A 71,377-nucleotide genomic window follows, 5' to 3' on the forward strand; every position below is an offset into this window, starting at 1 on the left:
CATAACTAAAACAGACTTCATATTTAACTAAGAATAGAACAAGGCTTTGGTTAAAAAACTAACAAGTGGAAAGATTCAGGAGATAATTTATTATAGAGATAGTTTAGAAGATATTTTAATAAGAAACATGGAGTAAAGCCAAAGGATAGTAGGAAAAAAATCTTCTAACAGTCTTGGAAAAGGCAATTTTCATTGAAATGTGTGTGGAGGCCATAAGGAGGAGAGCAGTTTGCTATGACTTCACCACAGCTGAAGATACTGAATGAAGCCCTGTAACTACCTTGGCACTATGGGTTGTGAACATACAGTGAAACTCTGAACCAGAGAGTAACTGTACTTAAAACTGATGTGAGGGTTATGCGAGTTTGGACGTGTCAGGAAAGAGTTATAACAGCAAGAGCCGTTGCTGAGTTACACCAATAGAAAATTTTCAATCAGTTTTACATGCCATTTTGATGAAGGGTAAGTCATTAGGCCTAAGGAAAACAGTTCTTCTCTCTGGTCATCTTTTAGATGCATGAATAATTACAAATATAGAAAAAGTGAATAGTGAGAACATGTAGGCTTACTAAAACAGTCTGCAACAGATTAATCTCATGACTTCCTAAAGAAAAAAAAATCAGATTTAATTGATGTTGCTTTAGCAAAGTGTCCACAAGGAATCAACTAACACAAAGAAAATAAAAAATAAATAAAAAGATTTTATATATATATATATTTTATATATATATATATATATATATATATATATAAAAAAATAAATGCATGTGTGTTATATATAGATATAGTTTGTAAAAAATAAGCTAAAAGGAAGGTGACAACACCTATGCTGGATTGCAACCAATTTATATTTACTACTCCCATTAACAACAATGATAGTTGAACTTTTCAATCATGACAAGTGGAAAATATACTAAGAACCAGACTATCACACAAAAACAGACCAAGACATAGTACATAGTGCAAAGTCATACACTTCAGTGCAAATAATACAAATTTTTACTACAAAATATCAGCTATAAACCATGACAGAAGGGTCCAAATGTATTTAAAAGCAGTGACCATGAGATGCTAAATGTAGTAACAGCTAAGTTAAGATTGAGGAAAGCAAAACTGAGACCACAGAGCTGACAGACAGCCACAGTAGGTGTTATGTCATTCAGTCACATAAGACTGTAAGAAGGAACTAAATGGCTTATGTGACCATCTAACCATTATTCCTCTGGCTACATCTGTGAAAGTACACAGGTGCTGCCACCCTCAGGAGCAGCTATTCAAAAATACACTCGTTCAGCTGGAGCTGCGGAAGTGCAGTTGCAGACGCAAATGACTCCTGTTTTAATCACAGCACTGCCACCGATTGCTTCAGTGGTCTTGAACAAAGTAGCTCTGTGCTTCAGGTTTCCAGTTGTAAAGGGTAAAGATAATATCAGTCAAGTCTACAGAAGCGTTGGTAGATTTACCATTCAGTAGCAGCTTGAGAATGAATACTGCTATGTAAGCGTTACATTTTACTGTGGGGTTGAATGCAAATTAACAACTAGCACTCCAACTGCCAAGTTCTATACCTACTTCCTCTTTTTAACACATGCATACAAATTCCTTCAAAGTTAATGGAAACAACAAATCTACTGAAGGGAGAACAGGCTTGAGTCTTTTTCCAACCTAAGAATCTCCATTCATCAACATTTAGTTTAGTTTATTACTAGGGGTTTAGTACAAGAAGATCATTCTTACATTTTCATTATATCAATATACTGTGATATTTTTACTGCTGCATAAAAGAAATTATCATTATACGGAACAAAACTTATTAAAAAATGAAAACTGACTGTATTTTTAACATCGATCCCTTACTATCACACTATTATCAGAATAATCTAGTGGAGACGGGAAACATTTAACAACATTGATTACATTAGTTTTATTGGTATAATTTCAAAGTTAATTAAAAAGTGCACACAGAGCACAACAGAGCTGATTTCTAAGAGAACCCATGAGAATAAGGAATGGCTGATCAATTTTTTTTGAGTGCTCTTCTGTTAGCAGAAGTTATGACTGTTAGATAAACAAGTCAAATAGAAAACAAAGTATCTAAGATACTTAACTTCCACAATACCTGAGGAAAAGCTGATAGAATCTACTAGCCCAGGTATTATTCTCACACATGTAAAGGTCATAAAATACTTTAAAGAGTGAAAAAAGTGTTTTAAATCCTGTTATATTTACTTTTCATTTTTTTAAACCACTCCAGTCTGTGATGCAAAACAGTCCAGGAAGCTGGCTTGTCTACTCCTTCACATTTCTTCCCCTCTTTCCCCACAATAAGTGGGCTATACATTAAGCACTACAGGAGCATTAGGGGAGTCTCCTCTGCTTTTTCCAGCCTAAAAAAATTTTCACCAACTACCAGAATTCAAGATACTCTGTTCTACATGTATTCATCTAAAGACATCTGTGCATTTCTCACTATTTGCAAATTTGAAGTTCTCTGAGATGAACCGTTTTCCTCAACAATACTTACAGCAGTGCCAAGGCAGCTCCTTCTCCTTTCCCTTTGAGGTATAAAAGCTAGACTCTCTTCCTTTCAACCAGAAATCTAAAGAGATATTAAAAGATGAGAAGGACGAGGAGTGGACAAACAGATGAAGGGATCTTTGAACTACAAATCTCAGAGCTCTGCTTAGTGCAACGCTTTTCTAACTTTGCAAAGCTGACAGTTGGAAAACTGGACAATTCGCAACAGTGGTGACACTACCTGGATAGGAACCTCAGAGTCCTCCCTGCAAAGAGAGGCTTAGTTCAGATCTACAAAATACAGCATGGTTTTGGTGACTGAAAACTCAAGTGGAGGTTGAGGTAACCACTCAAGATTTTGGAGCTGAAGACCTTACTGAGCAGAACCATGAACATAGCTTGCAATGCATGCTTTAATTACATCCAATACCCTCAGAATAGACTCCTAATTATCCAACAGATTATCTTAGATGCTTTGCATATATGAATCATGACAGAGAGAACGCTAAATTCTAGAAGGCTTACTCTTCTACATTTAAAAACAGAAAAATCTTGATGCACATTTTATGAAGAAATTCCCCTGGTGAGGAAGCACATGGCTCTTAACTTCCTAGTTCAAACAAAACTCAGAAGCAGCCTTGGATTTGTCCATAAAAGATATGATATCAGTGATGGCTATGCAAGATCAACATCTGAATCTCCCTTATTACCTGAGGCAACAGCAACCAGAAAAACAGTTTTTAGAGAGAACAGCTTATTTGATTTTGCGCAAGTACTTAAGGGGTGCCCTTTAAAATGTATAACCACAAATTCAGATCCTAGAGTATTAGATTTCCAGCAGGAAGAAACAGCCCATTCCTTTTTTGTAAGCTCACAATTAGGCAAGAACACAATGGAAGTCCTTTCTAAAGGAAAAAAAGAGCAGCCAGACATACCAAAACAGAGCTACTGCATGACCCATAGTCAAAACAAAGTATTCGCAAAGTATCAGAGATGGATACTTGGGCTGGAAGATAACCAGCCAAGTACTTAGTGCAATAGCTAAAAAAGGAAGATGGAATAGCACATTCTTACACATTAAAAAAAGTCTTACCTTACCAAAGACCTGAAAACTCTAATGCATATCTCCATGTTAAGGAAATAAATTGGGTCTGATACAATACGCCTAACAAAACCACAGTTAAAAAGCTCAGAGGGAGACTGGTATGGGAAATGAAAATTACGTAAGGGTGCATTCTCTATACTAGCTTAGTGTGTGTCACACATACTGGGGAAGATCTCCAGCTGCATAATTTAACACAGCCCACACAGTATAGTTCCGATATTCCCCAGAAAGACAAACTGAGATTGAGGGAGACCTGCAACTCCAAAGCCCTAGAGCAACACTGATGACTGAGGCAAGGAAATAGATCTTCTGAAATAGTAGCTACAAAGCGTAGTCTTGATAATAACACTGTGGCAATACTGTCTGAGGAACAAGCTGAATTCATAGAATTACAGAAACGTTGCAGGTTGGAAGAGACCTCTGGAGATCATCTTGTTTAAATCCCCTGCCCAAAGCAGGGTCAATTAGAGCAAGTTGCGCAGGACCGTCCATGTCTAGTCAGTTTTGGAATATCTCCAAGGATGGAAACTCCACAACCTCTGGGCAACCTGTTCTAGTGTTTGACAATCCACTGATTAAAAAGAGCTTTTTTCTTATTTTTAAGTGGAATTTCCTGTATTTCAATTTGTGCCCATTGCCTCTTGTCCTTTCACTGCATACCATTGAGAAGAATCTGTCTCTTTTTTTTTCCTCTCCATCAGGTATGTATACACATTGATAAGAACACCCCTGAGCCTTCTCTTCTCCAGCCTAAACAGTCCCAGCTCTTAGCCTGTCCTCGTATGTCAAGTGCTTCACCGATCTTTGTGGCCCTTTGCTCCAGTATGTCCATGTCTTTCTTTTTTACTGGGGAGCCCAGCACTGGACACAGCACTCCACATGTGGTCTCACCATGCTAAGCAGAGGGGAAGGATCACCTCCCTCGATCTGCTCACAATGCTCATCCTAACGCAGCCTAGGATGCTCTGGCTCATCTAGTGGCTTATGTTCTACTTGTTGTCCACCAGGACTCTGAGGTCTTTTTCCGCAAAGCCTGTGCTGGTCGATGGGGCTATTCCTCCTCAGGTGCAGGACTCTGCATTTCTCTTTGCAGAACTTCATGAGATTCCTCTCTGCACACTTCTCCAGCCTTCCAAGATCCCTCTGAATGGCAGCACAAACGTCTAGTCTGTCAACCACTCTTCTCAGTTTTGTATCATCTGCAAACTTGCTGAGGGTAATCTGTCCCATCATCCAGGTCATTAATGAAGATGTTAAACAGTAATGGCCTCAGTGTTGACCTTCCTGCATTAACCTTAAACCACAGATAATTATCCCGAGTCCTGGTGGAAAACCAAGATGTTCCTAATAATAGCCCTGATAAATAGCAACTACATCAGTAACTGGAATTTGAAAGAAAGTCTTCCCACCTCTACTGGTACAGGATCTTTGCGCTGCTGAGGGACCCTCCACAGTGGAAGCCACTGAGGTTAAAGAGCCTCTGTGCAAGTGAGAGAAGACTCTGATGTTAGGTCTTTCCCTCCAGTGAAGGAAAGTTTATGATGAGGCTGTACCAGAAACAAGCAGCAAAACCAAAGAACAATGTTCTCTGGAAATTACTATTAGGCAGGAGAAATAGAATGAATTTATCCTGTGCTTTGCAGAACTCTTAAACTGGGAGAGAGACCAAATTCAGCAGTGCTAAAGCAGTCATCATAGAAGCCTGCCAAAAGCACTGATACTGTGTCCATAGTGCCAAGACAGCGAGCTTGAATTGTTTAGCAACCAGTCTAAGATTTCTTAGGCAGACTTCTGACCCAGATAGTTCAAGCTAAAATCAAGCCTCCTTACACTGAAAACATAAGTTGGATTATACCCTGTGGAGTTTGAGCTCTGGTATCCTTGGATGCATGGATTCAGATGCTGCTTGGAGCACCCCAACAAGAAAGTTGAATCATTCACAATACTGGTACTTACAAGCTCGAATAGTTAATGATCTGCATACCCAACAACAAGAGGGAACACCCTCTCACCAATGCCAATAAAGGCACTCAAGGCCCATAAAACAGCAGTGGTGGTGTGTATTTTAACACAGAAATAGAAAGAGATTTGCATTGCCAACATCGATGCCTCAGGCAGAATAGAAAGATAAGCAAATCACAAGCCACAGCTAGCCTTATGTTCGTAGAAATGAGAACAGTTTTACCAGAGTCAAACCAAAACAATACCAGAGAAAGGAACACTTTGATTAGCTAGGGATTAAAGGTATACTTTAACCTCTAATTTGTCTTCAGTAGAGGCACAGTGTAGGAATTACTCATGTGGACAAATCAGAAGTCTCCAATCCAATCATTTGATATTCACAATCAGCTGAGGTACAGACAAACAAGAACAAAACTAAGCTACAGACAAAGCCTAAGGAAAGATTCGGCATCCAGTTCTCTTGTTTCCAGGGAAACTGTTTAGATTACCTAATTTTTGTGAAGATAAGTTATCCTTGGAAGAGCACCAGTTGATCCAGATTTTGATAGGAAAGAGAAAACAACATAGTTTAGATAGCACATCCAGGAGGCTTACAAGAGCTGAGCTGCTAACTTTTTCTGAGAAACTTAAACCATTCATTAATTTCTTGGATCTGACCTATACTTCACTTAAAACATTCTGTAAATAAGAGCCAATTACTGAAGCCAGCTGCTTTTTTTTCATATTAGAAGCTGTTTCCTCCTCTTTAGCTTATCGGGGTGATAAACATAACTTCTTTTTAAATCTGTAATCATGTTGCTATGAGTATATTCTTTGATAAAGGGGAAAGGGTAAATAAAGAAATTATCTGAAAATATTATGGGACAAACACTTAAAGATGCTTACTAGTTGAATTATCTCAAATAATTAAATAATTATATTCTTTCACCAACATACTTTTTATCAAAACAACAAGCACTTAATTTAGACGAAAGCAGAAGGCAGCCTCTGATGATCATGTTAGAAAATAAGTTTCCTTTAAAATACCATACAAGAGTGCTGCTTTGCTACTCATCTTTCACTCCCTGGCTTTGCTTAACACTTCTGCCCCGACAACAAACTAAAAGTACTTGAAGGACAGGAGACCCAAACATCCTTATCACTATATGACATTGGTATTCACACATCATGACCATTACTTGTTCTCCTCTTGCTCAAAATCTTCATAATTGTTTCAATGCAGGATCTGTGTTTGCAAATAAACTAACCTGGTATTGATCACATCCACAAAAGAAAAAGAGCAAGAAGCCATAAGACATACATAAACATGATGACGGTATCTGTGGACAATTTAGAGAATGGTACTGTTCGTGCACTCTGAAAAGCTTGCACAAAGCATAGAAAAGACAGGAAAAGAAAATATACTTTATAAAGAGCTACATAACATTAGAAAAAGACAGCATCAAATTTTAGGGACTAGAGTTACAGTAAGAAGATACCCTTTGATTTTGGCTGTGCCCACACCACTCACATTTTCCAATCCCAGAACTTACTGATTTTCAGGTTTTCATTGCACATTCTATTTGCTCTCCTCAGATTTCCACTTTTCACATCCTTCCCTCTTCTTCCTAGTTTGAGGCTATGCAAGCTCACATTTTTCACACACATTTGGTAAGAGATTTCTTAATATTCACACACACACCTCCCCATATTTATCTGTTTCTTGCTTTTTGGTTTGTGTGTTTCCTTATTTTTTTCCTCTAATGCTTTTTCTGTATCTGAAATATTATTTAAAAACAAAGTCTACTTTTTATAATGGGACTTTAGAAAAATTCATCTTTTCTTCTTGGGAAGTTTCTTCCCTCTGCTGTTCCATATCACCTTTTGGAAGAGGAAATGGATAAACTGTATAAATTGTGTTACACTTTTCAGGCAGCCATTCTTTTCATTCCAATTTTTAATGTTTTTCTCAAACTTTTATGTATACATTTTGGCGATTCAATGTTTTTCCTCTTTTCCTTGTTTTTCTTCCAGTTTTCTTGAACACTTTAGGATGTCTTGGTTATTTTTTCAAGTGTCGTATACATGTATTGTCTGTTTAGATGCATCTCTTCTTTCATTTTTTCCTATTTTATGTATATTGGTTAATATTTCTTCTGTGTGGGAGAGCAGGGCACATCATTTGACATCATTTGCTAAAGTACTAGAACCCCAGCACGACTCATCTGAAACAGTTGTGTTCCCTCTGGCCTAATGAAAATATAACAATTTTGTGCAAAGTAGATAAAAAAAAAGGATGGTGCACAGAATTCTGAGCAAATCCCATGTCAGAATATGCTATTGCATTAGCCCCTACCAATGTCACAAAGACCCACCTGGTAGAACTAAGAGGATTTACGCACGAGTTGGGCACGTTTCTGCTCAATGGAAGTGGAGTTCTGGCTTGGCCAGTTGGAGACATTACAGCATCAAGAACTTTCACGAGGTCCAAGGGCTTTTTGGACAGGCTTAAGAGGCAACTGATCAGGTGTTCTGAAAATCTAAATGCTGTATTTAAGCCATTCCTACAAAAAAGCAATTCTACTTCTAAACCAGATCTGTCACAGAGTAACTAAACTGCTAGAATCAATTAGAATGCAACAGGAATGTGCAAAAACACGCGATTGCTCTCATACAGTGCAGTATATAACTTCATACTGAACAGATAAGGCACAGAGGCTCATATATTTGTATACTGCAGAGGTCCCCAGTTCAAGCAACAACAGAAAAAAAACCCATCTCACTTTGATAAACTATTTCCATTTAACTACTGTTTTATGTGACTTTTTTTTTTTTTTTTTTTTTTTTTTAGTTCAGTGACTCTCGAATGTTTATTTCAGGCACCTTAAAATTTTCCAGTGAAAGGACTTGACCATCTGTAGCAAATATATACCTACTGATAGTAGGTTTGCTTTTCAAATTACTTTTTGTGATTTCCTCAGAAGCTACCCAAAAACCTCAGGTTGAAAACCACTAATTTAGTGCTTCTGACCTTGTGAAGACCTCTGCTCACCTCAAAGCGTTATGCCACAAGCTCTATATGGGTTTCCAAAAACCTACTTTATTTTTTAAAAAACACATGTACAGTAAGCTGAAAGATAACCCTACACATTTAATTAAGAGTAGGTTTTACTTAATTTTTTTTTAACCAATGCTAGTAGTTCACTGGATTGTATTGTGGTGATTTTAAGGACTACATAGCAAAAACATGAGGCCAACATTTCAACCAAAGCCTCTAACAGAAAACCCCACTTTATACTAAGAAAAAGAATTCAGCAAAAAGCCCACCTGAACAAATAACCAGAATCCAAAACAACTACTGAATGGACAAAAAGCCTATATTCATTTGCCAAGTGATGAAATATAATAATAATAATAATGTAAAATTAAATACTTACAACTACTAAATAGTCAGAATTATTGTAGAAGGAGGCTGTTTTTCAATCTGCCATATCGGTGGGTGTGTTTTTATTTTATTTACTGACACAAAAGTCATGCTATGCCAGCATACAGAATGCTAAATAAACCAAGTGGGTTAGTAAAACGCATGTTAAAATGTCAGCAAAAAGGACATTCCTATGACATAGTCTTCTGCATGGTTAGCTGGAAAAAAGGAAACCAGTTTACAGAAAACAAAAGGAAATGAGAACCTTAGGTGAATCTATGAAGAGATATAGTCAAACTGTAAAAAGAATACAAAAAATAGAAGTAAATCAGAGAATCATTGGTAAAAAAAACAAATGTGGTGCTTTTTAAGAGACAGAATTCAGAAAACACAGAATGAGGGGGAAAATGGTAATTATTAATTTAAGAGTATCCACAGTAAAGCATACAAGGATGAACAGAAAGATTACTGTACAAAGAAAAATAGTGGAAATTATGCAGCTTTGACAGTCAAGGGTGATTTCTAACAGTTAGCCTTAGAACCTTGGAGGGAGGGCACTTTTTAGTTTATTTTTTAAATCAACAAGAACTTCTATGTGTACAATCATAAATTACTTCTAAAAATATAAAGTTTATAATATAAAGCATATTTACATTATAAAACTAGAGACATGCAAATTTTAGAAGCATAGAAGAAAACTAAAGTTAAAGCAGTACTTATGAACATTAATTCTGGTGTTAGGCTGCACTCTTCAATCAATTTGAAGGATTCATGTTCCTTCTTGAATAATTCTTCAATATTTATAAGCCATCATGTAAAGTGGAACTACAGAAGCTTGACTTGATCTATCAAGTTAGTATTCATTCAAATTTAAGAATATCAGCCATGAATTCACTTCTGAGCTGAGTGAATGTTCATCCACAGCCCATCCTTAACATGCATGTACATACCTAGCAAGAAATACAGCTGAGATGCAAGTCTGTAGAATTGCTTCGGAAATAGTTGCAACTACCATATTCGGACCGTAAGATTCCCTTCCTCTTTTCTCCCCATAGCTCAGAACATAAAAGACAAACAAGGCACCACCTCTATTTGCTTCCTTTCTGGTTCTCAGAACAGTAATGCAGTGATAATTTTTAAAGTAAACACACATGAGCAAAGCAAAGCTCATCTTTCTTACTTATGAAATGTATGCAGAAATCAGGAGATCTGATGCCTCATGAGAAGTGTCCTTCATTAAAGATAGACTCTCCCTAACCCTGGGCTTTTGAACCATTTTCCACAGATGATATTCTTTCAACTGACTTGCAAAATGGAGTACTTCATTTTAAACTTGATTCTCTATCTTCTCACCTGGCTGCAACTCATGAATCAGAAATAAACAGCAGTTGAAAGACAGAGGACTAAGTTCCTTGGAGCAATACTGGATTAATTCACAGCATATAATCGTACTCCAGAGGATAAGCCAGGAACTTCAACACACTAATCGGGAAATGCCTAAAGCCCACAAAATAAATAAAAACTTTTACAAGCAAATCTGAACAAACTTGGCTGAGATTATTGTGAGGCTTCCACCACAGAGCCCATAGAGACATAATTTGTCTGAAGGAAAAAAAAAATAATTTTTAAGTCTCATTCCTAAAGAACTCTGACTCATTTTATTTTCAGCCAGATCCAATTCTGGAATACTTCAGGAAAGCATTACTCATTCAGCAATGTAGCAACTTTTTGCTAAAATCTGGTAGGGCAAAGATGGAATAAAACAAGTAGCTCCCAAAAGGCAAGCGATTCTACCTGAAGTTGTAAATGAAGATAAACTATTGAGGTTGGTTGTTTTTTTCCTGTGTACTGAATTACTTTGGTATTGAGCAGCACATTTAGCTTAGAGGTTTCCTTCTCGTGGCTTCAGACCTACACTGTAATTTGATTAACTCAGTTCTCTAGGGCTTTTTGGTTGTTCAGATGAAGAAACAAATCTGCACTTTAAAGCTGCCCATCAATGAAATCATTATATATTACCACAGCAGTTGAAAGTGAACGACTCAATAATCCATACAGTGATAACTGAAGTCACAATTAAGTACTTAAACCAGCACACTACTAAATGAACACAACAAGTGATCAAAAAATTGAGGATAGCATAACAGGAAAATGCTTTCCTAGTCACCCTGAGAAAATCCGAGCAATTTGCTTTGTTTCACACTTCAGCCATGGCAACAGCAAATATAGTTTATCTCTTTATCTAACAAGGAATACAGAACGTATGGACCACTGTCCAATGTAGGCCTTTGCCAAAAGAAAATGCCCAGTACAAGAAATAGTCCTCTGCTTTATTTTAAGAGCATTCAAAAGCTTCTCCTTGCCTTTAGGACAGCATTGAGTGTTCCTAAAGCTCAGGCTATTGTGTGTCATTCATTCTGTCTCAGTCACCTCAATCAGTATTTCCAGAGAGACAGGTAATAACTAAATAACACACTTCTATTATTATGTATTCAATTTTACCTTTCAGCAGGCAAACGACAGTACAGTAGACAAACATATGAAGTCAAACATCGGGGAAAACTTAAAGATCTGCTTCATTTCTTGCAAACTAACTTCAGTGAAAGTAAGCAGTAGAAACTCGGTCAAAGCACCATACTGCAGACAAGTCAACCGACTTGATCAGGATCTTTGGCTTCTTTTTCCTCTTTATAATCTTTCAGGGAAGAACTCTTGGTTTAATTAGCTAGTTTTCCCTTTGTATGGTCTTTTTCAACAGGAAAAATTTCACACTTTGTCTCAGGTTCCAGTTTTATGGCTTTGGGATATTAAAGTAAATCCAGACATTTTAGACAGTTACTGTAGCCCAGTTCTGTCACTGTGTTATTATTTATAAACCTTAAGTAATGGTGGAATTTACTATAATTCTATAAGAACTTCTATGTTATACTGCAGTGAAATGACAGTCCATATAAACAAAAGACAAAGGTTATAAGAGACTGCTTACCAGTAACCAGTGTTCTTCAATACATACAGTCTCCACATTTATACTTGTGCCTTGCCATGTGAGGCGGAAACGATTTTCCTTTGCAGTATCCAGACCAGTTATGTTTGCACCTTTCTTCTCCTACCCTGTAAACAACATGAGAAGAACGCAATTCTACTGCTCTCTTTCAATTCCTCAGTGTAGATTTATACTTTAAATGCTCCTGCCTGCCCCCACTAAAACAAAAAATAATAATAAAAAAAAGCTGGGTACAAGTGTAAATGTAGATTACACACCCCAAAGAACATCTAACTTCTCTGGTCACATACTGTAGCCCAGCAAATACGACTTTGCAATGGACTAGTAAAATGTCACTGGCTTTGTATTGACCTGACAGAGCAGGGTTTCAGCACTGCTCTTGGTCTGGGCTTGTTTTAATTGTACTAACATAACAGTTGCCTAGCAGGTCACTTTTACTTGACTTGTTTTAGCTTAGCAGTATGGATGTCATATGCAAAGATCTAACCAACTCATGGTCACTGCATAACAGCCTTTATGTTAACTGGGGCTGCAGGAGGCTATTACATAACTTTGACTAACTTAATATATGAAGACAGGCAAACTTCAGCTGGGAACCAATGAAAAGACCAAGTAAGCAGACTGCTACAAGACAAAAATAACCCCAAAGATCTCCAAGATGGAGGAAGAAACCTTCTACCATCAACATTGTAAAACTACAAAACAACAGGTTGGGAGAGATCTTCGAAAATTACCTGGTCTAAACCTCTAAAGCAAGGCCAACTCAGAGCAGGCTGCTCGTGGCCTTGTCAAGTTCCTAATAACTCCAGAGATGGAGGTCCCATAGCCTTGCTGGGCAACCTTTTCAAATGTCTGACTACTCTAACAGTGAAAACATTTTCCCTAGTGTCTAATCAAAATTTCCCTTCTTGTCTTATCTCTATGCACCTCCACAAACAGTCTGTCTCCTCCCTGCACCCTCCTAGTAGGTACAGGAGAAAGACAACAATTAAGATTCCTTGCCCACCTCCCAGCCTTCTCTTAAGGCTGAACAAACCCAGTTCTCTCAGCCTCTCCCTGAATAACATGTGCTCCAACTCCCTGACCATCTTGATAGCCCTCCACTGGACTCACTCCAGACTGTCAAGGTCTCTTTTGCACTGTGAAGCCCAAACAGAACACTACTCCAGATGCAGATTTGCAAGCACTGAAAAGAGGGAACAATCACGTCCCTTACCTGCTAACATGGCCCAGTATCGGTTTGGCCTTGATCATGGCTGCTGGCTCACACAATCTGTTGTCCAACCAGGATCCCAAGGTCTTTTTCTAGAAAGGTGCTTTCCACCTAGGTGGTGCCTAATCCGTACTGCTGCATGGGTTATTCTATCCCAGGTACAGAATTGTTAGTCTTCCTTTGCTGAACTTCATGAGGCTTACAGGAAGAGCTTGCATCACTTGCAAGCAAAGACCATGCAGTGATGCCGTAAGTTTAGGAGATCTCACCAGATGATACAGCTCAGAAAAGCTGAAGGGGAAAAAGCTTGACTGAGGACCTCCTTGGCAATAAGTTAGACCAGATCTAATCAGATTTAACCAAGCTAGCCAGACCAGCTGCCTCTGGAAGCGGAGGCTTTCATGACACACCCAAGCAAGCAGCTCTCACGCATACTTTACCTAAGGTCTGAGCAAGCAGAAGCAGCGGCACTTTACTGTCATGTAGGACTTTTGAGACCTTTTCTGAATCAGAGACATGAAAAAAAATCATGGTCATTTGCAAAGGCTTATATCAGTAAGAGTTCTTAAGAGCTCACTTTTGGAGTTTTGTCTCCATGTTATAAGTTAAATAAAAATACATTAATATAAATCAAAGACAGCACTTGTGCTAATGAAAGAATATACACCTTTAAAACGCAAATATTCGAAGCTGAAGTGTAAGCCATCAGTGCCGTCATTATATTCAGTCTGCATCGCCATTTGATATATGTAACTCTTGGCCAAACAGGAAGTGCAGCATCATGCCCATTTAGCTTAACTGGTGAAAACATTTGGGAACAACTGCTCATTTGAGCAGCTACTTGCACATCACTTGATCACCAATAATGGATGCTAAGTAAGACCAGAAAGAACATATATTTTAAGACAGTCAAGTAGAACATTTTAACTTATATATGCTCCACTCAACAGTAGTGACTTTATCTCATTTTCAGTACTGAAGTTCTCTATTTCTATAAAACTTTCATAATTTTCACCAACTACAGAGACTCCTTTAACTACACATTTCACTAATCTTTAATTTTTTTCAGGTAATAAAGTAACACACTTCAGTGTTACTTTATAACTCCAGTATATAATAGATACATATTCACCATATAGCCTTAATCTCATCTTCTAAGAGATGAGGTCAAAGCTGAAAATTTCGATACAAAACAAATTAGATTTTCAGAATTCTGTCCTTGGTGTCATTTTCAAGCATTTTGTTTCACATCCATTAGAAGTTTTCAAATCATAGGCCCACACAGTGTCTATTCCCTCTCCAATAGTATGATCTGGGATCCAGCAAGGGAAAGGAAAACGACAGGCAATGATTCTGGCATTACACTTAAGCTCTTCTTCCAGCTTCTTCTCCAACTGTGGCATCTGTGGAGAAAAAACAAAAGGCTTTCAGAAGCAGTACGACACAGAAGCATTCTCTTTAGAACCTAATTCAAGCATTCAAGACAAGTCCAAAGTTTAAAGAAGTTTTAAAAACAATTTTAGGACAACTTTCATGATATATATTCTAGCTTTGATGCATTGACAAAGAATATCTCAAGCTAGAAAATGACTGTTATACTCTGAACTCTGAGATCAAAAATTCTTAACTAAGTTTTAAAAATTGCATCAAGAATAGTAGATAATCCCTTAGCTTAAAAAAAAATAGACGTTAAAGAAAGCCTTTGCAAGTTCCAGTTCACAATTTTCCCTACTGGGATTCTTTCTCTATAAATTCATGGGGCTAAACTCTTTTTGTATACTTTCTAACTACATCACAAGTTGCATGAACCACTGTGTCATACTCAAAGATCAATGTCTCTTGTGATTTCCAGTTTACCCCATGGCGGATCTTGGGACACACGACACTTCTTATGTTCAAACCCAAGAAACTGTCTGGTGCCACTGAATGATAAAGTACGTGTTAGTACTACAGAATTTGAGCTTTTTTGGCTCCTGTCTGTTGACATACACACATAAGTCACTGCAGTAATACTGTATGAAGAGCATGTACCACTGCGCAGCTCTGCTTGGCTGAAGACCTACTCAGCCTAGCTTTCCTCCATTTACAAAAGTTAAGCAGAGGGAAAATACAAGGGAAATATTCATTACTCTGCCAGAACAGAGCAACACCCTGCCCGAGTCAGATACTCTATCTCCAATAAATACTTCAAAAGTGTTGGTATGGATTAAGTGAAAAAATGAATTAACACATCTAGATTTCAAAGGAATTTCTTTCCAACTCCAGAAAGTGATTATGTTCTGAAAAATGAAGCTTGATAGATTTTAGTCATTTTCGTTCTTTGGAAAAGACTGATGTTATGCTTAAGTAGATCAGAGTGCATCCATTTGGAATTCCTTTTATTCTACAAATGGTAGCAGGGAGGAATTACGGCAGCAACGTTCTGCAAATTACTTCTAATACATGTTAAAATCTATTTACTTCGATATCACAGCAATAACATACAATTATTTACAACTACAAATACAGTTCAATTTAAGTGATGAAGCACACAGTTTAAAAAAAAAAGAAAACAACAACACACACACACACACACCAAAAAAATACAGAACATACCAGAAAATAAGACTGAATGAAAAAAACATATTTCCAAAGGCTGGACACAGCTTCCACGATCACATACATGCAGGGTGTACCTTTGATGAAGCATCCTACCATCACTAAATGTAAGCTTACAATAAATTATTTTTAGGAAAATGATATTCATAGATCTAATATGCAAGAGAGTTACATCTGAATATATACATATTCTAAGTATCCTGTGCTCTGATTTTGTCCATACAGCAAATGCTTTTAAACATTTTTGCTACCGTACCTTAAATAAACTAGAAAAATTGGACTACTTTGGTATCTCAAAACAGGAGACCACAAAATAAGACCACTTTGGTACCACTCATACTGTTACCAGACAAGGAAGGACTAAGTTGTTAAGGAAATTGATACAGTTCACAAATATGGACCTAGCCTAATTTTTAATCAATAATTATGAAGACTGGTGATGTCTCATGTCTATATTAACTCAAATTAGAAAAGTTTATTAATAGCTCAGCCAAGAGGAACTGTATCCTTGAACCAAAGTCAAAGGAAGGTCTTAACCTAAATCTTATTAACATTAGCTGTTGTAATCATATTGTATTTTTAATCACTTTTTAATATTTACTAAACTGAAAATTTTGTAGACCTTTTGTACAGTACTTATACAGTTAAAATACAACAGAAGTTACAAACATCAACACCTGGTAAGAACTCTGTGATCCTACACAGAACAAAAAATTCTCTCTTCAATGACTCAAACCCACCTCAACCCAGATGCTTGCAAGAACAAAGAGGTCTTGCAGCCTTCTCTGAAGATCAATAAATCCAAGCTTTGTAAGCTAACCTTGGATGTGAAATAAAAGCACAGTGTGACAGCATCAAACCAGATTAGTATTATTAAATAAGCTAAAAAGACCTATTGCCCTCAATAGAAGAGAATAATGCATTAGTTTCTAGAAAATCAATTTAATCACTCAGGAGGCTAAGCACCCACAACTTCCAATGTAAATTTAAAGGAGATTATGAGCAAACTTAATTCTCGTGAAACACAGTAGTTCATATGTTTGGGTCTATTACATTTATGAGAGGGGTTTCTGTTTGTTTGTGTTTTAAAATCAGAAGAATCTAACCTAATATTTACTGAATTTACTGAAGTAAAATTATTCTGAGACCTGTAGCTACTCCTTTTATCATATCAAGTCACATAATCGTTATTAATTTTCCCCGTTTCAGGCCATTAATTTTAAGTTTACACAACATGCCTACTAAGCTTGTTTGCATTTTTCCAGGGTATTTATTTCTGCTTTACTGGAGTGTCTGTCTTCATCTGCACTCCTGCCCTCAGTACAGCTGCAGAATTTCTGACTGCAAATTCCTATCTTGTTCACCAAATGAACCACTGAGCAAATCTGATATCACTCAATACAGCAAGGGTGCACCAACTCCCCTCAAATTAGATGCTTCAAAGACAACTACTGCACTACAGCCTTGTCAAAATCAAACAACCAAACATTCCATACTTTTAAGAAACATCCCAGTGATGGGAGCTTCAAAAATATCATCCTCTCCTGGATGTCCAACCAAAAAGCACATGATACTCAGCTCTGCAGAACACCTGGAACATAGCTAGCATAATAGTTCTTGCTAATATGCCAACTACAGAAGTATTAAAAAAAAATGCATTGACTTCTGTTTTCACATGAGTTATAATTTGAATCTTGGGTAAGTATTCATTTGCACTGCTATTAAAGAAAAAACTGCAGAGTAGGGAAGCATTATTACATTTCTTGTTGCACCTTCCCGTTTTTATTACAGAAATATTATCAGAGTAAACAGTATGGTATAGTATCAATAAAGCTCTTCACCCATTTCATCCCACAAAAACATCTGCCTTCAGATGGAAAGAAGCAATACTGAAATAGATATAAAATATTTCCATTTCACTCATCCATATGCATTCAAACTGTATAAAAGATTCTAAGAATGAATTAAAACATCTAGAAAATTTAAATAATTAAGATGCTCCCTTTTCTCTTTTACCTTCTAGTAGAAAGAGAAAAGAAAACCAGATAAAGCTGAAAGCCAAGATGAAAATAAAACCTGACTAATTGTGCCTATTATACCATAGAAGCAGTCTTTTGGCAACACAATTTCCACAGCAGTTTTGAACAATGCATTTACGCAAGAGATGTGTCCCTTCCTACAAAGCCTTGCCAAAAAGCAAAGGATTTGTGTACTTGTATTCTATCAAATATATTAGAAGTATTTCTCTCCCTTCCTAACCCCTCCTAATCTATCCCAGGCAAGAAAGGATTAACATATCAGCTGCTAGACTATTTGGGGTGATCCAGATTTCAGAGAAGAATGTAAGTGAAGTTCAATACTCTTTTCCCTAAGTAGCTCACAGAAATCAGCTGTAACCAATTTCCCATTCCATCCTCTCTCTGCAAAGTTCTCATTTTTTCAATATGAAAAGACAAATTTTTCAAGAACCAATCACCTTCCCAAGCAACTAAAGACAAGCACAGCAGTTTTCACTCTGGTTCTGAATTTCATTAAAATCTAGACCTCCTGCATCTCAAATGCATACTTACATTTTTAGAGCTCCACTCTGCATACTGCTACAAGCTGTACCAGGTTTTATCATGAATATTAGTTTGCAATAATGAAATATATCAAAATACTGGTACTAACTACCTTTGCCATTCTCTAGGTTGATTCATTTTTTATAATCGGTCTGCTAACACTGAATGTCTTGGTATTAAAACAATTAGACGATGAAAAAATAGTAAAACTTACCATCTGAGGTACCCCAAAAACAACAACATTCGTGTAATGCGAAAAAGAAACCTATTAAAAAAAAAAGAGAGCGTATAAGTCCCAAAGAGAATTAGCATATATAACTGGAAGATTTGGTACCATCCTTTCCCCAGTGCCTTTAGCTACATTCTTTTCAAACTAATCCTTGGGCTTAAGATCAAAAACAAGAAAGGAGATCCCATACCATGTCTACATCACAAATTTCCCTATGCAAGATAGCTTACATCGCTCAGCAGCAGAAAGCTTTTACTACTTGGTCAAGAATCTGGCATGAATCCCAGTAGCACACAAGCAAAAATCAATTCAGACACGCACAGAGTTCAGAAGATAGCCATGAGTAAAACCTTGTAGGTAAGTTTCTTTTATCACTCCTACATACGTTAAAATTAGGAATGTTTTAAGATTACCCCCCTTTTGTTAAGTGCTGGCTAGATTTAAAACTTCCTAGGCATTCCAATGGCTAGGTTTTTCCTAGTTCGGTCAGAAGTCTTCCATGCTTGCCTCTGAAAAAAGATTAAAAACAATACATTCATACTCCCCCTGCCAAGTTTCTTGTATCCGCTTGGCCCATTACAAGATGTCATTAAAAAAACTTCAATAGGAGTAGCAGGGGAAAGGCAGGCATAAATATGGTGGAAAAATAAGTCTCATTTAAAAAGCAATTTTGATACAAATGAGTGAACATGTCAAAAAATTCTCAGTTACATGTATGCAATAGTGATCTTAGAGCAATGCTCAAAATCAAGAGCTGCAGTTACAAAAGAGCATACATCTAATGAAGTGTCAAACGAGATAGTGATCTTGCGCATTAGGTGGATGACTTTCAGTGAAGCTAGGTATTACAGTAACCCACATCATTCACCACATAAAAGTATGAGGCAGTATTCTCAAGTAGCCTTTACCATACAGAGAGTAGTCTCAAAGGACAGCACATGTCACAGAAGCACAAAACCAGCAAAGCTATTTATTGTGCTGTAAGCCTAGTTGCTGTGGACTTAAGTGCTTTAAGGCCAAGGAAGCATCTGGTGGCTGAAAGCACTCTAGTTGAATTATCTCCAAATTACAGAAAACTCCTCAGACATCCAGACATCCCAAATTCATTCATTCATTCTTATGCATTTCACCACCTACCTTCCATAAGTCTGAAATATAAAATTTGGTGTTCTGATGTACCCCATCTCTCCAGGCACGGTATCTGGAGTACCAGACTAACCAGGGATTTAATTCATAACCAACAGCTTTGAATCCCCTTTTCGCAGCAGCTATCACCTACAAAGAAAGAAAGGAACTTTCATTCCGGAAGAGAATGTGCTAGAATATATGTTAGTCTGAACAGGAGAAAGGGGATAATTTTATTTACAATAGAAATCAATGGAATGCACTTTGCAAGTCACTTGCTCAGATTTCAATTCCAAACACACTGGTAGTACAAGTGAACAAAAGCTCAAACTACATATTACTATTATGACTAGTCATATTGAAATTAATAGATTTATTCATAGGAACAAAACGAACCACTTAAATCTTCACAGGACTAAGCTGTAAGCTTGTAGCATGCCTGTAATCTATATAAAAGTTTGGTTTAACATACTCATGGCAGTACCTTGAAGCTGACCATAAAGGCAATCACAAAACACACAAGCAAAAATGCCCAAAATTCAAAATTAAAGCACCTGGCTTATTGCAGATGCACTAGCAGGTAGGCATTTGAGAGGCCTCTGAACAGTGCAAAAATGACCTACTAATAGAAAAGAGCATGAAAGTAAACAGTTGACCTTCATAAAAATATCTCTCACAATACAGCTTTCTCCCAATTCTCACTTCATATATATTTTAAATGGCAAAAAGTAACTGAAATAATACAAGATGATTTTCAAATGCACCCATTTAAATTAAGATCTTAGTATCTGGAATTGTTAAACTGTACAGCAACTGTCTCCAAACTGCAGATTAATACTGGTTATTTTTCAGAATTTTTTCCAAGGAAAACAGAAAACAAAAAGGCATCAGTTAGTAGAAACATTAAAGTCTAAGTTTAAGTCATTTGAAAGGTTACCATAAAGTATTATTCAGGAAAAGCCTGATTAATTACGAATTACAGAATAGGCAAGGTAGAGTCAGGAGGAAGTAAATATTTTTAAATAAAATTCTCAAACTGTATCAACGGCACAGTGTGTTTCACACTAATTATTAAAAAAAATGCTTTTTCCATCATGCGCTCAGCATTTGTAAATATATTAGAAAACTCTGACATTTTTACTATGTTTGGAAATAAAGATATATTCATATTTATTTACAAATTATACCTGAAAAAATGCTAAGCATTTGAAAGTATAAGAACACAAGCTCAACTTAATTTGAGGATAAATTCTCAAAGGCAACACGAAGCATCATTGCATACAATTTTAGGCACCTGACTCTCAGAGTAGAATTCAGTCTCTATTTCATCACCCATAAATAAAATCAGTACCTAGTCAAAATTAGGTGGATCAGGTGGAAGTCAGTCAGAATGCAAAGTAGACAGGGCATCATAAATTTCAGCTTTCTTATCTAGATACTTTTCTACTGGTCCTACTTGGGCACAGCTCCTTCCAAAGCCACCTTCATAGAACTGATTTCCAAATCAAACTTTTCAGCTTGAACGAACAGCTGACTCATTCACATGAAACACAGACAACACTAACATACAAAAACTATCTTACGTGCTCCTATCAAAAGCTCATTCAGTCCACCCTCCTGTTGCTAAAACTGACTACAAGCACATGGCTGGAAAACACTACACAAAATATGACAGGTACAGAGAAGAGCCCATTCATTGCAAAACCCTCCCTCACCAGCACTTTCAACAAAGAGTTTAGACAATACCCTGAAAACACAGTATCACTTTGGCTATCATTATCTTTCTTCCCAAGTCTCCCTAATTTCTTTTTTAATCTATTTATACCAAGGGTCACCACAGTAAGTTCTTGAGTTCAATCACAGAATAGCTTGCTTTACTTGGAAGAAAATCTTAGTATTTCTGCATAAACACTGACACTGACAAACAACTGCTGTAATACTGAAAACATGTGAGGCCAGCAAAACCTTCTCCTCTGCATCATCATTTTCAAATGGAAGCATCCTTCAACTAGACTTTATACTGACATTCTGATCATTCTCAGTACAGAAGCCTTTCCACACCTCCAGTAATTATCATTCCTCTTTGAAATTATTCTCACTTTACTATACCCATTTTAAAACGAGGCAGTCAGCACCGTACAAAGTACACAAGGTGTGAAAACTACAGTTTGAAGGATACAGTGATTTTTATTTTGTAATCTGTTGTTTGTTCCTCACTTTCTTATTCTTCTACCACCTTTATAACCAACATAGAGCAGCAGCTCCGTAAGTTTTCAGTTGTGATCTCTCCTACTCTGCTTCAAGCCCTGTTTAAACTCGCAGCCTCACCTACTGCAGCTATAAACGTACATGGAATCACAGCTCTTTAGGAACTATTACTAAGTGAAGGCACACTGTACAGTCCCCTCCAGCCAAGAGGATGAAGTTATGGTTTTGTATGATACCTTGTCAAGCTGAAGGCAAGCTTGGAACAAAAATGCTGGTTACTTATGTAAATCAAATGCAGATCTTTCCTGGCTTTGTGCATTTACATTATATTGAATGACAGAGACAAGATATTCATAATTATGAGAAAACACAGTACACAATAGAAGCCATTCGCAAGTGGCATTCGCCCTTTTTTTGACAGATTATATAGAAGGAAGCGTATCTCCACAACTTACAATACGGCCATCCCCACTACCAATGTCAACCAGACAGCCGCTTCTGTTCTGTAACATTTTCAGGACATTTTCAATCTGAGTTGAACTTGCGGGAACAAAAGGCAGGCAAACTTTTCTCAGCGCTGGCATTATGAACGGGGTGACGACAGCATACAAGGCCACCAGTGTCCCACCAACACCACCAGTAATCAGCAGCCCCCAGCTCCTTCTTCTCAAGCCATCCTCAGAGCCCATGGGCACGTCTGATGGAGGGGTCTCGCTCTGTGGGGCTTCCGACATCCCTCCTAAAGACAGACATTAACAAAGGGCATTTCCTCACACAAACTGTTTAATTATATGTTTGTTTAAGAGACAAAGCAGTAGACTAGATCAAAAACGCAGGACAACAGGGCTTATATCCCTTGACCTGATTCTTAGGTTCTCACAGAAAAGTTATTATGCTGTTTTTGATGAAATAAACTACTGAGTTACTCAGTAATAATAACCAAGAAGAGAGGCGGTTACCGTTTATGCTTCCCGTCCAGTGGGGCGGGACAACGCGCCCAGGACAGGAGCGATGCAGAGGCGGTGCCTGCCGCCCCGCGCCGCTGAGCGGGCCGCTCGACGGGAGGAGCCCACCGCAGGGGCAACACCAGCCCCGCCGCCCTCCCTTCAGCGCAAACGAACTTTCTCAAAGCGCAGCGCCGGACGGGCCCAGCCAGGCCTTCCCGCCCGCCGCCTGCTCGAGTGCCACCTCGCAGGCGCCGACCCCCGCCCCCGCCCCCACCACTACCGAAAAACGTCACGCTAGGCAGGCTGCGGGCTTCCGCACGGAAATACTTATACTGGAGGACGATACCACCTAATGAGGGGGCTTTTTGAATGCGCATTGTAAGGGGCGGTTTGGCGCTGCAGCGGTAGAGCCTACCGCCAGGGCGCTTCCCGCGGTATTCTACCTAATAGCACCTCCCAGCGCGCTGGGGCCGTGCCGCATAGACCCCACCCGCTTCCAGAAAGGTCCGCTGGGGGCGCCAGATAGGTCCCGCTCGTGAAATGTTTCGCGGCGGTGCATGCCGCGCAGGCGCGGGGCGGCGAACAGGGTAGTGTGTTGCGTCAGCGCGCCCTGGGCGCGGTTGCGGCGCGGCGCGGCTCGGCTTAGCTTAGTTTAGTTTAGTTTAGCTTGGCTTGGCTTGGGGCAGGCAGGGGCATCATGTCGGCCATGGGGACGCTGGCGTTCGATGAGTATGGGCGGCCCTTCCTCATCCTCAAGGACCAGGAGCGCAAGACGCGCCTTATGGGGCTCGAGGCGCTCAAGGTGAGCGGGCGGGCGGGCGCCCCCCGCCCGAGGGCCTTGGTGGGGAGGGCCGCGCCGCCGCTGTGGCCGGGCGGCGGGGGAGGGGAGCCTGCTGAGGCGCTGCTTGTGCCCCCGCACCCCTTCCTAGCCCCGGCCCGGACGCGCGGAGCAGAGAGGGATGGAGGACGGTGTCTGCGGGGCCGGGCATCCGCAGCGCGGCTGCTGCCGCCCGCCCTCCGCGAGCAGGAGGCTCCTCGTGGGGCGCCTCTCGCCTGAGGGCCGGTGTCGCTGCGGAGAGGGGCCGCGGGTAGACCAGGCCCGCAGGCAGCGGCTAGGCCACAGCGGCCTCCGCCGCGGCGCTGTGTGCACGTGTGGGGCTTGAATGCTGATTAAAAAAATAGAGTAAAGCTATTCATTTGTTTTCCATCTCTGATGGTATTTGCATGCATTACTGCTGCTCTGAACGCGGAAGGAAATCGTTCTAGCTGCTCCTCTACTGTTGCAAGCTTTAGCCGTGTGAGCAAAGAAAAGACATGCGAGGTGTTTCTGGCATAAAAGCAATATGGGTGCTTTAATTTGTTCTCACTCACAATTGGCTGCCTCTGGTTGAATTATAATATTTAAGTTTGAGGTACTTCTCTTTCCATATTTTTTTTAGCTTAACGTATGATTTAATTTATTTTTTCTTTGTTTTGTAGTCTCATATAATGGCAGCAAAGGCAGTGGCAAACACTCTGAGAACATCTCTTGGGCCCAATGGTAACAATGAAATAATTTTAATAACTCTTTTGGTAATTTTTTCAAAGTTTTTTTTTTAACTTTTTTTTATGCTTTCAATTTTTTAGGTTTGGATAAAATGATGGTGGACAAGGATGGTGAGGTGACTGTGACAAATGATGGTGCTACCATTCTGAATATGATGGATGTGGATCACCAGATAGCTAAACTTATGGTGGAACTGTCTAAATCTCAAGATGATGAGATTGGGGATGGAACTACAGGAGTTGTTGGTAAGAAAAGATTTTAAACATAGCTTCACTTTTCAGTTTTAAAATCAAGTTTCTTAAAATATTTTCAGAGATGGTGATGTTTGATGTAAATAGACCATTTCTGTAAAATTTTAAATATTTAACACTTCAGTATTCTTGTCAATTCCAATATTAGGAGCCTTTTAATCAGAAAGATGTTTTGTGTGTTTTGAAGTATGGTTACATTTGAAGTTAGTGTTGAAAGTCCCCTCTCTACTTTCAAAGCCAGGTTTATTGGTTTTGGGGGGAGGGTTTTGTATAACTTTCTTCCTGTCCCACCTTGACCCTTGTGCTTCTTTTTAAACTGAAATAATACAGTCTTCTTTCTAAAAATGTTAGAAGGGAACAGAAAAAAATCTGAAGGCATGCTTTTTTAATATGTTAAAAATGATCCCTCAATCTGTGGAAGAGTAAACATTATTTTAAATTTTGTTTTATAGTTCTGGCTGGAGCATTATTGGAGCAGGCGGAGCAGTTACTAGATCGTGGTATTCACCCTATCAGAATAGCAGATGGTTATGAGCAGGCAGCTCGCATTGCTATTGAACATCTAGACAAAATCAGTGACAGCTTTCCAGTTGATCCGCAGAACACTGAACCTCTGATCCAGACAGCAAAGACAACTCTAGGCTCTAAAGTGTAAGTTCATGAAAAGTTCACAAAAAGACTTACCTTTTTACTTAAAAACACTTTGAATTGAAAGGAGAAATTCTGACCTTTACTTGATGTTTTGGTGTGTTATTAAATTATTTATGTTATTGGAGTAGCTGTTAAATGTTCTTTCATATTTACTTGATTTTTGGCCAATTTCTCAATGGGGTCTTTTTTTTTTTTTTTTTAAACTCGCTTGTGTCTGTTGATCCTCAGTTCTAAAAACTGTATGCTCAGAGTTTTTCCAACGACAGTGCAACGAAAAGAAGTGCAAATTATTTTTTTTCTTTATGTAGATATAAATTCAGACCACAGGTATAAAGCTCCGGTTTCTATTTCCATTTTAGCATTTTTCACTGTGGAGTTAGTCAGCTTCCCAGTGGCTCAGTCACTCCATGCCAGCCAATATGAGATTAACTTCAGAATTATGCTTCCATAAGAGCATGTTTTTAGTTGGGTGATCCTGTAGTAGTGATTTAATCTTCTTCTGTTGAATATGTATAGTTCTCATGTAAGTATTAAGACTGTTATAAACAGCTACTATCAGAGACTTTGCAAAAGTACTTTCAAGACAAATTCTAGCACGCTAGCTGCATGCTAAATAAGCACCAGTCTCATTTCCTAGTTAGTATTTTTGGGTAGGAGGGACTGTTTTTTGTCTTTTGCTCTTTGGGCATTAGACAGCTTTCTCAGATACTATTGTGGAGCTTGGATGTAAGGAATAGCAAAAAGATGAGAGAATAAAGCAGCAAATTAGAGAGATGGATGTCTCCCATTTTTAGTTACTGCTGTAGACAGGTTTTTGCAAAGTGCGGTTTCTGGTTGCATAGCATCTCGTGATAGGCACTCAAGTATGTAGGGAGGTAGCATGGGAGTGCTACATTTCTGTCTCTTCCTTTCCCTTCCTGTTTTCCTTGATGTATCTCAATCCATTGTGGTGTTTTGATCATATCACCTGTACAGAAATCATGGAAAGTTGTTGACTGACTTTACTGGCACTGAATAATAATGTTTCACACTTGCCCTCTTTCAAGCTGTAGCATTTTTTGCAAATACAGATAGAGTTAAAATTTTTCTGACTTCATCAGTGTAGGAGAGTATAGAAGGAGAGTGCATCAGTATTCTGGAGTTTGTTTGCTGTTTATAGCATCTCTTCAGTGAGATGCCTCTCAAGGTGAAAGCTACTATTCTGTAAGTTAATACAAAAAATATGTGCAAGTAATTTTTTAAGGGCCTCTTTTGCAGACGTGTCATAAGAGTGTTTTGTAGTGTTTGTATGATTTGAATGTTTCTTAATAGCAAGTTAGTTCTGCTCATTTGTGTCCCAAATCTACATCTTGAGAATATCTCCAAGAAGAGTATACAGACAAATTGTGTGTTCTGTTTTCTGTCATATTTAACATCTCTTTTATTCTTGTGAACAAACAATCCAGAACCACTTTTCTCTTGCAGTGAACAGAAGTCTTAAGCTTTAGTTATATCGTTTTCTGTGCAGTATTGATAGAATTATTTTTTTTTCTTTGTCCTAACTCTATACTATCTAAATATAATGCAACTTTATTATGTTATGCTTAAATCTAGAGTTAACCGTTGTCACAGACAAATGGCAGAAATTGCTGTAAATGCGATACTGACAGTAGCAGATATGGAACGCAAAGATGTTGATTTTGAGCTCATCAAAGTACAAGGCAAAGTGGGAGGCAGACTGGAAGATACGCAGTTGGTTAAAGGAGTGATTGTGGATAAAGATTTCAGTCATCCACAGATGCCTAAAGTAAGTGATGCGTGTGTGTCAACTGTAATGGTTTAAACAAGATTGTCTCAAAATACATCAGTTCAAATACTGTCCCAGCATTCCTTAAGTATTTAAATGTGATATGGTTTGATTTGGTTTGTTTTTTTCACTCATTTTCTCAAATGGGGAGAGGCAAAGGAGCATTAAATTATTTGTGTTGGAGAGACCAAGGTACAATTCAAGTAGTCTTGAGAAAATGAGCCATGTTCTTGGGGAAGATACTATTGTGCACTTAAGTGAGGACAAGTGCAGAGTTCTGTACTGAAACAGAAATAATCATCTGTAGAATGTAGTATCATGAGCTATGTCAGAGTTTAACACCTACTGTAAATGTATCGGATGTTGCATGCAAGTCTAGAATAAGATCTTCTACAAGTCTAAAAATATTTTTTAATAGGTTGCGTTCTTTATCCTATAAAGAAAGACTTGTAGAAAATACCCATCTTTTGAAACATAAAAGGTAGCCGCAAAGAAGGAGCATGCGTAGTGTTCTCCATGGTCGCTGTGAGTAGGAGAGGAAATGCAGTTACAGGTTTGATGCTTAAAAAAAGAAAGAGACAACTGGTGAAGACTGTTACATGCTTGAACAATATCTTGAGAAGTTGTGGAATTTCTTTTATGTGGGTTAAATAGACATGTGACTTGTCATAGAATTATGTGGATCTAGTTAGTGTCACTTTAGAATCAGTCAAATGATCTTCAAGATGGCTCCTGTTGCTACTTTTTTAATATGTGTCTTTGTCTTGTGCAAGTACCAGAAGGAGGTGTATTACTGAGGTCAGAATTCAACTTTTTTTTTTTTTTTTAATTTTTAGGAACTTAAAGATGCTAAAATTGCAATCCTTACCTGTCCATTTGAACCACCTAAGCCTAAAACCAAGCATAAGCTTGATGTAACATCTGTGGAAGATTACAAGGCACTGCAGAAATATGAAAAGGAGAAATTTGAAGAGATGGTGAAACAGGTAGAGTCTTTAGAAGTATTTTTTTTTGTTTTCTGTGGTTTTCCTAGGCTTTACACAAAACAGCATAATTGATTTATTTTGCAAATGAGCTAATAATTGCGTTGATCGGCAACATGTTTTTAAATAGCAGTAAGGCTATAAATGAAAGTTAAGTTTATTTAAGTAACGCATAAGCCCTGGCTTGAAATTTACTTTCATCGCTATGTATACCAGAAAACTCTTTTTCAGAGAACTGTGTTTTGAGAAAATAGAGAGGCTTAAAACCATAGAGAAATTGTTTCTTATTTCTGTCGTAAGTTTTGGTCAGAAGACTGATGCTGTGCGTTGCTTTCAGATAAAAGATACTGGTGCAAACCTTGCTATTTGCCAGTGGGGTTTTGATGATGAGGCAAACCACTTGCTGCTTCAGAATGAGCTGCCTGCTGTTCGTTGGGTTGGTGGACCTGAAATAGAAGTGAGTAAAATCTCTGAAACAAGGCTTTGTACTAGTTTCTCATACGTTTGTTATTTAATCAATACAGTTTATTAAATTGTTTCAGACTCGGGGGAGAACTGCGTAATCTTACGTGTATGAGTAATACTAGTTGGAGAAAAAATCAATGGGGGTCTGTGGGAAGAACTTAGAATGAATGGGACTGTAATCTGTAATTGTAGTCAGTGCATATTTCCATTAAATTCTACGTGACTAGGAATGTTTTTGCTCTTAATCTCATTCTTTGCTCTGCAGAAACAAGGCATCACCTGAAATACCGTCTGAAGTGATGAGAAAATAACCTTTTGGAGTAGGCATCTGATAAATTCCCTTCCACTAGTTTTAAGTGTTACAAAAACATGAGGAAAAACTCTTCTCAAAATAATTGATGTTTGTTTAATTTTAGTTAATTGCCATTGCAACTGGAGGGCGCATCGTTCCTCGCTTCTGTGAGCTCACAGCAGAGAAGCTTGGTTTTGCTGGTATTGTCCGAGAGATCTCCTTTGGAACAACAAAGGATAAAATGCTTGTCATTGAACAGTGTCAGAATTCTAGAGCTGTGACCATTTTCATTAGAGGAGGAAATAAAATGGTGAGATAATTTGTTGCTAATGTTTGATTGATTGTTTGCTGAATGTGTAGATTCATTCAGAAACATGTTAATGCTTTCGTTCTTCTGTTTAAACTTTACTTGGAGTGTGTACAAGTCAGGGTGGGGTGAGGATTGATGTAGTCAGCAGTGACTGTTTGTTAGGTACAGCTAGATTCACATGGTATGCTTTTCAATGAAAATTTTATGATGTCTCAGTGCTGTTAGACCATGTAGTTCATAAATACAGAAACAAAATTATTTGTGGATGGTCTTATTTGCCCTTCCTATGGAAGGGTTACTCTTGATGCATTAGTGTTTTTGCCAGATCAGGTTTTAATATTTATATGTCAGTTACGTCACATACATATGTAATCTTCTGATTTAGTTTTTTTTTTAAAAATAAGAAAAAGATAAAAACCCAGAATAAGACCATTTTGAATGGCAGTATACTTGGTTCCTGGTTGTACTGTTAGTGTTAAATTATATTTAGAACAAGTCCTATTTTGAGTGAAAAACATGGGAAACAAAGAACATAGTCCCTTATTTGAGGAGAGCTTTTGAGAAAGAAAAATTATTTCTTTAAAAGATAAGCGTAAGTTCCTAAATGCTTCTACATTTATTAAGGTTGGGAGTTGACACAAAGTCCAGCCTGCATATAATAATGTAAGTGCTTTTTATTTTGGAAAAATGCAAGATTGAAACTACAGAAACTAATATGATGAGATTTTCAATCCATAGATACAACAAATTGCATTGAAAAGGTGTGTATTTTTTTATTGTGTGTGCTGCTATCTATCTCACACTTTATTTTGATATACTGTAGCCTAGGCCTGTTAAGAGATTCTTTTATTAACTTGCAGTTTCTATTTCTGTATTAGCAAATACATTTTTTATAGACTTCATTTGTGTATATTGTAAAGTATATGCTATTTTATAATTTAAGATTATTGAAGAAGCAAAACGATCTCTTCATGATGCACTGTGTGTAATCCGAAATCTTGTTCGTGATAATCGGATTGTGTATGGTGGTGGTGCAGCTGAAATTTCTTGTGCTTTGGCTGTCAGTGAAGCAGCAGATAAGGTAAGAAAGAAACCTTTACAACTTTTTTCAATTAAAATTAAATTCATGGAGAAGAAGAAAAAGAATTAAGAGCTCCCAGAAAGTGAATCTTAAGGAAACTTCTGGCATGCACTGATAACCAGTGCTAAAGTTTTGCTTGCCTGTTTTGCAAAAATATCTTTTGGGTACTGAGATATGTGTTTCCCAGAAAAAGTCTGCATATCATACATACAGTTTTATGACTAGTATAAAAATCTGCTTTTGCTAACATTGTAGTAATAGCTATATGATTTTGCTTTCTTAGTGTCCATCTTTGGAACAGTATGCTATGAGAGCTTTTGCAGATGCCCTGGAGGTAATTCCTATGGCACTTTCTGAGAACAGTGGTATGAATCCTATACAGACTATGACTGAAGTGCGGGCTAGACAAGTGAAGGAAAATAATCCTGCTCTCGGCATTGATTGTTTGCAGAAGGGAACAAATGGTAAGAAGCGTAGTGTGGTGAAGGCGTGTAACAGAAGGGTTTTTTCTCAAAACTTGAAGGGCTTACTGTTTTGCCTTTTGGCCCTCTTTAACCTATGCATCACTTCAGTTACGAACTCTTGTCCCTTGTCATAATAAATGCGGGGGGGGGGGGGGGGGGGAGGGAATGGAAGGCGCGATATGTGCGTGCCTCACAGGTGAAGAAATATAATTGCATGAACGCTTTTTTTGGTTGCAAGATTAGCTGAAGATACTACTGATCTTGTGGTACAGGAGTAAAAATTACTCACTGTGAGGTAAGGGAGGGCTGTGTTTTAATTACAGTAATTTTAGTGATCCAGTTCAGTAGAAGTTCCAGGTAGTCTTGTTCACATAGCTATGTGTGCATATATAGACCTGTAATAAGTTTGTTGCAGACTAAGAAATCAGTATATGAAAACTTTTTTTCATCTGGAAATATCCTTGTCACATTCTTCTATTCTGCTGCTTTTTTTCAAAAAGGTAGTAAATTTTGAGACATAATATAAGGCATTGCGTTTATGTAAATGTATAAGCCTTTTTTTGTTAGGTGCTTGTGCTTTCATGCCACTCTGTACTTTCACTTCTCCGGTGGTCGCTGTGCTTTTAGGGTTCTTTCAGTGTTTCTACATGGAAACCGTCCTCTAAAAATGAATGCAGGAAGGAAGAAAGAGGGGAAAAAGGGGAAGGACTCAGTTAGAAAGAGAATTTTTCTTAATGTAGTAAGTCTGGGTTCTTACCAAAGACCTTAAAACTCTCATTTATACAATTTATTGGTCAACAGTGGTGGCAAAGAGTAATAATTAGAATACAGTCTTTAAAGTTGGATAGCAAATGACTTTGTCAGGTAAATGTTATCTTTAGTTTTAAGGAGGGTACCTAATTCTTCTTCTTTCGTTTGGCAGATATGAAGCAGCAGCATGTTATAGAAACTTTGATTGGTAAGAAACAACAGATTTCCCTGGCTACTCAAGTTGTTAGAATGATTCTGAAGATTGATGATATTCGTAGACCAGGAGAATCTGAAGAGTGAAGGCTGAAAAACAAGAAACATTAAGGGGTTCACAGCAGTAGCGAAGATGGCAGGATTCTGATGCTTAATCTTCAGCTATTTATTTTTGACACTTTTTGTTTCATATATTGTAATGGGTAATTGTTGGAAATAAAACATGATTCAGCACTTGTGGTATCAAGACCTGTTTAAGAAGTATCATTGCATATTTTCCTAAATGGATGTACGTATTCATAGGAAACACTTTATTCAAAATAGAATATCATAGGCCCTTTTCCATTGCTCCTGCAGCTCACTATAGCTGCTTGTGAGCAAATCCCATAGGTGCTCATTTGAAGAGGTCTGCAACTCTTCAGTAATGGAAGTGGAGAATTATAGTAGGCTTCAGTAATTCATACATATTAAATAATGACAAGTATGAAGTGTAAATATGATTTATAGTACCTGTATTTCCTGCTTCTAATTCCATATTGGTTTTCAATGGTAAACTGAAGAAGTGAAGTTTTTTGTGGTACTGAATACAGGCTATTTATTTCAGGGCTGCTTTAACACACTTCATGAAATTGCATTCCAGGTCTTTAACTGTTGTGTTATTCACAGTGTTTATAACCATTTGAGTAGTGGCACATAAGAACATCACATCACAAGAAAGAAGGTAAATAATTATGTCAAGTCACTGGACATTTAGGTGTGCTTATGAAGAAAGTTTCTTAACTGTATGCTGGAAAAATCTTCAAAGATGTTATCTAGATATTTTAGTCATAATTTGGCATGTTACCCCTCTGTAATAAAAGGTGAGGCTACATTTTTCCTGTAGTGTGTTCCCTCATATATGCAAATAAGAGCTTTTTCAGGGGTATACACATTCAGCCAAGTATTGTTTTCTAGAGCTTTTATCTGTACTATGAAGACTGAGTGTACTTATTTGAAAAGTCCCAAGAATGACTGATTTTGAGAATGGCAGAGTAAAATTTATTAGTAAGGTGACTCGTATGTGAAATTATTAGCGAGAAACAAGTGGCAGACCAATGTTCACATCTGTATGTACAATGTTCCTTTTTCAGATTTTTCAAATTTCAAAAGACAGAGAAATGTTGAGTTGATGTTTTCAGTATTACTTGCATTTCACTTCAGTATGTAGTTTTGAAGTATCACAGGTACAGGGAAAATCTGAGTTTGTTTTCCTTAGGAACTACTGTTAGCTAACATGTAATCATAACAAGTAATGATTGGAACAAAACACATCTCTGGAATAAAAGAAAATCATTCAGTGAATGTCTGTAGGGGGGGAGAGGAAGAGGGTTAAAAATAAAAATTTTGTTTGACTATTAAGGTGGCGAGTTCAAGGATTTGTTATAATACAAGTATATTTCCAGAACTCCTTAAGAAAGAATTTTGCAGAACTTTGTTTTTGTTATTAGAAAATGAGTGCTATTAACTTAGGCATCTCATTGTTCTTCTTTGCATTTCTCTACAATAGCTTTATTTACATGCAGTTCAATGGACAAAAACAATCAGTTTTACTGCTGCTGAAGTCCTGCATTTTGAATTAATTCATGATTGTAATTGCAAATCTAACAGTGGTTCACATAGAGCCATTTTCTTACTTAGATCAATAGAAGGAAAAGAAAAAAGCTATAGCCAGAACTTCCATAAAGCAGTTAAACTGTACATTCCACCCGCTATTGGAATTATATGTAGTCACTGAACTGAAGTGAGTTACAGAAAATGGTGGGTTATTCAAATTTTTCCCTTCAGATCATGTTCCCTGTCTTGTCCAAATCAGTGAATTCAGTTGCCAAATTTGTTTTAAAGCTTCACTTATGAACTGTTTCAGTCAGGTTGTCTTTTAACATGCTGAGAAAATATAACTCATTTTAAATAAGAGGTGCCAAGAAATGTGCAGTACTGGACAGCTGTTCTGCATTTAGATATTCCTGTTAGGCTCTGTGTAAACAACGCTGCAATTAGAGGGGGGGGAAGCTGTGATTGTGCTCTGCACATTTTATGTGGAGTTGGTTTACAAAAATCTGGAGTTTGCACTCAGTAGTGTAAAAACTGCAAAGGACTGGATCGTTCTCCCTGTCAGCAAGATCTTAAGCACAGTATGCTGGTAGTTTCTAAGCAAATATGAGCTGAAATCTGGTCAGATTTGATTGGTCTTTTCAGGGATGCATTTTAACTACAAACTGCTGCATAATTTAGAGGCCTTTGGAACATGGAACAAATAGTTTGGCTCTAAGAATTACAAAATAGTATGTTTTCACCAAGTTGGCTTATGGAAATAATGTTTTTATGCTCTGTACATAAATATTTTTTAATCTTCAACCAGCCCTTGGTACGGAAAGCTTGAAACTGGGTGGTAGAACTTTGACAAAATTCTAAGAAAATGAGGACTTTTTTTTTTTTTTTTTTTTTGGTAAGGCTCATGCTTCTGATCTTAGGGGTAGTGTTAGCACTGTTGTCAGTGATCAAGTGCTCTGTTGAGAGAACTGGAGGATAAATGACTTTCAACACAGCCTGCAACATGCAACTGAAGCTTAAAATTAATGAAACCAATGCATTAATGAAATTAATGAAAGCAATGCAAAATTAATGAAACAAAATGGTCAAAGAAAATGGAGCAGATATACTTGAATAATGATTAAGTTGTTGGAGACAAACACTGATATGCAAATTAAGTGTGTGATATGTGCAAATATTTGTACCATTAGAAAGCTTAAAAGCCTTGCCTAGTCTGTCTGGGGCTTGGAGTTGTACCTGTGGAGGGATAGTCAGCCAATAGTCCCTTTCGAATACCACTTAGTTATTGTAGGGAAAAAGCAAAGTTGACCACTGGAGGGCAACATATGCTTGTTGCTGGGAGCGCAAGACAGGTTCCTCTCTGTCCCTCTCAGTCATGCCCAACCCATGGCAGCCAGCAGCTACTAGGCACCTGTCACCCTGGGCTGGTCTTCTGACTTTGGGCAAGCTACAGGGAGGGTTTCAGCTGAAACAGGTTTGAGTAGATCTTTGCAGGGACAGGGTTATGCAGAGCTGTGAAACATGATTGTTCTTCTAGAGACTGGTGCTTTTTAAAGTATTTTTTCCCATGCTTAGGAAAAGCTGCTCTCTTTGTGATGATCTTTATGACCATGTTCTGCTTGGTGAAGACACATCATAAAGTGAGCAGTTTCAGTCTAAATGATTCAGTTTGACAAAGTTACAGGCAACAACATATATGGCCTTAGAGTGGAAGAGTCAAGGAGCCTTGTTAGTATTGCAGGTCCGCTGTCTCTCTCCGTGATATCAAGTTACCTGGATGTTAGGATACCTAGATCCAGACCTACATAAACAAAGCTGACTGGCTCTAGGACCTGTCCAGGCTGCATTTCTTTATGCTAAAGCTGTTATTATTCTTTATGCTAAAGCAGGAAAGAGGATGCTGTTGAAGCTGTTTTCCTCTGTGGCAGAAAGTATCCTGTACACTTACTCTCCCTTTCTGTGGCTGCCAACTGTTCCCTGGGCAGCAGCAAGAGACTGGCCAGAAATGGATATGGATACTACTGGCTTGACCCATTTTCCCTTAAAGAACAAGTTGGGAAAATTTTCCTCTTCATCCTGACCGTGCAAGACACTATTAAAAATTACTGTTATATTGGCTGTTGGGGGTGGTTAGTACACCCCCCCAAACTCCTACCGTCATCCAAGGATGATTCAGTTGGGAGGTTTGGGTCCTGGGAGACTAGCCTTGTTTGTCCTCTCTGCATAAAGTGCCTCTCCATTTCAACTCTTGGAGGCTTTCCCAGGAACTTTCTGCCAGGGAACATTTCTCACCATGTTAAAGAGCCAGTTAAATGGACTGACAGTGTTTGCTTTGTAAACAAGTAATCTCTGTGATACAAGAGAGACAGTTTGCTAAATTCAAAAACTGGAGGGTATAGCTTAGTACTTTCTCTGTAAGAAATCGATCTTGGGATACCTGCCTGGAGCATGTGTGCTAGAATCTGCATCTGCACAAGTTTCTTCCCCCAGCTATTGGGAACCAGTCACTGTGTTATACTGGGGCTTCTGCTCTGCGGTGCCGAATGGCAGGAGTACAGGAACTGAAAGAAGCAGGTCTTTTGCAGGTGTCTGGTGTCTGAGTGCTCAGTGAATGCAGCACTGGACACCGCTGTCAGGCCCCTCAGTGCTCTCTCTTCACCCTGCAGAGGTTTAGCTGCCTGTGCTCAAGGCCAGCTCTGACATAGCACAGCTGTGTGACTTTGGATTGGACAGCTGGGAAAAATGCTGGGTGAAAAAGATCTGTGAGAAGCCATGGGGCCTTCTTTTATTCAGGAGCTGCATTCAAGCTTGGCCCCTTGCCTTTGGTCCTTGCCTAAGGTATGTTGCAACTATGCCTGTGCCTGGTCATGTGCCTTTCTGATCCTGATGCTCATTTGACTACCTGGCTTGATCTCAAACTTGCGTCATCACCATGGCCTGGTGATCTGGACTTTTGGCTGATCCTGGTCACCATTACTGGACCTGTTCTACTCTTCTTGCTTTGGTACTGTGGGACTGCACCCCTTGTTGGTGAGGTTGCTCTTCTTGCCCGCTTTGCTGTCACCCTCAGCACTTGGCTCAGAGAAGGAGACAGGAAATAGAGAAAACTGAAGCACAGGGAGGTGAACAAGAAGGAATTAATATTTGCAATGGGGGTGCCTGCCTTGTAGTATGCAGAGAACTACAGCGGCCATTGAGCTGTGGCTGGTGCCAAGGAACTCTGGAAGAGAGCACTGGCCAGATGTCTGGAAGTAGCACCTCAGGATGCCATTTAAGGAGCCTAGGAGGCTCACTTTTTTGGGATGGACACCAGGAAGATAGTTCCCCTGTAGCATAGCAGCAAGAAGGGCTGTGTAAGCAAAGGTGGAGCAAGCACAGCGCAACTTGGTTACAGTGTATGGTAGGTAGCTGGGACAAGGAAAGAAAGGTCAGGGAAAGAAGAATAAAATATTAGAATTAGGAAAAGGTGTCAGTGTGAGTAGCTTTTGTTATCAAGGATTGCTGAAGACATCAGCTCTGTGGGATGGGATGCTACGTAAGCCCTCTATCCCAAGAGAAAAGTTGAGCAGCTGAGTTGCACAGGGTTATAAATGCTAAATATGAATTCTCACTCTTTTTCTGTCCTTTCTGTTTGGAGTAGGGCCCATAATGGGATATAGTGTTTTCTGCTAAAAAGAAAAGTTCACAATTGTGTTGGCTTCATCTTCAAAGTATCCCAATGCAGTAGCTAAACAAAGAGCAGGAGTTAGGAACTTGCGAATGCTAAGACTGAACTAAGATGTTGGACTTGGTTATTCATCTGTACCTTGGCCATATCTCAGTGGTTCCCATTCTACTTGGCTGGAGCTTCATTTCTTTTCTGCTGCCACCAAAATCAAAGCAGATTTCTCTCTTCCGTCACTGTAACAACTGACTATGTATTCCCTTCCCTGAACTCCAAAGTGTTGTTTGGTTCATGAGTCCATGGAAGAAAATTGTCAAGGACCACTAAATACAAAGTTACAATATCTGGCTATCTGCAAGATTCTCTAAGTCACACTCTGCTGCAAGTGGGATGTTTTCTTTGAGGAATTACCACCATATACTTGCCCTGTCCTTATCTTTTTTTTCCCTGATGACTGTTAGAAACAGGTTATTGGATTATATTAGACATTTGGTCTGAAATAGTACAGGCATTCTTATCTTTTAAGTACAATTATGTTGAGGCAAGTTTTTCAAAACTTGTGTTTTAGCTAAAACTAGCTGATTTGAAGAACAAGGTATAACTGATTATCACTGGTGAACCAGCAGATTATCAAAATCATGTAGCTGCCTAATGCTCTTAAAGAGGCCACATTGTAAATCTTTTCCTGGAATATAGTCCAAAGTCACATGATGAATACATTTTCCCCCACACCGTAATTTCTGGCAGAAAATTTAAAAAATTGTTTTATATTTGGTCAATATGGTACCATTTTAATAAGCAAAAAATCTTTAGGTCATTAAAATGTACAGAGATCTCACCGAAGCAGCGTTGCTTTTGTCTCTTTAAATCTTTCTATTAGTTGGACATTAAATTAGCGGTTTTGCAAAGATTGTCCTGACATCACATTTAATTTTAGATAGGTTTGTTTTTAAAAGAAAAATAAATGTAATCCAAATTTTTAAAAGGTTAGTTTGAAGTTAAAGATTTCATGATTTGTAACCATGCAGTCATGATTTACAGTTTATATTTCATGATATACATACAGTCTTTATAGTGCCCTTCTGTACTATGCAATGAAAATCTTCTGCTTCTGTAAAACTCATAGGAACCAAATAGGTTCCTTGAAAATGATGTTCATTCCTTCACTCCAAATGAGGAGGGAATGGTTTCCCTGCTGGCATAAACAGAGTCCCTGTACTTTGAGGAATGTCTAGTGTCGTCTCAGCTGCTCTGATCTCAGGGCCTCAGGGCCCTCAGACTGTCTCAGTTTCAAGAGGCTTCTTTGATTTACGTGCCTTATGTCACCTACTTCTCAGAGTATCGGGAAAACCTGTCCAACATTAAAATCGCTGAGTTCCCGCTCTCTAACTGGACTGTCCTGCGGTGAATTTCTATGCCAGCTGCTAGTACCCATCAGTCACTGACCATTCCCATCACTCAGCTTGAAAGTGAAAAGCTTTCTACAATCTCTTGACCTTTCTCCCATGCACACCCCACTGACTTCTCTATTGCCTGCTGCCAGATATTTGTTCTTATAACCCACTGGTAGGGGCTGCTGGTACTCACATTTGGTTGGGTTTTTCACTAAACATTAGGCTTCTCAAAGGACCAGAGTAACAACTGAGTCCAGCTGTGGCTCTTAAAGCACTAGCCCTGGGTGGTCATTCGTTCTCCCTACTCTTTACTGCTGTTTAAATTAGAGTCTTGGTCTTAGCTGACGTTAGCTGGTTTCCTGTTTTTCACATCCAGCTACTGTGCTGGCTGGTATTTTGCAAGTGCCTTGAGTAGATGATTAGATGTGAGGTCTTCTCATTAACATGTCTCTTGTAATTGGAAAAGGGCCAAAGGCCAGGAAAGGCAAGTTCCCAGCGCTGCCTTTGATTTAAGGGCAGCACTACCAGTTCAGGTGAAGTGATTGTGAGTGCTACTGGTTGGAAATGTGGCCCAGAAGGGTGGAGGGTGATGCATGCAGAGGGCTGGGGAAGCAGGAGTGACTGAGATAACTGAAAACTTGCTTAGGAAAAGTCCTTTGCTGAGTAACTTTGGCATTGGGTTGTAATGGAACATCATCTCAATACTGGTTGCATTGCCTTGCTTTTCAGCTATGTTGACTCAGTCCCTAAGAAAAGCTACTGCTACAAATCCTGTGGGAGCTCCATTTCTCCCTCCTCTGAATCTGGGTCAGACTGTCTTTCTTGCCCCTGCATGCTGGGACTGTGCGAGTGCCCCAGAGGCGGACAGATCAGGACTGTCTTGTCTTCTCTTCCTTGACAAAGAATATTTGCAGTAATTTTTTTTCTTTTGCTAATACAAAAAGGTAAATAATCATCTAGCTCCTGGTTGTTTAGGAAGAGCAGAGAACCTAAGCAAAAAAATGAACATTTTTCGAAACTGAGCACTGAATATTGCTTTTGAGCAGAAGTGCAGAAGCAGCATGGCTGACAAAGTTCAGTGGATGTTTAGCAGTGATTTCACTTCCCATATGAAATTAAGCATGGGAGGACATGAAACTCAGTTCAAGAGGCAACATTTTAGAGCCAGTAGAAAACAGGTTGTGTTACTAAGTCCTAGGCAAATCTGGATTCCCAAGGCAGGGGCTAGTGGGTCCGAGGGTTTGTATCCTTGGCTCGCTCCCAGCACTGGCAGCTTCAGCAGCTCAAATGCAGCTGTGTGAGCACTGAAGAGACTGAACCATGGTAATAAGAATCCCTGCAGTGAAACAGTCCCTTTAAGGTATTGCAGAAAACCAGATCCCACTTCGAAGCAAAGTGAGAAGAAATTGCTCTGTTGATGAGGCAGAATTGGGGACAGGACCTTTTTACACCAACTGTGGTGCAGTGTAGGATTATAATCACTAAGGACAGGCTAGCTCCTGTAAGTGTATAAACACTACCACAAATGAGGCTGCAGAGGTCTTGTCCAGTGTGCGTAGAAGATGATTGAGCAGTTCTGGCATCCTAATTGCTCAGATCAGAGACCCGGTCCTGTTCTCTGCTGTTCCAGTGGGGACAGGAACGAGAGACAAGCAGTAGTGCACTCCAAGTCTGTGCCCGATCAGGGAATGGGGATAGAGAGGACGTGAAGGAAACCATGTGCCACAGCTTACATGTGGCCAGAGTTTACTAGGTGCATTGAATTTATCCAGTGTAGAATTTACAGACAAAAAATGCATACCTTCATCCTCTCTGCTTACTAACATAACTGAATTTCATGGTGAAGCTGCAGGCTTGAAAAGTGGGTTTAAGAAGGCTTTAAAGCCCTGTCTTGGGAATCTGTTCATAGCTATGCCATAGCCACGAGCCTACTCAACAGCACCGTAAGGAGAGAAAATGTGGGAATGTGAAGACAGTCCAGATTATTCTTTAGCTGTGAGTGTGTGAAATCTGTCTCAAGACACGTACTGGTTGATTTGCTGTTCTTAAATGCTTCTTTCTTTCCAGCCCCATAACACAGGCAAGAAATTCTCATCTTTTGGTGACTGGTGTGTTAATGCCTGCCTGACAAGCTGTAGTGAAGAGAGAGTTTTAGCCTTCCAGTCTCAGCAATTCACCTCTACGTAAACCTTGTCTGCAGCTTGACAGGTAGTAGCCCCTAGTTCCTAATTGTGACAAAATGATGTGGCAATGAAATGGTGAGCAGACTTGTCATTGAAATAAATACGTTTGAATCACAAAGACAATGAAGCAGAAGCTAATGAGGGAGAGTTGCAAAGGAATGGCTCTGTGGAGGAGCATGAAAATTTCTCCCAGCATCCCAGGAGACTTTGGGATAAAGGGAAGAGCCAGAAAAGGGGGCTGAACACTATCCTTCCTAAACTGGGCCTATCTTGCAAATCCTCTCTGCATTTGCTCTCAGTAAGCAAAGGTTCCTCACCTCTAGCCAAGAGTTTCCCATTTCTCTTCTTCTTTACCATCCTCTAATTAAGATTAGCTGTAAGAAAAATAGTAATTTGCTATTGTCCTCAGACCTTAAGAACTAGCTAAGTGTTAAGAAGTGGGGATGTGAAATCAGACCTAGTCTGGCCTGAGCATCCGTGCGGTTCTAACACTTGAATGCTCCTGCAATTGCCCCTGCCATTGCCCCTGCCAGCCACCTGGTAGCATACTGAAAACAGTCCCAAGAGCCACTGCAGAGCAACGAAATCTGTATCAGAGCCTGACAAAATCAGTTGCCCTGCCAAAAACTGGGAACGCGGAGAAAGGAGGTCCATGCAGACATGTCTTACAACCCCTGCTTTCCTCAACATTCAGAATTCACAGCCTATATGGATAGCAGTGAGGTATGTACTTAACACGACTGATATGAGGACTCAAGCAGGGTGACAAGATCTACTTTGAACAAGACAAGTGAAATGAGGCATTAAGTGATCAGGAAAGGGACTATCAGAGCTACTCAAGAGGAGACTGCTTTGACGAAACAGAGGGAAATTCCTTTCAGTGCCTTTCTTTCATTGGAAGTTTGATACCAGCGACAGAAATGCCCCAAATATTTTTCTTCTGTAGAAATTCTGTGTGGGGTTGTATAGATATATATGTGTGTTAGACTTTGTAAACTATCAGCCAAACAGCATGTCTTTTTTCAGCTATAGCAGAATGATAATGTTTTTGAATGAGACCGACTTAAACTTTCATGTCATTCTTCCATAGTTGTTTGGCCTGTGGCAAGAGCTATGGAATTTAAGTTATAAGATGAAAATTCAAGTTCACCCTGTAGTTATAACTGTTGTGCAGCAGGATATCAGGGCTCTGCCTGTGTGCACACTCAGTGCATGCAAGTCATTAATTCCCTTGGTGGTCCAGGAATTCTCCAGCTAGTCCTCTGCATAGATGAGTCAATGGACTGATCTGAGACAGTGGACTGACATGAGACCAAGCGACTGGACCTAGCCACCTTCACAATTAACTGCTTGAGGAATTGGTGCTAGAGTCCCCAAACGGGAATTTCAGGCTGTCCTGAAGTTCCCCCCAGGCAGCTCCTGCTGTGCCAAGACCACCAATATGTATGTTTCAATATGTTGAGTAACATCTTGGGTGGAGAAGCTGACCAGAGACTCCCAGACAATTCCTTTTTGTAAACAGTCAGTACAAAGTGTTCCTGCAGATGCAGAAATGGATGCATAGGACAGTCTTTTTTGCATAATTTAAACAGTCAGGAGATTTTTTTATATGTAGCTTAAGATAATCAATAGCAATGGATCATGCACATGCTGGTGTGGTCACATAGGACCATAGGCAAGCTGGATTATAAGAATTCATAAGGACAACAGTTCAGGGAGTCTCACCTGATCCAGCTGAAGATGCCATTGCAAAGATCCTTGCAACAGAGACTCCCATCACCATATGGACAGCATCCCCATGTCCTTTTCAATCAAATTCAGGTCCTTGTAATCAACTATAATTTGTCCTGTTTTCTTATTTCTTTCCACCAGGCTCCAAGACCTTGAATCACTCGTATAGTTCTTTTCTGAATACACTTCTATAGTGGGGATGTCTGGAGACCTCTCTACTGGAGAACACATTCTTGTCATTACCTGTTTAATCCTGGACCTAGGTATTTGCACCTCCCTGCCCCAGCTTGATATATATTGTTGTGCCCAAGAATTGTGCCTGCCTTCTTTCCCACTGTATTCCCATCTCATAGTCTCCACTACCACATAACAGTCACTGCTTTCCAAGACAGTCTTCTATTTTACAGTCATGACTTGAAATTCTTCACCCATATGTGCAAGACAATGTCCTAAACCCAGTCAAATGTTATACTTCTTTCTAATCCCTAGCCTGCTACTGCTGCCTAATGAGTCTTGTACAGCAGAGTATCCCCTGCAGTAGCTCTAGGATCTAGGGAACAGGGTAGGAGGATGAATCCCTCATCCCATCATTTCTCCTGGGACCAGTCACCAGTCCAGTCTGTGACCTGCTGAGGGATTTAAGGAGTCTTTGCCTAACTATTGGAGAGCAGTGATATGTCTACAGAAGTCAGGATTGCTGGATACTGTTCCAGTCTGGGTGGCCGGAGTTACAGCTCAGGACTTTGCTCTGTGTCCAAATTTCTCTCTCGTGAGGTTCCCACCCACTGAATCAAACTGATTGTTGGTGGTGTGTAGCCAGTCATGCAAGTACTGAAAAAGTGGTCAGTGACATCCAGCAAAGCAGATGAGATACAGTGAATGAAAACTATCCTGTCCCAACAATGATAACTTTCTGTTTGGAGGTCCCAACATTCCTACGGCCACCTGGCAGCCCCCCCACACCCCACACTATAAATTCATCTGTCTTCCCCTGTGACGGAAGGAAAGGAAAGGACAGGGGCATCCAGTTACAGCCAGGTCTCTGCCAGCCCTGTCCAGTTCCTCACATGCCCTTGTCTAGCCTGGAACCAGTGGGAGGGTGGCAGGCTGCTAAGATGGTGGGTCAGAACATCTACCTATCATGGCTCCCACTTAATCCTCAGATTCCCATTATGCAGCAGTCCAGAGGAGGCCAACCAGTTCAGCAGATCTTGGGGGCAGCCCAGTAACAGTAAACTCGCACACAGATTAGCAATGATTGCATTCAAGGGCATTCAAAGACATGCAAAGAGTCACCAGGAGTTCTAGCTTCCCTCTGCCCTAACCACCTGCAGCACTGGGAATAGCAGCCACCCATCATGCCTGCGAAACTCCACTCCTACCCTGCTTCCAGCAGCAACCAGCCAGCAGCTGCTCTTTGTGCAAGTGTTTTGTTACACCTCTGAGCAACTAACATTCCTGACAGGATAAAGTTGCTGCAGTCTTCTTGGGAGCAGGATGAGCATGAGGGAGGGGACCACTGAGGACAGAATTACTTGCCTATTCTTGCTAGAGCTCCCCAAATCGGTCATGCAAGGAAATGAATTAATTCGTGTGAGTCATGAGTGAAAGAAAGTAGCACTTCCCCCAGCTGGGTGAAAGGAGCCATTGAGTTGTACAACGAGCACACTGTATTGCTTCTTGACAGAGTCAAGCCTTCCAGGATTTTGTAGCATTCTCTTGGTGCAGGGTGACTCATAAAGGTGAAAGAGGAGCTGGGTGAGTGATACAGAGAGAGGGCTGAAGGAGAGAGAAAGATGAAGCAAAAAAAAGAAGAAAGGGAGAGAAGAGAAACAGTAGCATGCAAGGAAGATCCCTGAAAGCTCCTCAGGAACTAAAGGAGGAGGGAAGTCCCTAGTAAGTGCCTTTCTTCAGGGTGAGGGAAAATATTCCATAGCAGCGATGTTACCCATGCACCATGTACATGGAGATGTTCTCACCACCCAGCTACATTAATCTAGACCCCTGAGCACGGCATAACAATGGCTGTCATGCCCCTGCAATATATGTGCAGCCAGTAGGCAATAATGTTATAAACCCCAGGCTGGGACAGTCTTATGAATGCTCTCTGTGGCGAGATCAGTCAGGGAAACCTTGTGTATAGTTGAATTCCTGCACTCAATATATATTGACTAGTCCAGGGGCATGGAAGCTTATATTTGTAGCACCTGCTCATACAGCTCAGTTTCAGGAGTCATGCATATGACAACGACATCCACACCCACCTCAGATAGCTTCCCTGAGGCTTACACAGGGCTTAACATATTACAGAGCTACAAGCAAATAATGTAATTGAGTTCCTACCAAGAGGGCTGAGCAGCCAGAAATTATCTGGTATCTTCAGAGAGAGACAAGGTAAAGGAGAGGGAGGCTCTGCAGAAGGACATGTCAGGAGTTACGCCTGCTCAAGATGCCCCTGTGGAAGGTGGTTATGAGTTAGCTCAGGGTTCAGTAGCATCTGCAAAATTTACTGTCCTGAAGATGAGTGTGAAATAATTTCTCAAGGCAGAGTGTCAACTGCAACAACTGTCAATAGAAGAAGAAGCCATTGCTTTTTCCCTCCCTGGCTTTGGAAAGAGCCGACTTAGTGGATGTCAGCCAACATCAGCACATTACTGTCCGTGCTGTACTCCATCTCCTGCTCCATCAGTGGGATGGAGGGGAAGAGAGCTGGATGAGGCAGAGCAAGGTGCAGAGTGGGGCTGAGAACCTGGACAGAGGACCCAGAGCTGCCTATCCCAGGGATGGTTTGCAGACCCCTAAGCAGCCTCTGATTGTGGGAACTGACTACAAGCCAGCCCCATATAGTTAGATGTCAGAAACAGACTGACAAATAGACTGTTTTACCATTTGACATTTTCTCCTAAGCACCTCACTTAAATAAGCCTGTGTGATCACTATTGTCTTTCTTGCTATCCCTTAAAAAAATGTGTTAGTAAAGCTCAGGTGCAAGTTGCAGTCAGTCACAGCTAGCACACATAAGACAGCTACCAGAGTCCTATGTGAGAGCAGGGAAATCACGTGATACAGAAGTCAGCCAGAGACATGAGTCCTTGGTGGGGGACTGCTTGTAAACAGCAAAAAGGGGTTAGAAGTGCAATTAGTCTATGTGACAACTGTGGCCACCTTCTGTCACCACTGTGAACCACGCCAAATTCCCCTTCCTCCCTCTCTTGCACAAAGCAGGGCCAAGGCACGGGGCTCAAAAACATGCCCAGCTGCCTGTCAGCTCAAGGGAAAAAACAAACACCCGCAGCAGCAGGCAGTCCTGTATATGGGCAAGCCCAGCCTATTGGCTGGCATGGCTGGCTGTCAGACCTTGGATGGGCCGTGAGCAGGGAAGTCAAGGATACTGGGGAATGGCTGAGGGGTTTAGAAGTGGTCACTTCTCATTGTCAACACCGATACAGATAACTCAGCACAGCACAAAGAAACTTGAAATTATGGTATGGGCAACAAAGTGCTCTACAACCCAAGCTACAGGATGTGGAAAATACTGAGCCTGTTCCTTTGATTCCTCTGTCTAAGGCATGTCCCTCTGGTTCACACTAGGGTGCAGGAAACAGGAACAAATGCAGCTGACTAAAACACTGTGAGCCAGTGTGTTTTCCAGTCAGGGACCAGGTCTTTTCTGATCCAGCCAGCTCTAATCCTCCAGCTCTTGGTCCCTTGGCACTACAACAGAGCCTTACGACTTTTCACGGCTTCTCAGCTAGAGACAACTCTAGAAGACACCACTGGGTTGCAGTTGCAACCAGCCTTCCCCTGCATCGGTAAGACTGAAAGGTAACAAATTCCCACCATTTGTATCCCCCAGCTATTGTCTCTTTCCATCCCTGCGCTTGGAAGGACCCTTGTTCTGAACAGGGTAGCTGTTCAGTGGGTTTTATCAAAGCTCTGGCCTCTTTTGTCTTTGAAGTGAAAAAGCAGTGTGGGAGGAAGCAGGCACAGGCACTATGCAGTCTTACACATCACTAACACATTTCCTGGCCTGAGATGGTTTCCCCCATTTTGGGGATCTGTTGCTCAGCCCCTCTGCACTCTTAAGACCTGACAGCTCCATGCAGAGTGGGAATGGTTGCACACGAAGGTCAGTATGTCATCCTGTCCAGGAGACAAGGCTATGAGGGAACTCTGGGGAATATGGAGGATACTGGCATGGTCCTTCACTAGAAACCTGAGTCATCACTCTAGCAATGATACTTAGGCAGGGCTTAAGTGAGAGGGAATAGAAGCAATGTAGTGTCAGATTTGACATGGCAGGTGGCAGAAGGAAGATCACATGCTGCAAACTTCCAGAAATGACCCCAAAATCCTAATTGGAGAGGTGCTGAAGACAGGACCTCTCTGCTCTGCCTTCAGTCTCTGGGTCAGCTGGTCTAATAGTGTGACTTTCCTTAGTCTTCCTGCAGAAGGGGGAGATGGCACTGCCCCCACTATCCAAACTGGTCCTCCCTTTTATGTCCAGCCAACATCACAACATGGTCTATACATTGGAGCATTGCTGACCTATGGTTAGCCCGAATAATTTGCCAAAGCCCTCTCTTCAGGAATCAAAACTTTAATTCCCAGATATGACAGGTTCGTGGCCCAGTTAGACTACTGTCATGACCTGTGGTATTCACTTTCATATCTGCCTGCACTTTCACATCCCTGCTCCAAACCAGTGAACAGCACAGCCACACTATGGCTTCTTCCTACTAACACTTTCTAATTTGAAAGATTGTTATGACCAAGCGAACCACCCAGCTGAGCGATCCAGACTCTACCCATCATCCTGCCCTTGCGATGCCAAAATGCTGGTGCTGGACTTTCCCTAGCTTGGCAAGGTCCAGTTGGTATCACAGTTCCCAAGCAGCTGCTGAGAGTACGGAGTGGGTGGTGCGTAGGAATACACTCCCTTTGAGGTGCACAGAGGGATCCAGAAACACAGACCATGCTTCTTACCCTGAGAGCCATGGGATCCATGCCCCCAGCCTGTGCTCCTAACATGCTCCAAGCACCAGGGCACTAGGGCCTGGATTCACTTCTTGGCCTGCTCTTGCCACGGGAGACTCACATAGTGCAGCAAACTCTGCAATTACCCAATTTATCTTTGTTTCACCCCAGAGCAGAGTGAAGTGCTGGGTCTTTCCCTCCCCTTTGCAGCCACTTGATGCCTCTTTGGGGATGACACCAGATCCGCCCCATACCCTGCGCCTACATTAGCTGAAATGTTGCCCTTTACTGCGCTGGGCACCAAGCCAGCCCTCCTGCAGCGGGCGGCTGAGCATGCAGAGGGCCAGCGTGTTTGCACACAGCTCCGTTCCATGCAGCCTCTCCCAGCAGCTGCTGCGAGGGTGACAGAGACAAGGAGATCTTTTTCCAGAACCCCTTAGGGATAGGCTTCAACTGGTCTGTTTACTCATTGATTTAAGAAATCCAGCTGCAGTTATTACTAAGACACTGAGAGAAGGAGCCCAGGCTGGGCACTTGCCTCAGGACTGGTCTTTTGCCTCTGTGCTTGCTTCATCGTAACCCTGTCCACACCACTACCAAGCACACAGGGCAGTCCGAATGCTGTTTTCATCACTAAGCTACATATGGGCAACTTTATGGCAGTAGAGACCCCTTCTGCCCAAGGTCTCAAGACTCGTTGATAAAGGAGATAGATGAACAATCCTGGTCATAGCCACTGCTCACTGCCAGTACCCTCTGTCACATTGCCTTTGTCCGGCCACACTGAATCCCTGATCCTCATCAGCATGACTGGCTCCTGCACCAAACACAGCTTTCAGCCTGATGGCATCAGGTAGCTTGATCTGTTTCACAAAAGATATCAGTGTTTCACTGTTCAGGTTGTTTTAATTTGGAATAAAACCTAAAATCTTATTAATCCTTTTTCATCATGCTGGTTTTGCTTCTTGTGTCTAGTTCTACTGAGACCACTACCTGCCACAAAGAGCAGGTCCAAAGCAGAGACTTCAGGAGCCCCATACATCTCTGCCTGCAACATGGAATTTCTTTGAAAAGGAAAATGCTATAGAATCATAGAATAGCTGCAGTTGGAAGGGACCTCTGGAAATCATCTAGGCCAACCACCTTGCTCAAGAAAGCTGACCTACAGCACATTGCCTAGGACCCTGTCCAGTCAGGTTTTGCATATCTCCAAGGAGGCAGACTCCACAACCTCCCTGGCAACCTGCTCCAGTGGTCAATCACCCACACAGTAATTGTTTTTTCCTTACATTTAAATGGAATTTCTTGAATTTCAATTTGTTCCCATTGCCTCTTGTCCTGTCATTCACTACCACTGAGAAGAGTCTAGCTCCATCTTCTTTACACTCTCCCGTCAGGTATTTATATACATAGTTAAGATCCCCCCTGAGCCTTCTCTTCTCCAGCTAAGCAGTTCCAGCTTTCTCAGCCTCTCCTCGTATGACAGTTCCTTTTTGTAGGCAAGAACCTTCACGACTGGAGTGTTGTGGCTCACTTGAATTTGTCTGGCTTCAGCCTCTCATGGTTGTTCTTTCTCAAAGTAAAATAGTTTATTAATACCAGATATTTTCTTCACCATATTCTATACCATAACCAAATCACTTTTCAGTCTTCCTGATTTGGATAATTCAGTTCATTACTTTCTTTAAGAAGGCCTTCTTTATAGCCCCCCTATTGTTCTTTTTCTCCAGTTTTCCAGCATGTCTTTAAACATGGGACCATTCTCAGGATTCCCCTGGAAGGCATCAAACTCAGATCATTCAGTCCTTCTTCCTGCACTCGTATTTAGGCCATCAGGAATCTTGTTAGCTATCTTTGCCAGATATCTCACTACCTTGTGTGTCTGCCCCTGTTTAGCCTTGCAAGGGATCCATCAGCCTTTTTTGACTATCAGAAGGAGAATTCAAATGATCTTATATATCCTCTACGTCTTGCAAAGCTCCTCAAGAGTGCTTCTATAAGAATGACTTTTATTCTTATATGTTCCTGCCTAAATACCTTTCTACTGCCTGTAAGAAAATTTATTTTGTTTGAATATACCCAACTTACCAAGTTATCCACATCTCTTCTGTTTGAATGGCCTGCTCCCATTGCTATTTACAACTCTATTCATGTTCGTGTTCATCTAAAGGTTTTGAACTGCAGTGATTTTGTATCTACCTTCAAATCACTGATGGAAATGTTGACCAGTTTCTATTCTACTGATCCACGCAGAAACCCACTAGAATACTACCACCTTCTTAGGACCATCAGCCTGCCAGCATCATCAGTCGCTGTCGACCTTCTGCAGCAACATCCTGGGGTCTACCCAGCACCTCTAGCCCACTTACCTGAATCCATCCGTAAAGGGCCCTGGTTGAGGCCCAGGGAGAATTCAGGGGCAGCCCCTGCCTTGAGAAGAGTTTTCTGAAATGGCCACAGGCTTTGCCATGCCCCTGTTCTCCCACAACAAGCAGGCCCTGCACAGGCATTTTATTATGAGAGAAAAAGAGCCACATAAAGAACACAAATGTAAATGTTGTGCTCTATTTCTAGGACAAGGCAGGTGCTGCAGAGCCTAGAAACTGCCCTGGAGTTCCTGTGGCCAGGAAGCGGGTGGGTGTTTCACACATGGAACGAGGTGAAGGTCATTGCCAAGAAGCAGCAGATATTTTCAAGCCCTGAGGAAGCACAAGGAGATGGCATTGGATTGCAGTAAGCATGGGGTAAGAATCATCAGCTGGGGAGGCAACCTGGGTCCCTGGTGGCAGGGGAGCAGTGCTGTGGAGGAGCTGCTGTCTGGGTTATTATTCATGACGGCCTCTTGCCCCCAGCCTGCTGGAGGCATGTTGCAATGCCCCAGGCCTGTAAGACCCTCACAAAGTGGCATCAGCCTTCCTTCTTCCCACAGAGGGCATGCTCTAAGGCTTCACAGCAGCCTCCTCCAGCCGCCAGGGGCAATCAACATAGCGCAAAACCCCGCTGACAGGGCCACGCTTGGCAGGATCTAGGGCCAGCAGGCTTCGCAGCATGAGGGCAGCCTCGGCCGTCAGGCGTTTCCAATGGCGAGGCAGGTCCGCCTCTAAGCCTGTTTCCTGCCACAGCATGAAGTCCTCAAAGAAAGGGTCTTCTGGCAGACTCTGCTCCCAGGGGAAGTAGCCAGTCAGTAGGCAGAAAAGAAGTACACCAAAGGCCCAGGCATCCAAGCTGGTGTCAATGGGCAGCCCCTGTGTATCGGTGGTGTTGCTCAGCTCTGGGGCAGTGTAGGGAATTACGCCAGCTACCAGTTTGAGCTTGGTACCCTTAGGCCGTGTGAGCCCAAAGTCAGTCAACTTGATACACCGACATTCAGGGTCAAAAAGCAGCACGTTCTCAGGCTTGACATCACGGTACACAAGTCCCCGGCTGTGGATGAATTCCAGTGCACTCGCAAGCTGCTTAGCACAGTGCTTAGCAGCTGGTTCAGGGATCCCATCCTGCACAGGGACAGACAGAGGTGATATGGCACACACATGGCATCTTAGCATCCCTACCAGCTGGGCTCTCACTTGTTTCCTCTGCATTAGAGAAGGCCTTGGCATTTCTGGTCTTGCAAGCTTGAAGCTGGTTCAAAGCTGTTGTCCCCTGAGGTGAGAGACCCATATCCCATTGCTTTTCCTCTCTCCCTCTGACCCAGCCAGTCTGCACAGGGGCCAAGTGGCACAGTCCCAGTTCCCATGCCCTTGTAGTAGCACTCACCCGTGGTTTGATGATAGAGATGAGGTCTTTGTGCAGCGCAGCTTCATAGAGGAAACCATAGTACTGGCTGGACTCAATTGCAATTCCAAACATCCCAATGATGGCAGGATGGGTGGCAAGGGAGAGTGCCACACAGTACTCATACAGAAAAGTGTGCAGCTTGGTACTGGCTTTGGGTAGTAGCTTCAGAGCCATGGGAGTCCCTGGGGATGGGGAGAATGGGTTAGATCCTCCCTGAAAACTACTCACACCAAGACCAGATAGAGAGGGCATTGGGCAGCCATGGGACAGGAAACTCACAGCCACATGGAGGTCTGTGGACCAATGCTCTGTACGGATATATCCTGTTGGTACTCGGTATGAAAATGGGCACTGCTACCGGCTTGAGTTTTGGGTCAGTCAGTGCACACCACAAGAGCACTGAGTAGAGGAAGGGAAATTCGGGCTGCATGGGCCAGTAAGTCTGACCTGAGACTATTGGGGAAAAGTTGTGTCAGGGGCCTGAGTGCACTAACAGGCCTTACTGGCCCTGACCAGCACCTTGTCCTCCCCACACACCTTGCCCATGGGCCTAGGACCACAGTTTAGCTCAGCCTGGGGCAGTCAGTCCCCAGGAGGCAAGGGAAGAGGAGGCAAGGCACAAGAGCTCTCGTAGTGGAGCCAGCTCCTCACCTCGCTGCCTGTGAGTCACTAGCACCACGTGGCCGTACTTGCCCCTGCCCAGCTCCCGAATGACCTCGTAGTGCTCGGCCACCTCCATGCGCACCAGGCTCTGGGCTGTGATCTCCAGGAGCTCATCTAGCACAGCTGGTGCTGTTGTCACTGCCACTGCCGCAGCTGAGCTCTCGGCCATTGCTGGGTGCTGCAGAAAAAAGCAGATGGCCTGAGTCAGAAACAGCACAACATGCACAGAGAGAATGTCAGACCTGCCACAGACCATGCCGTGGTATTTCTACAACATCAAACCTGAGCACTCTCACAGTGGTGCTGGAGCTGAGCTGGTGCTTTTGTACAGTGCATGTCTGGGCAAGTTCCCTCATTGTATACAATGTCTGTGTATTGAAGGGGACCTCCAGTCAGTTTTCTGTTTCCCTCTAATTGTAGTCCCTAGCACCTCTCATTTCAAGACTCTGGACCATCTTTCTGTGCCTGCCCTAAAGCTTGGCCTTCTAGGCCTCTTTTTTCTCTATGCTCTATGGTGTAAGGAGCAAAACATTAACAGAATCTCAGATCATGAAGCATGACCCAGCCCTTTTGCTCTCATTAGCCAGTTGCGAAAAGACCATCTCCGTTTACGCTGAAACCCAGCCCTGGTATCTAGTGAAGTCCTTAAGGTACCAGCACAGATAGGTTTGTCCCTTAGGCAGAGGCACAGCTAGCCCATGACAAATACCAGATTACTAGTCCAAGGTAGTGCGCTCTGAGCAAGCCAAAGGGAGTTCAGTGCCTCACATACCTGCTGACATTTCTGACCTAAAGTCACTCATCTGTTCAGCCAAGAAACTGAGGCAGGAAGGAGGCTCAGACATCAGTGGTAACTGGAGCTAGAGCCAGCTGCTTCAGACCCATTTCAGAGAAATGTCTTTTTCAGTCTCTCTAGCTAGCAACAAGGCAGCATTTTAAAGCACCTGTGCCAGCACTCTCCCCCTGACTACCTCCTGTGCCCTGAACATGGGCACTTAGTCACCCTGGGCCTGGGAGCCCATTCTTGCTTCAGAGCAAGGACATAGAGTCACTGAATCACAGAATAGCTGGGGTTGGAAGGGACCTCTGGAGATCTAGTCTAGTCCAACCGCTGTGCTTGGAGCAGGGTCAGCTAGAGCAGGTTGCTCATGGCTGTGTCCTGTTGGGTTTTGCATATCTCCAAGGAGTCAGACTCCACAACCTCTCTGGGCAAGCTGCTCCAGTGGTCAATCACCCACACAGTACATTTTTGTTTTGCTTACATTTAAGTGGAATTTCTTGAATTTCAATTTGTGCCCATTGCCTCTTGTCCTGTCACTCACTACCACTGAGAAGAGTTTGGCTCCATCTTCTTTACACCCTTCCTTCTGGTAGTTATGCACATAGTTAAGATCCCCCCAAGCCTTCTCTTCTCCAGCTAAACAGTCCCATCTCTCTCAGCCTTTCCTCATATGAGAGATGCTCTGGTCCCTTCATCATCTTACTGGCCCTTTGCTGGACTCGCTCCATGTCTCTCTTGTATTGGGGAGCCCAGAACTGGACACAGTACTCCAGGTGTGGCCTCACCAGCATTGAGCAGGGAGGAAGGATCAACTCCCTCAAACTGCTGGCAATGCTCTGCCTAATGCAGCCCAAGATGCAACCCAAGATCCTGAGGGTTGCAGCATTCTTAGATATAGCTTAATGAGAGTAGAGCAAGACAAAGCTGTGGTATAAAACCAGTGGCTCACCTCAGCATCTACAACCTCAGGATCTCACCCGCTGAAATGCTCTGATTCACATGATGACCGCCTCCTTTCTGGGGGAAGGAGTAGGACCTCATGTTGCTGACTGTGAAGGCAGATGGAACTCTGGGAATATGAGTGGGAATTGCCTTAGGTTTTATATTGCTCTATCTGTAACCAGATCTTATTGTATTTCCTTCAACTTCCAGCCTCCACTGCTGCTAAATCTGGTCACATGGAGGAATCCAGTAATTTAGCAACACAATCATTTAAACCTAGGAAAAGTACAAAAAGGCCAGATTTGTATAAAAGCCTAGAAGTACTTGTGGGAGAGTTCCCTTTCTTTTCCCTTTCCTCCTAGATTGCATTGCTAAATCTCATCCAAATCTGCAAATGTCAAGTAATTGGCTCTAGTTCTCTGAGAAGCCTTTGGCTTGGTGTGAGAGGCAGCAGCAGGCAAAGTTCGGACAGTCCATAGGGAGTTCAACATTGAACAAGTGTGTGCATAGAAGGGGATGAATGAAAGATTGTGAAGACATCATGGTGAAAGCCAAGCTGGAAAGTATTTTAGAGATTTTGCTTTGATGTTCTCCTGTTTGCTGCTCAGCCATCACAGCATGCAAAATTCCACATAACAAGGGCACCACAGAGCCTGCCAATGGATCTACTATGCTGCTGATATTTGCAAGCCAGTGTTGTCACATTTAGCTATTAAAAAGAATATTTGAAAAAGCATTTTAAAATTTCGTAGCTAGGAATATAGAGAAAAGCTTAAAGCATAATAGACCTTTGAAACACATAGGCCCCCCCCTTTATATTAGATAGATTATAGTAAATTAGATAGGCTTACACTAAATAGGAAATAGAACAACAGGAAAAATATCTGCTTGCCTTGTGCAGAATAAAATAGATTTAGATTTGTGATAAAATATAAGAAGAAGATCACTACTGTAAGACAGCATTTCTCCTATATCACATTCATGGTCATGTACAAGTTCTTGTCAGCAAACAGTTGACGATCTTCTCAAATAACTGAATTTCTCAAACTTAAGTTAGATAAAATTTCTTCCCTCATGGGCTGACCACCTGTTAGTGATATCTAACCCAAAGGTTAGAATCTTCTTGCTGCATCCACTTAATTTATCTTTCAATAATGATGTAATTTTCAAGTATCTATGTACTTATTAATTAGCTCTTATTTGTATGGTATTATTTATAATATGATTCATTTATTATCTCCTATTTACTGGTGTGAAAGCTTTTTATCATGATGGGAGGATACACTTCTCTGTATATTCTTGATTCTCACCCCAGTTCTAGGAGTCAACACATTTCAGTCCATAAGCATTTACAGTTAAAAAAATCCAAAAATTCTTGTGTCCTTCCACTCCACTTTTCAGGATCCTTACTTACAGGCATGGGTTGTCTGGATACAGAGCAGAGAATCAAAATGAAATAACTAGCTTGGGAAAAACAGATCAGACAGAGAATATAGGAGAATATGGGAGATGGTGACAATCCTCTGTACCCGATAAGGATCCCATACAAGGAAAGCCCCAGTGCTTGAGGAAAGTGATTACAGAACTCCATATCCCAGGAGATGACCAAAGTTTCCAGGTCTTTCTCTAGGGTACCACTGCCACAGCTCCAGAGTAGCAGGGACATGGAAGTTAGGTGGCGGACAAATCTGGGACATGGCCAAGGAGAGGATGTCTCGATGCTCTGCACTCTACTACCCCTGTTGCCTTCTTCAGTGCTCTTTGCCCGGTGACAGACCCGGAGGAGGAGGCCTCCAGGGCCCTAGCCAAAAGGCATTCACCATTTGGCTGTGCTGTATTGCAGGGGCAGGCTGGGTCCTTTTCAAAACTGGTGCTTCCCCTACTATTCTTGCTGTGCTTCATCCCCACTACAGATCCTGGTCCCAGGCTGCCACTGTGTAAGATACCCTCAGTTCCCTGAAAAGGTCCTGAAGTACAGTGTCGCTAGGTCCTTAGGTACAGTGAAAGGTACAGTGGTGCCAGCTGCACAGCAATGTGAGGGTGAAAACCCACACAGAGACTGGGAATCGGAGCTCCTTGTTCCTCAGCTTTTCTTTGTCTTTGTGCTCATCAGAGCTGGAGTTGTGTTAGTATGGGAGATGTGCCAGCAGAGCCTTTCTTGTCTTCTGGCTACTGCTCATTCTTACCCATCTTGCATCCAGTATGTCCTTTGCAGAACCCACACTACTATGTAGCCATCTTAACTGGTGCCAAGGAAAAGGAAGATCTGAGGCCAAATGATAAACAGCTTACCAGGAAATTCATACCCTTTTCACTGTCAGGAGATGCTCCCCAACCCGCTGAGGAGGCTAGCCTATGGGGATACAGTGTCTCAGTCTAGGTAATATCATTCTGGCTCTTCCACCAAAAGGATTAATGTTAATTAATCAATAAGGTCAGAAAAGCACTGCATACACGTTCATGCACTTCATTCACGTCAAAGACAGACAGACCTATATTGTAATCTCACTATATCACAACTAGAGCTGTGACACCATTAATAATGTCCATGAGCGTATGGTGAGTAGGGACCATCTTCTAGTCTGATCTTCTGCAGAGCATTAAGCCAAGCCAAATAAACTACAGCTTTTTGGGCATGTCTTCCAAAAAATTGTGTAGGCTTGATCCAAAGACAAGCTTTGGTCCACTGGAAAAGCTAGCATTAACATCCTTGCTGTTCTGTATTTATACCATATTCTAATTTGAATTTAGCTACCTGCTGCTCAACTTCCTTAGCTAGAGAAAAGAGTCTGTTAGCACCTCTTATTTTTCTCCTGCTGCTGCAGGGTTTATATGCACTGTGCTCAGAGGTGTGACTATAGCTTATGAGGACATAATTTAAACTACTTAGACTGAGTAAAACTAGCAGTGTACAGCCTGAAACTCAGCCTATGTATTTAGCTGACTCCTTACATAAGCTTCACAAACCATCAAATTGTGCTTCTGTAGCATCCAAATTAGTTTACAGACAGGTAGAATATGTTTCTAGAAATTATAGTCACGTTTTGAACTTCGGAATAAGCATTTTCATACCCTCTGATCAAGACACCTCTCAGTCTCCTTACTGGTTAAACTCCTTCAAAGTCCCTTCAGTCCAGTTCTCAGACCAAGGCCTTTTGTCCAGCTCTCAGACCCACTTTATGGCTCTTTTCTGAACTCTCGACAGCTTTTCAGCCCCCATTTTAGACCGTTGACTACTCTGAGGGGTGTGCTGTGAGGCTGTGAGTGAGAATCACTCTCTGCACTCCTGCTGTGACCCCAGGACCTCTTTTTGCAGGAGCCCTGCAAACTCATACTCACACTGAGGACTCATACTCACACATCCATTATGACTCCAGCATTTTTTCAAAATACTCTTTTGCAGAGGAAAATATGCAGTTCCTCTTCACATGCCTTTCTAAATGTTACCTGCCTTGTTCCTAGCTGAATACTTTTCCACTGCCTTTAATAAAGCACATTTTGTTTGAATGGACTTAGCGTATCAAGCAATTCAGACCACTTGGTGTCTCTTTTGTTATCAACCACCATGTGCATCTCTGTTTAGGGGCTGTGTAAGGATTCCCTCTGCAGGGATTTTCCATTAACCTCCAAATCATTAGTAACAGTTCATCTAGCACCTGCCAGAAACATCCCATTCAGAGATGTTTCCCAAACAGAGATGTTTTCCCTGAAAACTATTTGCACAAATTCATTCTGGCATTGATCAAAATCAGTAAGCCGCAGATTTTAAAGGGATTTAAAAATCAGCAAATTTGCAAGACTCAGTTTAGAGGAAATTATCATTTTATACTGGTGTCCCCACCTTATGCAATTTTGTTAAATCTTAACCCTGCTATAATGCTCTTACTTTTGTCAATGATTTAGAAGAAAACACTGAAATCATCCTCAGAATGTTTGCGATGACACAAATATCAGACCAGTTTAATAATGAAGAAGAAAGCCTACTGCTATTTACTGGCATGTATTGCTTGATAAAACTAGTGCACATGCACACATGTGCACACACATGAAAGTATTTCAAACAAATAAAGATGAAGGGAGTTTAGTGTGGCACCAAGTGACTGAAAAAAATTGGTATGTCATGTTAATCAGGTCAGTGTAAGTTCTTCATGCTGCTTTGTAGATAAAATGGGCACTGTATAAACACAGAAAGGCAGACCTGGTAGAGCCTCATTTCTTTTGTAGGCTTCAATGTGTAGGATGATACAGAATTGCATTAGAAATAGCGTATAGTGATATAGATACACATCTAAGTGATACAGATACAAGGCTAAGAGAATAAAGGCACAAGAGTAACAGATGTTGCAGATTCCCCCTTTGCATTCTCTCTGCAAAAGAGGATGTCAGCAAAGCATTGGGTGCATGAAACATCAGAAATGAGAGACAAACTAGAATTTTCCAGATGCTAAGTGAAGAAAATAAGCTTCGCTATAAACAAAAAATACGTATAGCCTTTCAGCTTACATACAATAAGATAGAGTTATATTAGTTATAATAAAAGAGTTATAATAAAACAAGAGATCACATGCCTTAGAGACAATATGCCTCCTGCACTGAACTCTAGTTTCTGCAGAGGTTTCTACGCACAGATGTGCTGAGACAGTCTGAAACTTAATCTCTGAAATTCAGCTAAACTAGGAAAGCTTTATTTCTGAAGAGCTGGCTACCTGCCAATGATTTCTGCACTAGAGTTGAGAATATTGTGTACCACTGGATTTTGTGTTTTTATTAGAAATGCATTCCTTCATTTTGCTTTGCTTTGCATTATTATCTACATTTTGTATGGCGTTTTTTGAAATGTTAAAAATCTACTGTTGTGAATCTACCATGTTTTTCTAGGGCAAATTTCCTGAACTGTTCTGGAGGCCAGTTATGTCTGATGGTCCACAGTATTAGCTCTTGGATTGTTTGCTATCTTTTTGAAGGTATCCGTGAGGTCACAGTTTATCAAGCTAGTGCTAGTGTCCACAGTTTGACTGAAGAAGGATTAGAAAAGAACTGTGAAAATGATAAAAGGGCTGACAAATACAAGGGAAATTTCCAGGGGAGCAGTCTTTTTAGCTTAGCAAATAGTGAAAAAGTGACTCAATCATCTGTATGTACTTCCATGAGTACTAGAAATTTGCTAAAGAGGGTTCTCTCATTGAGTAAAAGCACAATAATAAAAATCAATAGCTGAAGCTGAAACAAGGCAATTTCAGACTTCAAGTGCAGTGCACCTTTTATGAAGAAGGATATTTATGGCTAAGAAACTCATCAAACAGTATAGAAGAATCTCTCTCCATCGTTGGGACTTTTAGCTCAAAAATGGCTTATTTATCCTAAAAGACACACTCTAGTGCAAACCACATTTAATACAGGCGAAGGCCAGCGACCTTATTACATGGAGATCGGAACAGATTATCACAGCGGTTGTTTGTGGCCTTATTACTGATAGATTTATGGGTTACTTTTTAAAATCCATCAGCAAGCGAGTACTTAATCTCACTGGAGGGACCTGCCTGACTGTTCCCTTCGCAGGACTGCGTAATGCTCTCCTCGAGCAGAAGCACACAGCCCAGAGAGACCCATGCAAGTGTCCCCCGTAAGGACAGAGAATATCACAACCTCTGCTGCAAACAGCCACCTCCTCGGACACAACTCCACAACAGTCTCACAGTGACCAAACCACTTCACCATCTCCTCCCAGCGAGCAAGCTGGGACCATGGCACCATCCCACCAAACACAAGTGCCAACCAATACCCCCTGCCTAAAACAACCCTCTGGGCAGAGCCACCTAAGGAGCTCACCATCGGTCAGACCACACCGGACACCAAATGTCAAAATGCTCCATGTTGTGCCAGCACACTCAGCCTGAGCCTCCAGAGCTGGTTTGTGAGGGGTGCCCAGTCATGCCCTCCTTTGTGCCCATCCAGCCTCTTTCGTCCTGCTACAACTGCAGTTTCTCCTCCCGCACACCCTGTCCCTCTGCATCAAGCCTCTCACCTTCTCCAGCAGCACAGTATGACAGCGTGGACTGCCTTGCTTCCTCCACTGCCGCCGCTGGGCTGAGCTCACTGTGCGCCTGCAGCCGGAGGGGCTGCCAGGCATTACAGGGCTCAGCATGACGCTCCGCCCCTTCCCCATGTCCCCAGTCCAGGGGGCATGGAGCTGCTGTGCTGAAGGTGACCTCGGCGGGGAGGAGGAGACAGGCAATGGGAGCAGGAAACAATTGCCCATCTGCCCAGTGTAGGAGGGGGAAGGTGTAGCAGGGCTCAGGGTGGATTCACTGATGCTGCTGCTCCAGCTGTACATCACAAGCCCCGGGGATCTTCCAGCAGATCCACCCTGCTCAGCCCTTCTCACAGACTCATGCCTCCATCAGAGGCGGGGGAGCAGAGCAGCTTGCTGTGTGGATGCATGAACGTTGCTCTGAGGCCGTGCCAGTAACAGTACAACCACGATGGCTGGCTCAGAACCACACTGTGGGCTGCCAGTGCTTTCTCCTAGCCACCAAGAGGGTGGAAGGCATTTCGGTTGCAATACCCGCATCAGTGAGTATCAGACACTAGGCATGAACCACAACTGGTTCAAGGTCGCTTCATGGGACCTGGTGAGTCAGACTTCTCACACAAGCCAGCACTACAGAGCACTATGAAGGAGGTGAAATTATTAGTGGTAACTACAATGGCTTTTAAACATTTCACCTGTTCACAGTCCTGCCACCCAGCCTATACTCCTGGGCCTAACTCCTCTTTCTTCCACCTGAGCATGGAGAGGAAAGCCTCCCCTGAGGACACCAACACCATGCAGGTCCCAGATCTTGGCTCTGAAGCAGGAACTTGTGCCTTGGAGGAAATGGACTGATCTGTGCAGCTAGAACAGTGACACATGCAGCTGTGACACAGGAATGCTGGGGCCATGCGGGGGCTAAAAGAACCAGTCTACTGCCACTCCAGACCGGTGCAAGAAATCAGAGGGCAAGAGGAGTAGCATAGCCAGACTGTCCATTTGCTTTTATTTCTCAGCCACTCTCTTTCACTCTAACCACTAACTCAAATCTGCAACCAGATCTGAGAACAAAATTCAGTTAGGTTTCCTGTTTTGTCAGCTAATTTTTTCAGAGCTATATTTCCCATGCTTTCCATTCCTACTCTATGTGCAGTTAGGAGCTGCTGAGCAGCTTGGTTCAGGGAAGAAACCCCCTTTTGCAGCCTTGCCAGCAGCTCACCAAGGAGTAGCTTCCTTTGGCAGCAAGATCCCCGGCTGGGGTCTTTCCCCCCACCTGCAGCTCATCTGATACTTGTATATCTGGAGGGCTTGTCATGCATTCTCACAGCTCAGGGAAAATGTCACATACTGTGTATCATGTCTGTGTGAGAGTCCCTGTTTTCTGTGCCTGGGGATTGGGCAAAGAGCAGCTGCTGGAGGTCCTAGAGCCTGTTGTTCAACTAATGCAAGTAGCATTTGTGCATTTCAGGACTTCTGTAACTTAAAACCTACACCAAGACCCTCTTTGTCTTTCAGAAAGTTGGTCCCAGCTATGGACTTGAGGATATACTGTCTCCAGCCTTGGAGAACAATTTGCCTCCAGAGCCATGAGCAGACCCACAAAAAATCTTGTGAAAATGATGCACATCAAGGTGTGTTGTGGATCTCTCTCTAGATCTGTTTACAGGGACCTGGAACAACATAAAGTGTACTAGCATGAAGTGTTCTGATCCAGGGATTTCGACTGTGCATCTGCACATCCTGCAGGCAAACTCTGTAGCCAAGCTTTGCAGGTGAATGGAAGAGGAACAGTGGAAGAGGGGGGGAATTATAGGTGGGTATTAATGTCACTTCTACTCAGATTATCTAATATCTTCCTCTGCAAAGATTCCTTTAAGAGGCATGTTCGTGCTTTGTGACACAGGCGGACACTGGGGATGGCCTTTGATATTTGACAGCAAATATTTTCCACAAATGCCTCCTCCTTTACCTCTGAAGTGTTGTTGTGTTTAGCATGATAAATATCCTATCCCTTGCATGCCTTTTTCACATAGGAAGGGAAGCATGCAAAATAATGATGGAACATGAACACTTTCAGGAACTGGATGTGGCAGCCAATGTCACAAAGTCATAGCAGCGACAGAGACTGCATGAGCTGCTAGAGTAAAGCAGCTTCAGTGAAGGGGTCTAGTCGATTAGGACTTCCCCACACCTCTTTAGTCCTTTCTTCTCTTCTCTTCTCTTCTCTTCTTCCTCTTCCTTGGTGAACACAGAATGGCCCGTTTCACTCCCACCAAAATAGCAGTTGTACTTCAAGTGACAGTAGATAACTCCAAAGGCTCAAGGTTGAATCCCTATTAATGATGCATAGTGAGGAAACCATTTCATTTACTAGTATTTGTCTTACCTTCTTCTTTAAATAACTCTGAGGGAATCATGGATATATAAATAGTGTTAAAGGAGCTATAGGGCTGCAGTATCAAGTGCTCAAAAGTCAGACAATGCCAAGCATATAGATGCCTGGGCAATTTTAATACTACCCCTTCAAACAGAAACCTACCAGCCTTCAGTAAGCACCAGAACAGCCAGTGTGGGGACTGACTGCTCCAATGCACCATTAGTAGGCTACAGAATTTCTCACGTGTTGGCAGTAGTGTGAGCCCACCCTCTACAACATCCCTGGTTGATGACTCTGGTGACTCCCGTAGGAGGAGAGTTGGGTGGGAAGTCTGTACTACCATTTTGGAGCTACCCAATCCATGTGCTCCTTAGTTCCCATTCTGTACCATCAGAGACACCAATAGCTTCTAGGGTGATGGGCTTATTTGAACCCTAGAGAGCACTCCTTGGCACCACACCAGGACTGAGGCTTATCAGAATGGCCATGTGTGAGAGAAGGCTGCTGAAATATGAACATCAAGATCCATTTACTTAATGCTGCTGCATTTCCCCAGCTTTAGAATGGCTCTATTCTTTTAAAGTTGCAGTTTATGGCAATGCTCAGGTTATCTACATACATGCAAATTCACCATAAGCATCTCCACAGAACACCACCGATGGCAGCTTTGCAGAACAGCTATGGTCCTTTCATCTCCAGCACCCAGCTTTACTTAGTGCTATCCAGACCCAACTTAGTGTCTGATGTGGGAATAGCTCTTTGGCTTTCCCCATTGCCTTCCTACGTCTTCTTCTATCAATAAAACTGTGAGCTGCCAACGCTTCCCTCCCCTCCAGCCCCAGCAGGCAGGCAAGCCGATCTGCAGGGTGCGACCAGGTGGGGACTGCCTTCTGGATGCAGAGCAGGGGCCCTGCACTCGCCTCGGCACAGGCAGGGTGCTCGGAGGAGACCACCAGCTGCGCAGACCATTTGTGCTCTGAGATCATTCAGCGCTACTCCATCACTGAGGAATCTGCTGGCCGCCTTCCTGAAGCACATACAATGTCCCACCCCTCCTGCCAGGCCAAACAACATGCTCGCACCCAGCCCAAGCCTCACACTCCAGAGATGCTCCCAGCCATGCTCCCCAGCTTCAGCAGGACCCCTCACGCCCAAGACCTCCGATTACTCATTGGTCACCACTTCCACTTCAGAACACCCAGCCCAGTCCCATTCCAGACTCCTCTCCCTGTGTTGCTCCCTTTCACCTCTGCCAGAAGCATCGTGCCCAGTGCAGCCCAAACTGCCTTTGCACACAGGTCCCAAGGTCTCAGTGCATGGTCTGGGGCAGGGCAGCTCCAGCCCTGTGCAGGAATGGGGCTGAGATGCAGCACAGATGTATTTTTAACCTCCTCCCTTGTAATCTCTCCAGCCTCTCCCTCCAGGGCTCAAACAATACACAGCATTCAGTATCCAGGATGCACATCAGTGTTGTCCCTGAGACTCAATGGCTTATTTGTTGCCATAGATACAGCTAGGGGTTGGCTGGGTGACAGCTCAGCTTGCAGCACCTACCACAGTCCGGTGAGACTGGCGCCACTGGAGCAGGCTGAGTTGGCTGAGCCTCTGGAAAGCCTGGAAACAGATCCTGGAAAGGGAAAGGTTGTGGCAGGGCTTTGTAGGAGAACAGGCTGGACGTGCAGGGGAAGAGGGAGTTTGGAGCTGACAGTGCAAGTCAAGGCTGCCATTTGGAGAGGGGACATGGTAGGATGGTGCTGAGCAAGGGGCTGAGGGGCTTGGGCTGTGAGGCAGAGACAATGTGCTTTGCTGGGAAAGCCTCTGTCTGTCGGGGTGCAGCAAGGGCCACCTGCTCCCTGGGGGACAGGGAGCCAGGAGCTGAGGATTACTTTCCAAGTAAGGCAAAACAATGCCTCTTGTCTACCTTTCAGTCTTTCAAAAACCTCGTGTCTGCCTTTTACTAGAAGGCAAAGGATGCTGCCGCTCCCAGCGAGGCTGGATCAGTGCTCTGCTACATTATGTTACAGCTTCATCTGCAGAAGGCAGCAGACCATAACCCGGCAAAACGTCCCCCATCGAGCACCTGTCAGAGGCCATTGCTGCTGAGACACTGCCCCCCGGTGTTGGTGCCTGATGCAACACCGAGTGCTGCAGGGGCTCAACAGTCTCCTGAGGGCCTCCAGGAGAAGCTGCAATAGCTATAATAAATAGATATAGGAAAACCTTGAAGGGAATAGTTAAGATGAATAGAGAATTATTGCTCACTGTCTGTTCTAAAAATGAGATAAAAGAACTAGGGGCAGGTTAAAAACAAACCCAAGAAAGCTTCTTCATGCAACATGTCCTTCAGCTGTGGAACATCTTGCCTCAGGAGAATGTGGGTAATAAACATTTATGTTGGCTCATAAAGTAACTGTATGAAGACTCTGCAGAGGAAAAGCACAATTAAATACAAGATTCAACATCTGTCTCGGATTGCTGGAAGCTAGGAGAATATTTGGGGGATTTACTACATACTTCCCTGCTCTTATATCTTCCACAAAGAATTTGCCATCAGATCATACAAAGAGCCAGCATACAGAGTTAGATGGTCTTTTATTCCAGTCTGGTTCAGCTGTTCTTATTCACTCCACCAGTGAAATGCTGTGGTGACATGGGTATGCCTCAATACCCGCTAGGTAAAACTAGCAAGGCAGTAAACTCCATGACTCCACTCTGCAACCACTTCTCCCAAAACAGCCCCATACCTGGTATTTAAATAACTGATGAGCGATTCTCTATCCTGGGCTAGCTTGTCACCTTTGTTGTCTTTGCCTGCCTGCATGACAACTTTCAGACTAGTCTAGGAGATTAGATGGGTGGAACAGGGACCCTTCAGGGCAGAGGGTTTCCAGAGATGGAGTGGAATTCATCTCTAAGCAGCAGGATCCTGGATTATTTGTCCTATTTCTGAAAGGGCCACCTGAAATGCTTTGTCTGTGGGACAGTATCAGAGGAATGAGCAGACTTTTAGAAAACAATCCTTTAGCAAATGAGGGAAGCTTGGCAACTCTTTCACTAGCTTTTCTCAAACTGTTGGAGGAAAGGGATTACTTACTTCTCTGGCAAAGGTAGTCCGGTCCACCTCCATGGCTCAGGAGAAAATTATGTCCCAAGCGCTGTAGCCACAGTGAATGGGCACCCTTTGTATAGTTCTAAATACCCTTCTCAAAGATGCCCAACATTTTTTTGACTGCTGCAGTGTGAGACGAGTCAGAGGATGGTCAATGACAACTCCAAGATCTCCTTCCTGATTTGCAGCTGAAAATCTAAGTTCAGCATCATGTAGGCATGGGTTAGTTTGTTTTTCCCTAAGTGTATATTACCTTATATTTATCTATATTGAAGCTCATCGGCCATTTCTCTGCCCAACTACTTGGTTTTGTGGGATCTTTCTGAAGTTTCTTACCATCAAAATACTTTTTGACCACACAGAGGAAGTTAGTATCATCCTCAAACTCAGAGATTTCACAGTTCAGTCCCTTCTCCAGGTGATCTACAGAGCAGCTGAATAAAGCTACTCCCAGCTCACTGCTCCCTCTTTTCCACCCTGAAAAGTGTTCAGTGAGCCATACCCTTTGCTGCTTCTCTTTTAATCAGTTTTCATTCCACAAAAGGACCTTTTCTCCAGTCCTGTAGCAACTTAGTTCCTTTTATTACTTTTCATGATGAGCCTATTTCAATGGCTTTTTGGGAGACCAAATGTGTTACTTCATGTGTTCCCCTTATGCATGTGCTTACTGACACCCTCACAGAACCCAGCATGGCAGGAGGGAGGATTTCCCTTTACAGAAGCCAAGCTGACTTTTTCTCAACAGCCTGTGTTATCCATGTGCTTATCAGTCTTATTCTTATTATAGACACCACCATCTTACCATGGATGAAAGTCAGACTCACCAGCCACTTTTTGCAGTGGGGGTGGGGAGTTACACTGGCAATTCACCAATGCTCTGGCACAGTGACTTTAATGATAAATTATACATCTTGGCCAGCTGTTCTGCACATTTGAATTCCTTCCAGAATTTTGGGCAATTGTCATCCAGTCCTAGTGACTTATTAACTTTCAAAGTATCCTACTGGTCTAGTGTCTCCTGCATTCTTGTTTCAGACTGCCCTGACTCCTCTGACCAATCCGCTGCAAACACAGCATCAGGAGTGGAAATCTGAACACATAGGGCACTCCTCTGCTGAAAGGTGGAAGGAGCTACTGTGTCACAAGGCTTCCTTCCCAAATGGGCATAGAAGAAAGAAGCTTGAAAGCTTCCTAAGCTCCCTAGGAGAAACATTGGAAGTGTGACATCTTGCCAAACCCACCTCTCAAAAGCTGCATTCTCTTGCCTCTTCCCTTGAAGTGTGACTTCTAGTGTGGCTGTTGCTGCACCTACAAGGTAATATTATTGGTGAGTAGGGGCAAGAAATCCAGACAGGTTTATTTGATCTGTCTGTCATTTGATGTCACTAATCAGGAAACTGGAAATACGTGTGGAAACTTGACCCAAGTGACACTAGGGGGTGATATTAAACTAAGGAAAATCCCATTAATTGCCTGGCTTCATTTAGTTGCTTTGAAAGTCAGTTCCACTAAAGTCACCTGATATATCTAAACCCTTTGAACATTCATTTTTCTGACCCCTCCAGGGTGTGAGCTTCAGCTTTCCTTGCTGTTGTGGCCCAGTGATCCATCTCTGGTATGAGATGCCACTAGATAAATCCGTAGATACCTGGCTGGCTGAGAGCTGGGAACAAAAGTGAGTGGGGGATGGCATGCAAATATGAGGGCAGAATCAAAAGAGGCAGGAGAGCATCCTTCCGTGGTGAGAAGTTAGTGGATAGACATGCATGAAAGATCAGGGGGATTTCAACCCCAGGAACTCCACTGCGATAATTCTTATGTCTCCACAGAAAAAGGAGACAGAAGAGTCTTGGCTACCTTCAGGCAACCCCTGAGCCCTGCTCACTTGGGCTTACCTTCATGCTACCCTGCCATTTTCTCAGCAGCTTTAGGAGCTGTCTGCAGCTCTGGTCCCTGGAGATTTTGCAGTTTGCACAGCCCATCTATGAAAGACCTCTGCAGGCATGACACAAACAGTAGGATGCCCAGCTGTGCTCCATTCTCGGGGGGGTTCAGATGCAATTTGAATCTTCCAGAAAGGAGATTTTGTTGGCCTCTGTGACTACATGAAAACTGAGGCTTCACTTGTTGGAGGTCCAGAGCCCTCTCTAGCGAGGGAGTTGGAGAAAACTGCGGGTGTTGAGATGTCAGCAGGGATCATTCCAGAGGTGAAAGGAGCTGGTCCTCCAGACTAACCCTGTTACCTCCCATTTATTCTGTGATAACCAGCAGCTCCACCAGTTCTCAGCAACATCTCATATATCATAAAGCATTCCCACACTCTCTGGAGAAGGTTTTCTCTTCTAATCCTCAGTTTCTAATCACAAAATCAGGAAGAAAGGATGGGTCCAGAATAAACACATCCATCCTATTGTGGCCTGAAATGTTCAGGTTGCTGTCTCACTTGTTTTACTATGCAATGGAAGATTCTTCTGCAGAGCCTTTTCCTTACTAGGAAGCTCAGCTATTAAGATTATCATTTCAAAGAAGTCTGTAGTTTTGGATACTTAGGTTGGACAGCTCAGCCCTGAGCATCAAAGCTGCCAGCAAGTCACAGTGCCAGCTACAGGTGAAGATAGCAAAGTTTTGAATACTTCTCAAATTCCAGCTCTGACTGGTTTTAGCTGGAGCCCAAAACTGCTCTCAGGCACAGATCCAACCACCAGAGATGCCACATGAAGTAAGTATTTGTAACATATTGTATGTGGCATATGATACTGCATATGACACTGCAGAGAGAAAGCTGTGAAAGGATGTACTGAACAGGTATGGAAAACTTCTGACTAGGCTTGGCCAGTAGAAATGGACATACCAAGATGCTAAACCAAAGTTTATTATCCAAGCCATACAAAACAGGAGATAGAAAAAGAATTTCTGACCCTAAGTCAAGTCTTTTCTTTTATACCCCCATAAATCCATAGCAACTCCATCAACTACAACAGAATTGCTTCTATTTGCAGCACATTTTGGCTCAGACTTCACTTATATGCCAGAGGGGATAAGCTTATAATTATTCCCCCCAAAATTATCATGTAGCATGAATAGAAACCAGACCTAGGATTAAAAAAAAATAAAAATAAAAATAACAGAACCACAGAGTAGTAATAACTGAAATTCATAGTTTATTTTTAATAGGATTTTATTTCCTGGGTGCATAAACTTCTATAGATATTTTTAAAAATACATATTGAGTTTTTTGTCTACAGTCATTCCAAAAAACATAAATGTCAGCTGTTGCTGGGGGAAAACAGCGTACCCAAAGTAACTGTATATCATTGCCCAAGCATCATTTACTGAGTTTCCTGGGATAACTGACATTGCTGCTCCTTACCACAGTGCATGTTTAGTTCAACATCAGCTCACTTCTGCTGCAAAACCTTGCAGTGCAGCTGAGCTAGTGGAGATAACTGGCTCACACTAGAGAAACCTAATCTTCCCATGTGGACACATCTTTCTGGCGTTTTCAGATAAGTCTTCAGCAAAAGGTCACTTAAGTAATTGCTAACAGCATCAAGTCTTCTGCTCTGATAAATTCTGAGTGTTTTTCTCTGCAGCTACTGATTTAGGCTGGTCAACATGGCCAGATGTCAGCAATAAAACCAGGATATTAAGTAGATATTTTCCTCCATTAGGAAAGACACAGATCAAAGTCTCCTCCATATGGGATGTATAAATTCACTAAATGCTAGCCAGCTCCTGGAGTCTCTGCACTCCACTCCACTATTTCTTCAGAGGAGGAAATGGCAAGTGTATTTGGGGTGACCTAGCTGGAGCATGAATTAAGTGCCTCTGTATAATGTTGATGAGTGACTTTCAGCCACAGCTTGGGAAGCTGAAAGCTCTCTAGCTAATGTATTATTTTCTTTCAGTGATCTCATGTTTAAAGCATCATTTCCATAGCCTTAGGCTCTCCCATGGGATCAGTAAACTCCGCATTCAAATAAGATTTTAAATCCTTGGTGAGTGACAAGCTGGAATGGCCATTTGAGTCCTAATCCCTCTCTCCGCTGGAACATCTCACCATTAGTACGTCAGACAGATGCTATCAACGGTATCACGGGAATAGCAATCATCAGCCATTCATAGTGAGCCAGCTGGAAAATGACAAGACTTGGGACAGTCCTTTTTCCAGCCCCTCAGCCCGCAGGGGTTTCTGCGGAACCCTCCCTGCATCCCCCTTGCTGCTATCAAGAATGGCACAGTACAGACATCTCTCTTTTTTTCCCTTCTCTCCTAGGTCTTTGCCTTCCTTTAATCCTACAATTCCCAATTTGTGTGTGTGGGTGGGAGGGAAATTATCCTTAAAATATGCCCCACTTCATTCAATCTTGTTTTATTTCCTCCTCTTCTGAATTGTATTCCAGCTCCTTGTCTTTCTGCTGAAACATCCTGCAATGTTTCTCCTCAGCCTCCCTTGCACTTAGTATCAGTCCAGCAGAAGTACATTTGGGGAAGCCGTGAAATTAGGGCTCAACAAGGGAAAGGCATGGGTGAGATCCCAGAAAATTGAAAGAGCAATGTCTGTTTTTCCCTAAGTTGCTGTTGTCTTACTAAGAATTAATTTCCATCATGCCACCAACTGTGCTGTCTCCCTCCTGCCATTTTCCTGAGGCCAGGAAGTCCTGGGAATTCAACTTTGCACTTTGGCATAGGATCTCCAAATCACCATAGCAATAGCCAGGAAGTGACACAACGAGGCCATCTTTCTCCCACAGTGCCATCGCTCACAGTGTGATGGAGACCATTTTGCCACGGTGCAGAGTGTTTTCCTCCTCAAGCCTTTAGGACACCTGGGAATAGAAATGTGCCCTGCCTTGCCTCCGCAGTGCTGACCCACTGTCTCTCCTCCAAAGCTGCTCTCCCTGTAGCTCTCTCTGTAGAGTGGCTCTGCCTCCACTTTGTGCCACCAGCTCCTTGCTACTATCTACCAGGGGTATCTCTAATAACATATCTGGTGTCTCGCCAGAGCTGATTTTTGGTCCATTAAGTCAGGGAGGTGGACAGGAGGCATGGGATACCCGTGACTTTCAGGATGTCACACCACTGCCAGTGACTTTTCCATCCCAATACCCTGCTTCTGCTTGTCATGCCTTTCCATCTGCCTCCTACGCTTTTCACTTACCTACTTCACTACACCTTACATTGTCCTTTGACTTTTCATCCCTCTGCACTCACAGCCAGGCAAGACTTATTCAACAGCTCCTTGGCAAACAGAAAGAATCTGCACATCAGATGTGCTTGGCCTAATGAAGATGGCCTTCAGATGTCAGTCCAGATCTCTTTTCCCCTTGTCACTGTGACGCTTTCCTGTCTCTCCAATCTCCTTGAACCCTTTACTTTTCCCACATATCTCTGATTCCAAGCAGCCAACGCTGCTCTTCACTCCCCTCAGTGCCTCACTCCTGCACCTTTCCCTTTCCCGGGCAGCCATGTGCCCTTTGGTCGTTCCACTGCTCATCACTCATTGCCTGTTCCAGTTTCACCAAAGACTCTTCCTACCACCTTCTCCCCTGCCCTGGTGGTAAGACCTTTAAGCTGTGCAGTCTGTTCTCATTGTGTGATTTCTGCTTCCCTGCCCATAGTCACCCAGCAAAGGCATCTGCTTGCAGACATTCAGTCTGCAAAAAGAGAAAAGTGAGAGAATGAGATGTTAAACAGACAGATAATATATGCTCAAGTAGTATTTTGCAGAAGTAAAAAAGACAGGAATAAGTGAGCTCTAGCCAAGTTGCCAGCCACTGCAGTGCAAGTCCAGGCCACCTGGAAGCCCTTTGGCTACAAATAATGAGTCAGAGCTAGCACAGTCTGCTAAGAGGCTGGGTTGCTTAAGCAAAGCACCCTGCCCACAAGGCTACACATCATCAGTCTGGCTATGGCTATGAGTGAAAGAAGTTCATGGCTGGTTGCAACAACTTCAACAAAGCCAAATACAACAGCATTACTCTCTGCTTTAGTGTCACATGAGACCTCACATCAGCAAAGTGTGGGCTGGAAATGAGCAGCGAGACATAACATTGCTGCAGGGCGTTTTTACTTTTGTTTTTCTAGCTTCAAGTGATTTTAATGATGTGATTTTATAGTTGCATTGGCTAGGAAGGTTCTACTAGGTGAAAATTTCTGTTTACCATGTCTGAAAATTTACAGGGTAGCAGGGAATTTATCCCATTTCCCCATAGTTATCTTCAGTCTAATCCTTAGCTCTTAAATAGGTGTCATGAAGAGACTTCTGAGTTCTTTGTAATAGAAGGAAAAGCCAGTAACAGCCAGAGTGTAGAGCATCACCTAAGCCACCCAGCAGAGCATTGGCACAGCCAAAAATAGCCAAAAAATAGCACAGCCAAAAGGTCCACCTAGCACTGGACCTTACATTGGGCCAATACTGGTAATATCAGTACCAATCACTGTCTCCTCAATAACCCTTACTGCAGGGAAAAATTAATTGCCTCCCTTCTGGT

At 42.0% G+C, this 71,377-nt stretch overlaps 3 protein-coding genes across 4 annotated transcripts; 1 reads left to right on the forward strand and 2 right to left on the reverse strand.

Moving 5' to 3' along the window:
• Window positions 1–8,922: 8,922 nt before the first annotated feature.
• Window positions 8,923–23,339, reverse strand: ATPSCKMT (ATP synthase c subunit lysine N-methyltransferase). 2 transcript variants are annotated; one of them, XM_026099288.2, is made up of 5 exons: window positions 23,222–23,339; window positions 22,381–22,664; window positions 19,730–19,867; window positions 18,578–18,628; window positions 8,923–14,607 (listed from the first exon to the last, which is right to left on the reverse strand). In XM_026099288.2, the coding sequence occupies exons 1-5, from the start codon at window positions 23,247–23,249 to the stop codon at window positions 14,410–14,412; spliced, it is 699 nt and encodes a 232-aa protein (XP_025955073.2). In that variant the 5' UTR covers window positions 23,250–23,339; the 3' UTR covers window positions 8,923–14,409. The 2 variants fall into 2 exon arrangements, with proteins under 2 accessions (XP_025955073.2, XP_025955074.2); XM_026099289.2 differs by lacking the exon at window positions 23,222–23,339 and adding an exon at window positions 22,885–23,193.
• A 96-nt stretch (window positions 23,340–23,435) lies between these two features.
• On the forward strand, window positions 23,436–31,911 carry CCT5 (chaperonin containing TCP1 subunit 5). The gene is made up of 11 exons (XM_026099287.2): window positions 23,436–23,674; window positions 24,352–24,412; window positions 24,499–24,663; window positions 25,122–25,320; window positions 26,914–27,106; window positions 27,943–28,092; window positions 28,427–28,546; window positions 28,971–29,156; window positions 30,100–30,237; window positions 30,521–30,701; window positions 31,624–31,911. The coding sequence occupies exons 1-11, from the start codon at window positions 23,570–23,572 to the stop codon at window positions 31,749–31,751; spliced, it is 1,626 nt and encodes a 541-aa protein (XP_025955072.1). The 5' UTR covers window positions 23,436–23,569; the 3' UTR covers window positions 31,752–31,911.
• Window positions 31,912–48,768: 16,857 nt separating this feature from the next.
• Window positions 48,769–59,445, reverse strand: LOC112982711 (serine/threonine-protein kinase SBK2-like). The gene is made up of 4 exons (XM_026099283.2): window positions 59,392–59,445; window positions 51,632–51,821; window positions 50,960–51,162; window positions 48,769–50,697 (listed from the first exon to the last, which is right to left on the reverse strand). Exons 2-4 carry the CDS (start codon window positions 51,810–51,812, stop codon window positions 50,143–50,145), a joined length of 939 nt encoding a protein of 312 aa, XP_025955068.1. The 5' UTR covers window positions 51,813–51,821; window positions 59,392–59,445; the 3' UTR covers window positions 48,769–50,142.
• Window positions 59,446–71,377: the final 11,932 nt, after the last annotated feature.

This window comes from Dromaius novaehollandiae, chromosome 2 (assembly GCF_036370855.1).
Source record: "Dromaius novaehollandiae isolate bDroNov1 chromosome 2, bDroNov1.hap1, whole genome shotgun sequence".
Classification (NCBI taxonomy): domain Eukaryota; kingdom Metazoa; phylum Chordata; class Aves; order Casuariiformes; family Dromaiidae; genus Dromaius; species Dromaius novaehollandiae.

Bases quoted from the DNA above. Each gene is read 5' to 3' on its own strand.
- ATPSCKMT (XM_026099288.2), bottom strand. From the start codon at position 23,249: ATGCGCATTCAAAAAGCCCCCTCATTAG. The intron at 22,665-23,221 runs GTGGTATCGTCC...GTCTGTCTTTAG, and splicing joins TCAAAAAGCCCCCTCATTAG to GAGGGATGTCGGAAGCCCCA. The intron at 14,608-18,577 runs GTAAGTTTTACT...TTTTCTCCACAG, and splicing joins TTTTTGGGGTACCTCAGATG to ATGCCACAGTTGGAGAAGAA.
- CCT5 (XM_026099287.2), top strand. From the start codon at position 23,570: ATGTCGGCCATGGGGACGCTGGCGTTCGATGAGTATGGGCGGCCCTTC. The intron at 27,107-27,942 runs GTAAGTGATGCG...TTTAATTTTTAG, and splicing joins GTCATCCACAGATGCCTAAA to GAACTTAAAGATGCTAAAAT. The intron at 30,702-31,623 runs GTAAGAAGCGTA...TTCGTTTGGCAG, and splicing joins TTTGCAGAAGGGAACAAATG to ATATGAAGCAGCAGCATGTT.
- LOC112982711 (XM_026099283.2), bottom strand. From the start codon at position 51,812: ATGGCCGAGAGCTCAGCTGCGGCAGTGGCAGTGACAACAGCACCAGCT. The intron at 51,163-51,631 runs GTGAGGAGCTGG...CCCCATCCCCAG, and splicing joins AGTGACTCACAGGCAGCGAG to GGACTCCCATGGCTCTGAAG. The intron at 50,698-50,959 runs GTGAGTGCTACT...GTCCCTGTGCAG, and splicing joins TCTCTATCATCAAACCACGG to GATGGGATCCCTGAACCAGC.